The 72,089-nt window shown below is 44.1% G+C and overlaps 1 long non-coding RNA gene across 1 annotated transcript; it reads right to left on the bottom strand.

The window, feature by feature from the left end:
• Positions 1 to 43,500: 43,500 nt before the first annotated feature.
• Positions 43,501 to 66,367, bottom strand: LOC115084206. Its single transcript, XR_003854504.1, has 3 exons — positions 66,183 to 66,367; positions 64,025 to 64,260; positions 43,501 to 45,407 (listed from the first exon to the last, which is right to left on the bottom strand). It is a non-coding gene; the product is annotated as an uncharacterized LOC115084206 (long non-coding RNA).
• Positions 66,368 to 72,089: the final 5,722 nt, after the last annotated feature.

Below are 72,089 nucleotides of genomic sequence, written 5' to 3'. Positions count from 1 at the left end.
GAGACTGGCCACATCTCCCAATAGCACAAACCTCCCTTTGCAGGGGGGTCAAAATACTCCTGCAGTTAGATATAATTTAACAATACTCCATCCCAAAATGCAGCTAACTTAGGCCTGAATTTTCTAAGTTCACAGAACTTGGAAAATCCGGCGGTAACGGGGGGCAGGGGGTGAAGTGGGGGGCGGGCCTGCGAAAGCCGGCAGCGATCGCACCTCCGTGGTGCGATCACTGCCGGCTTTCGCAGCCAATAGCGCCACCGTGAAAGGTGGTGCTATTGGGTGCGATACTGGCGGCGATAAGGAGTCTTACCTTTTGCCGCCAGCGAAGTCGTTGCGGAGTCTGCCCCAAGGCTGCCCCGACTCCTCCCCTTCCGGTGCGGACTCCGCCCCGATTTAGATATTGCACGCGAAAAGTCCCTTTTCGCGTGCAATACCTTTGGAAAATGACCCCCTAGAGCAGGTTTGTAAACGATGCTTTAATGTACCTGTTTCAATTTGGCATTTGATACATGTCAGGGATGTCTCCAGTTTCATATGATAACACTTATCATCATCAATAAAAGTGTGGTGTAGCACTTTATATCGTAACTTCTTTCTTCAGTGCCACACTTCAATAAGCACAAAACGAATTCAAATGATGTGTTTGCAGCATTTTGTCACACCTGATGCCACTTTGAGATATAGTTCTTTTTAAGTGCCCTTACTTGAATTTCTCATAGGAATGAATCCTCTACTTTATAATTTTGTTCTGTGCATTTTAATATTGACAAATAGTGGTGTGCTTGTAGAAAGGTGAAGAAATGTGAGTTTGGCACTTGATAACACTGTTGAAGAACTGCAAACGGTAAGCAAGATGATGTACCCTTTTCACACAAATCCAAACTAGATTGTTTTCCTTGATCTTTCTAGTGATGAAAAACAGAACTGAATTCCACACTTGGGATACAATCCTTATTTCCCACCAAGACCCCAGACCCCCAGCTTTTCCGGAGCCATCGGCATGTGAGACAACATGCCTTGATTAGGGCATTCTTTTTAGCCAATTTTTGGAGATCTTTGTCTTTAACGTGCAACAAACAGAGGTGACCAGGGATTAATCATACTATCAATCATTCCATGTTCACAATAAACATATCTCTCTTTAAACCAATAACCGATAAAATGCATCTGAAAAGCTGCATTATAAAACATGAGGACTGGGAGATCTAAACATCCGTTTTCTTTACTACTTCTCAGTTTTTCATAACTGATCCTGGCGGTTTTGTTTTTTTGTTCCAAATAAAAGTAAGAAAGGAGGATTTGAGAGCCAGCAAATCTTTCCTAGTAAGCCAACAGGGCAGCACTTGCAACTTATACATTATTTTAGACATAATTACCATTTTCAGGAGGGCACGTCTTCCTACAAACGAAAGAGAGAGTGCTTGCCAGTGCTGCAGTTGAGCATTGATCGAGAATATAACATCTGAAATATTCAGGACATATAAATCAGCAAGGTCTCTGAGGATCCAAACTCCCAGATATTTCAATTTATTTTTCACCTAGGTAAATGGAAAAGATTCCTCCCAAGAAGATGCAGAAACAGGGTCTAATGCCAAAGCCTCAGATGTATCAACATTTATTTTTAGCCTCGCCACACAATGAAAATGTGAGAATAGCTGCACAATTTTGGAGATACTCTGTTTAGGATGATTTACAAACAGCAGAATCTCATCAGCGAACAGAGCAATTTTTAACAAATGGTCACCTACTAGAATGCCCTGAAAATCCTTCTCTTCTCTCAGTTTAATAGCTAGCAGTTCAATAGAAAAGAGAAACAACAGGGGTGACAGTGGGCAGCCCTGACTAACCCCACTTTTTATTTGGAATGGAGGCAAGATGGCTCCATTTATCAGTAGACGTGCATGCGGGTTTTTGTATAATATTTTTAGCCTGTGTAAGATATTACCATTAAAACCATATTTTGATAAGGGCCCCCCCCAAAAAAAAAATTTGTACCCCAGGGAGTCAAAAACCTTTACAGCATCTAAGCTGAGAGTCATTGCTACTAGTGTGTCATTTCTTTGACTTAATGTTGCTATCGTGTCTAACATTTTTTACCCCATGGCGTCGCTTTATAATACCTGTTTGATCGCCTTTGATCATGTGAGGCAGTCTACTGGCTAATATCGACACAAAGATTTTAATCCACATTGATTAGCAAAATAGGGTGATAGGATCCTACCTCAAGAGGGTCCTTTCCTTATTTGGATGACTACAATCTCCAACTGATTCATAACAGGGGGAATAGTTTCAGGATTCGGCAAATCATTATAAAATTTAGCTAAGGTGGGGAGCACATGAAATTTCAAGATCGTAAGAATTCTGAGCCCAGAATGGTGATAGCAGCCGTCTTTTCCAATTTAAGCTTTAATAAGACTCTGAAAATTTCTCCATCTCTGATTGGAATGTTTAGATGGTCTATTTGTTCCTGGGAAAGACTAGGCCAGAGGAAATTCATAAAAAATTTTGATTTTTTCTTCCTCTTCTATGTCTTTATGCCTATATAAATATTGATAGTATTTCATGAATCAGTTAGTGATCTCCTCCAGAGAGTGTTGATACCCTCCCCTACTATCTCTAATGTCTGTAATGTATAATCTAGGTCCCCTCAGCCGAATTAGATTTGTCATAAGCTTGCTGGGTTTATTTCAAAGCAGTAAATTTGATATTGAAAATACCTGTGAGATTTTGCAACTCTTTCAAACAGCAAGTGATTTAGGGTACTATGGATTTGATCCACATTGCTTTTATTTTGGTCTGACATATCTTCCTTGTGTTTAGCCTGCGCATCCTTTCACGCTGCTGTCAGCTTCAGAATATCCGCATTTCGGATTTTATAAATCCAAGCAGTATATGCTATGATATGTCCATGCACTACTGCTTTACCCACTTCTCATATTAAAGTTGCTAAAAAGGTCTGGAGTGTCATTTGTAGATATGTATGTACTCTACACATTTATCTTGCAAATAAACATGGAAGGACTCATCCTGGAATAACTCTGGATTCATCCTCCACATAAAGGGTAGAGCAGTGGGCTACGAACCAGGAGACCAGGGTTTGAGTCCCGCTGTGGCTCTGTGGTCTTAGGCAAGTCACTTTACAATCCATTGCCTTAGGTACAAACTTAAATTGTAAGCCTTCTGGGGATAGGGAAGTACCTGAATGTAATCCACTTTGAAGCACTGAAAAAAAAGGGCAAAAAGTAGAATATAAATCATTAATAAATAAAATGTTAATAATTTCCAAGTTCTGATTTAGAGAGAGACTCAAAGGCCTGATTGTTCCCATTGTGCCAAATCCGTAGTTTAGCAGGGTATTGAAGGACAAATCGTACCTGCATCGATGCTAATTGAGAACATAGCGAGCCAAATTCCTTCCTCTTAGTGGCTACACGTGCTGAAAAGTCTTGAAAAATTCTTACCGGCTGGCCTTGAAAGGATAGTGTTGAGGCTTTGTGCGATGCCTGCCAAAGTTACTGTCGGTCGGCATAATCCAGAATGCGAGCGATCACAATCCGAGCTCGTTGGTTAAGTAATGCTTGTACCTTGAGGCGGTGAGCACGCTCGATTTTGAGGGAGTCAAGCTGATTAGGAAGGCCCAGCGCTTCTGGTAACCATAACACAAGTTGGGCAGCTAAGTCAGCATCTGGGATGGACTCCGGTATACTGACGAAACATAAATTGTTGCGCCGAGATCTATTCTCCAGCTCGTCTATTTTATCTTCTTGTGATTAAACAAGTTGCTCCAATTTGTGTATCCGCTTGTCTGCAGACAGGGCCTCGTCTTCCATCGCTGAAACCCGGAGTTCGAGCGCATCGATGCGGAGGGGTAGTTCCGCAAATGCAGCCTTAATTTCTACAATCTGCTCAGAGATTTTAACCAATTTGGAGGATAGCGCCGCGGTCACCGTTGCTGTTAAAGCCGCAATCGCACCTTCGTCTGCGAAGGTTGTGGTCCCTTTATCTGTACTGGCCATCATTTTATCCTCACCGCCTTTCGTTTTGTCTTTGTCTTTCTTCTCCAGCTTAGCAGGCATCGTAGCAGGTGATTTGCTCATGTAACGATCGATGTTCATAAGCAGGTTGCAGGAAGGACTTAAGTACGTAGAAAAAAGAGAGTATATGCTCGTCTAAAGCACCGATATTGGAACGGACACCTGGAGCCAGGTAAGACATGTCTTCCCCAGATCACCACATCACATGATTCCCCAAGTTCTGATTTAAATGAGACAGGTGCATGATCTGAGATCAAGATGGTTCCAATTGATGACTCTAAAACCCTGGGGAGTAGCCTGTCTGAAATTAAGTAATAATCTAGCCTTGAATAAATTTGATGAGGATTGGAAAAAAGGTAAAGTCTTGTTCCCCAGGCTATAACCTTCACCAAATAATCTACCAATTCCAAATTTTTACACAGAAAGTTGATACCTTTACTCTCATCTCCCTTTTTCTGCTCTTTGGCAGATTTGTAGTCAACTACTATATTTAGATCACCTCCAACTACTAACATATATTTCAGAAAAAGCTAGCAGTTTGGTTACTATATCAGCAAAAAACCATAGGAATAAGTATTTGGAGCAGATAAATTGCAAACAGCTATCGTCTAATGATATAAAGTACCCAAAACAATAATATACCTGCCCTCATCATCCTTAAGATGGCACTCTATCTGAAAAGGTAGCTGTTTGTGCAGTAAAATTGGTACATACCTCTGTTAGCTTGAGAAGGAAGAATGAAAATCCTGACCAAGCCAGTCACATTTTAGTTTATCATGTTCTGTGTCAGTCAAATGCGTCTCCTGTAAGAACACTATCTGAGATTTTCACCTGTTGAACAAGTTTAGGAGTTTTTTCTGTTTGATCGGCGAATGGATCCCATCAGCATTCACTTTTGTCACCTTAACTTTCACCGTGTCTCTCTTGCTTCAATTAAAAAAAAACATTCATCAAGCTCTTTGGAGTATGACTTGAAATAGAATGAAACCTGGTGGCCTCCCAGCCTATTTCTCCAGCTATTGGCGCCATTTTGAATACTGGCAGCCAACAGCCGAGTGTAGGAGATCGCTCCAGGACCCCCACTGGGACTTTTGGCAAGTCTTGGGGGAGACTTGCCAAAAGTCCCTGGTGGTTCATGGGCACGAAATAGGCAGTGAAAAGGCTCCTTACATTTTCGCTGTCTGTGCCTTCTTCACAGGGTCGGCCCCAGTGACACCCCGACCCCTCCTCTTCTGGGGCCGACTCCGCCCCGTCGCCCCGATGACGCTAGTGCACATTTGCGCTAGCAGCGCAGGCTTGCACTGATAGTGCAAGCCTGCGCTAGCGTTAGAAAATGAGGCCCTTAGTTTTTGGGTACTTGCCAGGTTCTTATGGCCTGGATTGGCCACTGTTGGAAACAGGATGCTGGGCTTGATGGACCCTTGGTCTGACCCGGTATGGCATGTTCTTATGTTCTTCTTAAATAGTGCGATGATTAGAGGGCACTTCATGAAACTAACTAGTAGCAGATTTAAAATATATTTCCAAAAGTATTTTTTTCCGTAGATTCACAATTAAGCTGTAGAATTTGTTGCCGAGGATATGGCTAATGTTAATAGTGCAGCTGGATTTAAAAAAGATTTGGACATGTTTTTGGAGCGCAGGTTCATTAACAATTATTAGCCAGGCAAACATGGAGATCTCTACCTCTTATTTCTGGGAATGTACAACATGGATGGGATCTTCATATTCAGATCTGCCGGATACATCCAAGCCACGCAGTTTGGCCACTGTCAGAGATAGGAAACTGGGTTCAATGTACCTTTGGTCTGACCCAGCCTGGCACTTCTTCTGTTCTTCTGTTCTTCACTACTAATATCTTATAGTGGCAATGCCTGCCTAAGACATCACTGACTAAGGGCCTGATTCATGAAGGCTTTTCTCCCATTCTGTGTCTATGGGGAAAATGCTTAGTTCACAGGCCTCTAAATCTGTGTTCACATTACTTGAAATAGTATACAGACAAAAAAGATAAATTAAAATCCTAGTTAAGAAAAATTGTTAAAAATAGTGAAGTAGGGAGAGACATAGGGGCAATTGTATTTGCTGTTTAGAGAATATGATACCACATGTAGTGTAGTGTTAATGTCAGCTACTGCTAGAGCCTGGGTGGATTGATGGAAGCATAACCAGTTCAGTTTTTGTAGCAAAGAAATCAGCCTTTATCATGCCTTGTACCAAGACAGGATGGCTGCCCAACAGAGACTGCTACACTGAGATATGCTGTCTTCTATACTAGGCTACAATGAGCAGGCCATGATAACAGCAAACTGTCTCTCTGAACAAAACGCAGCCTCTGCCCCCAAACCGTACAGAGTTTGCACACGGAACCATGAGGAAACTTTTGCATCTGCGGAAAAATAATGGAACTGAGCAAAGAAGGAAACTTGGCAGGCAAGATGGGCAATTCTCCACATCTCACCATGCATGAACAAAGACACTGTAATTCTCAGCAAAAAAAAAAAAAAGTTGCTTAGCATGTCCATACTTGGTATTCTTGTTCAATGCAAGAAAACACTAAATGGTCAGCATCAGCCAGCCAAGCAATACAATAGGTCCATCAATTATTCACATATGGTGTTCCTGTTCAGTCTAAAAAAAATACTATAACTCACAGCATCGCGTGAGCAGCAGAAGGCAACAAAGAAGAACAAGAGAAACAGTTGACAATGATTGAGGATCCTGATCATCAAACCCCTGGCCAGAAAGAAAGAGAGATCAGCTGAATGGGTGAGAGATTTCCTTATTCTAAGGGTGTTTAGCTGGGCATAGTAAATATATTGTGGCAACACAGACTAAGCTGCAGTATCTAGTTATGACCACACATTTTATGAAAGGGCGTGTAGGGCAGCTGAACCATCGGGGTCACCTAATAAAGTGTAATTGCATCAAAGTCTGTCACCTATATTTCCACGCATGCTATCAGTAACAGTAGCAGCCTATGAAAATTTGCAGAAAGGTAACCTGCTCCTGATGCATCAAGACTATTCCCCTCTCCTCTGGACCTCCTGGGAAAGGATCTCTCCTGGGCTAGGAGCAACTCTTTACACTTTCACATTCCTCTGTTCCAAGAAAGAGGATCCCTCAGCTACCATATCTCTTCTGTGTCATACAGGAAGGGATCCTTGGGCAACTGCAATTCTGTCTCTTCCTGGTTTTGTGGGATGCTGACACTGGCTACTGAACATGGCAAGCTTTATGACAACTGCTGCAAAGACCTCTTTTATTATTTTATATTTTTAGGAAATGACACAGTTTTCTGGAAAACCATTATTTTGTAGGAAAACTATGGTGTTTACTCTATTTGAAGTCACTCAGACTATGTCTTTACATCAGAAAGTTCTTGAAGATCATATCAATAGGCAGAAGATATTTTTAAGGTTCTGAAGAAATAGCCTAGAACTCTTTCACCAAGCTGCATGCATCCATCCATCTGTCATTGCATTAAGAACTGAACACTATTGCTGCCTTCAATTTCTCCACTATACTGTCTCCATTGCTGACACCTCCATCTCCTCAACCATGTTGGGGTTGCTGCTGACCCCCTCTTCATTCTCACTCTAACTCATACTGATGTCACTTCTATCCCTTCCACCCCCCCTGCTCACACTGTCACCACAGACCTCTTATGCAACCCCTTCCTTCCACCCCACATCCCTCCTTCCTTCCAACCCAACCATCCTAGTGATGTTTCCAGTCCAACATCCCTGCTGATGCCTCCAAGTTCTGCAACCTTTCTCTTCAATTCACTATATGTTGCCCACCAGGCCACTCTTTCTCCCTTAACGTGTCTACGTCCATGCCTCATCCCTCCCTCTCTCGGCCCAGGATGGATTTGTGTTTCTGCTGCCCCTAGGCACTATTGTCTGCTGCTTCCCATCCCTATTGACCCCCGGGTCCCACCCCCACAGACTTCCAAATTCCTACTTCATGAACCCCCTGATTCCTGTGCTGCTCTTCCCTGCACTCCTCCAATTTGATTCCCACCCCACCCTGGTTCTGTGATCCTTTGCCTCCCGCTACCTTTGCAGAGCTCAAGGCTCCCATTCCACCTCCACTGGTATCAGAAAATGAGTGAGCACAGGGACTGATTCAGGCCAAGCCACGCACTCAGAGACCTCACCTAACAGTTTCTAAAAAGTGAGTAAACAATTGAGGCTTCTGTGCAGAAGGAGACATCTATCCAGGACCCCCCTTGGGTCCTCAATTGAGGCAGAGAGACTGGGAGCAAGGGAGTGAGGAGACTGGAGTCGATTTGAGGGGGTCCTTTATGAAGAACTGAGAAAATGTAAAAGAAATTGTGTGAAGGTAAAGGGCCCTGGGTGGTGGGAGTAACTTTTACAAATCTGATTAGAGGGAAGGTGAACTGGCGTTTCCCTAAGCCTTGGGGAGTACCCTTGCAGCCCCAGGAGTACTTGTGAGAGAGTTAGGACTTTGATTTATTGTGATGTGACCAAGACGGCATGTAATGTGGATGTAGAAATGGACTATGAATTAAACATGATGATTTGGCTGCTGTTACTTCTGTGTTTAAAAATACATTTTTATTTTATTTTTTAGCACAAATACTATATGGACAGTGGCTTTTATGGACTGTGTGTGGAAGTGGCTTTAGCCAATTTGGCCTTACAGGAAATCCTTTCCCCAGCCCACGCACCGTGAGAGACTGTTCCCCACCATGAGATAGCCAGTGAAATGCTACCCAGGTTTGAAAAGGTGGCCCCTGGGCACAAGGGTTATACTTCTTTGGTTCTGGGGCCACCTAATTGAAGGCTACAGCAAAGTCCCAGGGGCCACAGCTTCTCTCCTGGATATCTACTTATTCAAAACACATCAGACTTCAGCCCTGGGTGCTGCAGTTCACTGGCAGGGAGGAGGTGTACACCATCAGGGATCGACATTACAGTCACTCACTTTCACCATAATCACTGGTCAGCTTTTACCCACGATAGGTAAGTCCTCTTAATTAAATCAGCCCTAAACATGGCATGAAGTCAGCTGTGATGTTCAACTCATAATTTACTTAAGTTTGAAAAACAAAATCCACGCTAGTATGGAAAAAATCATAAATAGCATCAGGAAAAATCATAATCACGGAAGCTACACTTTCTTTAATCATGGTGCATGGTCTAATAGCACCTCCAACTTCCTCTAAACCAGTATTCTGGCAAAACCCCTCCTCAAGCAGGGTGGGAAAGCTTTATTTTAATTATAGCATGTGCTAGAAGGGATCAAAATCCTGAAATCCCTATCCAAAAGCCCTTTGTTCTCAAAACGTAATGACAAAACTCCTTCCACAATTTCTTCTGAAATAATATAGCAGTCACCACCCACTGTTTACTGGTCATGGGAAAGCAACCTCCAGTCCTTCCAACAAGGGGCAAAAACTGGCCTTCGTGTCAGGAACTGGTCAAAAGTGTAGAAAAAGCCCTCCAAGCTCTGAAAAAAAAAACTTTCAATACACTTCACGAGCACTTCACTGGTAGAGTAGAGACCCACCAAAAATCTCCCCTCTCTCTTCCCATCCTAAAAGAGATTCCTTACCCTCTAAGTCTTTTCAAGTTTGCCTTCTATCTAAATCTGAGCATGTTCACCCAATAATATAGAGGGAGCAAGACTCATCTCACAAGGGGGCATGGGCAAATCACTAGGGAGGGATAAAAAATAGAGATGTGCATTCGTTTTTGCCGAATTAGATAATTTCAACAAAATTGTCTAATTCGGCATGGGTCGGAGGACCTGAAAAACAATTGGTTTTTTTCTGAAATTTCGGAAAAAATCATTTTTCGAGTTAGTGCGCACTAACACTAAAATGTTAGCGCGCATTAATGGGAGTTAGCGCGCACTAACCCATAAAACAATGGTCTCCGGAAAAAAAAAAGCCTGAACCTCGGGAAAATTAAATTACCCGTGGCGGGCCGAAAACGAAGCACAACACGAAAATAAAAAACAATGCACATCTCTAATAAAAAAATGCAAAACCTGGTAATAGACAAAAACAGGAATACTATTTGTGGAAGTAGAAAAGCCCTGCTACATTATGTAGGGGTCAGGAATTTTGCTACCCTCCCTGCCATTCTGCCCCCAAATTGTACTGCCCTAGGCATAGGCCTAGTATGCCTATTGCGAAATCCAGGCCTGCCCTCAGTGTTACTTCTACCTCCTAACTCCACTCCACTGTGACTCCTCCATCTCCTAATTCTTGGTGACCCTTTCACCTCCTCATGCTATCTCTTCTTGTCTTATGATGCTTGCACGTCATTGCCCTTGACCTCCCACAACAATGGCACATCTACATCCTCACTCCACCCCCCTCACTAGTGATGCTTATCCACTTTCCTCGTCTTCCTAATGTGATGATACTTCTTCTCCTCTTGCCTCACTTATCCTTTCCCAGTATTGATATATGTTCTTTTCCTCCATAGTCATTTCTTCCTAGTGCTAAAAGACTTCCTTCTCCACTCTTTTGTTGCTGACACTCCTCTTCTTCATGGGAATGGAGTATTTTAGAATTCTGAAGGAGGAGGGCTGGAAATAGGCACACTTCTACCTTCAGAATCTTAAGATATTCAATATAGATGATAATTATTTTTACTATTTACTGTAATCTCAGAAACCATTAGATCAAAAGATTTTCTTAGTATAATAAGGCTAATGACATACTGTATCAAGAATCAAAAACAGAACTAGTGCCAAACTAGTTTACTTTAACACAAGGTAATAATTGGTTCTATTGTCAATGAGATGAATGCACACAGGGCTGATGATGCATAAGTCAAGCCTTAGAATCACAACTCTGGGATTTCTTAGATGCTAACAAGCAAGATAAAATGGATCCTGAGGTTTTAGCTATAAACTGCTACTCTCTGTTAGATTAAGGAGTGTTGTCATACTATGAAACTGTTTCTTGAGAAATGGGAAGGATGATTCTCATTACACAGCTTACAAGAACATGCTTCTGACCATCTGGGAAATATGGGTTAGACAAATTAAACCAGATGTCTGTAGACTTAATCAGAATAGAACTGCAAATTTATCAGAATTCAAGCTCCCTTGCATGGAATTACTTGCTTCATATTTCCCATTATTCTCCACGTACTCTGTGTCTTACAAGTTAAATAGCATCCAATGTGTGGCTTCTTTCTCAAAAGGCAGATTCACTAATTCCAGTTTGGCCCTTTTGAGGGCAATCTTAAGATGTCTGCATCATTACAAAGTACTGCATGCAATTTGCAGTTAAATTTCCAATGGAAACTATCCTTTGAGAATTGCCTAGTGTGCATGCAGACAGAGTGCCTTTGCCCTTTACACTTTTATTTGTGTAATGCCTCCTTGACCGCTTACCTCACAGGGCATTCCTGGGTCCGGGACCGAACTGGCGGGAGCCCTTCCATCGGTCCTCATCTTCTTGGTGCTTCGTGCTTCCACCTAGGGAAGAAGGTGTTACTGGGTGAGATTTCTCTCCCTTCACCCTAGGAAAACAAATGGGACTATGAACAAGACTGGCAGTATGTACAAATATGTACAGATTTATTAGACTATACAAGCATATACATTTCTACATGACTATCTACATTGGGGATGTGCATTCGTTTGCGACAAAATAGGAAATATTGTCTCTATGTCCTATTTCGTCATGTTTCGGGGGGGCAACGAAACAATAAGAAAACCCACAAAATTTCATGTGGTTTTCTTATCATTTTCGGGGGGGGGGGGGGGGAAGAAAGGGCACATTAAAAAAAAACCCCAACCCTTCAAATTTAATTAATTGCAACCCCCCACCCTCCCAAGACTTGCCCGACCACCCCCCCCCCAAGACTTACCGAAAGTCCCTGGTGGTCCAGTGGGGTCCTGGGAGTGATCTCCCCCTTTCAGGCCGTCGGCTGCCACTAATCAAAATGGCATCGATGGCCCTTTGCATTTACCATGTGACAGGGGCTATCGGAGCCATTGGTCGGCCCTTGTCACATGTAGGAGCAATGGATGGCCTGCGTCATTTTTTTAAGATGGTGCCGGTCATCCATTGTTCCTACCATGTGACAGAGACTGGCCAATGGCACCGATAGCCCCTGTCACACAGTAAAGGCAAAGGGCCATTGGTGCCATTTTGATTACTAGCAGCCTATGGCCCGAGAGGGGGAGATCGCTCCCAGGATCCCCGCTGGACCACCAGGGAATTTTGGCAAGTTTTGGGGGGGTTGCAATTAATTAAATTTGAAGGGTTGGGGTGGGATTGGGTTTTGTTTTGGTTTTTTTTACAACCCCCCATTGTAATAATTGAATTCAAAGTGTTTGGGTGGGTTTCAGGCTTCGGTTCGTGGGCATCTGAAATAAAATCGGCTCGAACTGCCGGAAAACGAAATTTCCTGCGGCAGGCCAATAACAAAGGCCAAATCAAAAGGTTCGGCCGAATCACATCTCTAATGTACATGGCTAATGGGATGTCAAACAGAACAATTATCTTCTCGTGGTTAATAGTCTCAGTCTACACAACTATGTACATTTCTACAAGGTAGCAAGAACATTTAGTATTTGGAAATTTGGGGTTCTGGCCTCAACAGTATACCACCAAATAGAATAGAAGGGACCTCTTGCATTCCCACTTACTCAAGTATTATTATTCTCTCTCCTTTATCCCGACTCACCCATGGGAAAAGATGCAACTGGGCTGGTGGAGTCCTCTATATCTAAACCATCTTCTTCCACTCTGCTGAAAGGTCCATTCCAATGCTGGGGTCCATGCCCCCCTGGGGGACCCAACTGCCTCCTGGTCTGCCACTGGGGTCTATGCCCTACTAGGGGACCTGACTACCTCCCAGACTGCTGCTGGGTCCATGCCCTCCTGGGTGACTGCACTCTGCCTCCCAGTCTGCCCCTGGGATCCACATCCTCCTGGGGACCCAGCTCTACCACTTGGACTTCCACTGGGGTCCATTTGCTTAAGGTGGACCACTCTACCTCTGGATCTGTTGCTGGGGTCTGTACCCTCCTGGGGGACCCAACTTCACCTCCCAGACTGCTGCTGGGGTTCCCTTGCTCAAGGTGAAAGAACATGTGTATGCTCCTCCATCCTTCCTAGCCATCCACTGTTGTCTGGGAACTTCATATCCACATGTCTGAATACCCTTGCTAGTCAGGGTGAAAATATGTTTGCTTTCTAGGACTGTTTTCCAGTACATTTCTCTCATAAATCCCTTCCCTAGTCATGGTTCTGTACTTTAGGAGTTTGAATCCTCTGATTTTTTAGTGATATTTCCTACAAAATTGCCATCAGAAGTCCAGGGGGCTATGGCATGCAAATCCCCTACCTGAATTTCTGCCTCACCTATTCAATAGTCATTTAAGTACCTTCACAGTAAGGTGTCTGAAGATATTTTCAATTTCCTGGGCTGGTGGCTCAAACTACATAGCTGCATTGTCTTCTCTTTTTTTTCTGCCTCAGTTCACCTAAATGGTAGCATGCTCAAACCTCTGTTTCTTGTGAGAGGGGTTTCATTTGTGTTAAGTGGGGGATGGGGTATAAATACATTTGTTCTTTTGAAGATGGCAACAACACATGCTGATTTACTGCCCCAACCTATATAAATCCAGGGGAATGCCCCTTTTTAGTATGGCTAAAATTGTGCATGTTGTTGAGTCCTGCAGACTATTTTTTAGCTGCTCAAAGAAGAACAATTTTCAGAGTTTACCTGGGTAAATCATTCCTTATCTTGGTAAGTGGCTTTGAAAATTGCCCGTTTTCATGCCTTCAGCTAGCACCTTCTGCTGGTGGAACCCCAGAGAAGCCTTTATTGACCTCTCCAATGGCAATCACTCACTATTGAGTTGATTTTCTGGGGATTTGGAGGCTTTTGTCAAACTTTGGAGGCTTTTGATTTTCTGGGCATTTGGAGGCTTTTGTCAAACTTTCATAAAAGGATATATATATATATATATATAATATTTGGGAATGTGAAAATGATTCTGCAAAACTCAAAATGAGATATTCAAGGCATGCAGAGGAACCACCATAGACATTGCATTACAACCTTCCACTTCACTCACAAATGAACCCATAAGACATTATTCACTCACATGATTGTGCCATTTTTTAAATTTTCTATTTATAGAAGTTTAAATTTACAAGCCAAAGAAAACACTCTTGGAATTAAAGTAAAAAACAGAAACATTAAATATCAAACAAAAAACTTCATGTAATATAACAAATGACCTTAGACCCCCAAATTGGGGGACTCTAAAGAGAACAATAATAATAAGGAGAATAAAACCAAGAATGTTATATTTCTCAGTTAGATATACAAAACAAAATCTTACCTAACAGCTGGTGGAAATTCTAGCTGAGTAAGGTTGGAAAACACATAATTGATGCTATTACACTTAACTTGACACTTTCAGGGAAATTGTGAGCAAAAGTAGTGCCCAATGCTAATACTTTTTGTCATAAATTAAGAAATATTAATCATCTATGTTGAGTGATTCTGCCAACATTAGGACAAAATGAAATTTTGGAACCTAAAAAAAGGCAAGACTTGGCACAAAAATACATCTTTATGGTCCAGTCCTTATCAGTTTCCAGATCAAAAACAACCAACAGGGTCTTTCATCAAATTGCATTAGAGAGTTATTGCAGGCATTAGGTCCCCAAATGCTCGCAATAACACCATAATGCCCACAATAAAAAAACACATCTTGTGATGCATATGCAAATTTTTTAAATTAAGTCAAAAGGAAGGAGTTTATGAAAATGATGGTTGTTTCACATTACATGTGAAGCATAACACACATTATAACTACACCTTTTTTCAAAGGTGCCCAAAACAGAATTTACAATATTTACCACAAATCCCGAGAGAGAGAGAGAGAGAGCACCTCTGGCGAAACACATATTAGCCAACTATTTATATCACTCGAGATGAGATTTAGGTGGTGGTCTAGGGTTTGGAGGGCAGTTTTTCATGCACAGTCAGAGGAATGAACAGCATAGGACACATTAGTGAAGATTTGATGTGATTTGGAGTGAGGAAAGGTACACAAAGATGAGATTTGTACAATGTATTCTCACCCTAGTTTGATAGCAGCTAGGTAGAGAGTGCATAAAACTAGGTTAAGTGTACAAATCTCATCTTTGTGTACCTTTCCTCACTCCAAATCACATCATATCTCAACTGATGTGTACTACGCTGTTTGTGCCTCTGACTTTGAATATAAAACTGCCCCCCCCCAAACCCCAAACCCCCACAAAAACCTCACCTTGAGTTATTAGTTGACCCTCCTACAGTAGTATAAATAGTTGACTTATATGAGAGCCATATAAAGAGTTTCTCTCTCTCTCTTTCTCACTCTCCCTCTCTCTCTATTTCTGCAGCCCAAATCATAGAAATGGCAATATCACAGGTGTGATAAACTTAATGCATGTTGCACTAAAATAGTATGTGTTGTGCTATCTCAAAAATTTCCCTACCACACTCCTTTTTTATCTCAGGCGCTATTCATGGAAATTTATAGCAAAATGATGAATCTAGGTTTAAGAGAGTTGCACATGTTTTAACTTTCAGCTGAGAATTTTATAGAAAGGCAGTTAAATCTATGCTATCCACTGTATTATCAGAAACATTGTTATTAAGTATTAGCTCCTTTATCTTTAATTTTATCTGAAATATAAAATACTCTAGAAATAGTTGAAAAAAGAATCAGCAGGCATTTTGAAAATATACAGCTACATTCTTTTTAATATTTCAAGAGGGGACAACAAATCTTCATTTGGAAAATTAAGGAATTTTAAATTAAATCTCCTTGAATGGTTATCCAAATTTTCAAATTGTTGACAAGATCAATTCTTGTCCCTAATCAGGGACACTTGACACTGATTGATCAGTTAGGAGCTTGAATTTCTCATCATGATTTTTACCTTTTTGTTCCTGAATGATAGCTTGATTTTGTTAATACTTAGATAATACAGAGTCAATCTTCCCTGAAAGTGAGTTCCTATTCCCATAATAGTGGACCACAATGAATTCATAGTGATTACGCGGGCTTCATAAGATTGAAATCCAAAGTCATGGTTATAGGTACAGTAGAAGAGGTAGAAATACTAACATGGCTGCCTGACCCAGTCTAACTAAACCCAAGGATCTTGCCACCAGTGGCAGTAGAGATAGAAACCTCTTTGTGTAAAAAACTCTCTCTCCCAACCTGGGATGATTCTTGATAACAGGAGGAGTCCTAGCATCTGGCCTGAAGGAGATAGAGTCCCCACTAGCAGCAGCATCAATTATGCCTAGCTGAGAATTCCCGGTTTGTTATGTATTCTTGGGAATAATAAATTTAGATATGGCCAGCTGAGATTCTGAGAGTGGAGTACTAGATCTGGGTGGGCAGGGCCCAATAGTTCTTTTCATATTCTTTCCCATAGGCAGCGAACAAGAAAATCAGACACAAAGAGAGGAGTGTATTCACTGTGGGAGGCTTCAAATCAAACACAAAACATTTTTTATAAAGGTCATGCCCCTTATGCATGTGGCATCAATGACATTATGTCGGCAGCTGTTCACCTTAGGCCCAGGTGTTTTATGGATAGTTCAGGCATGGCCCTCAGATATTACCAACAGTGGCTCTGGAGGAAAGGAAGGCCCCCAACAGGGACCGATAGACCAAAACTCCTATCGCATCTGTCCCCCCCCCCCCCCCTGTTTGTGCCATTTTTATTCAATTTCTTGAACCTAAAAATCTGAATAAATGCTCTTGTGCCCTGAACAAGAGTATCTCCAGAGGGTACCTTGCTCTAATTGCACAGGTCCCATTCTAGTCCACTGTCACAGTCAGCGGCTTGTAGGATTACCCTATGAGCCACCTCATTTACCCCCGACGCAGCACCAGATCCTCTGTGGCTGGGACGCCACCTCCTGTGACTGGGACCTCTTTACACGGCTTGTGCATCAACACTGTGGCTGGATGCCTCCGTCTTCAAACTCCTAACAGGAAGTTAGTGCGCACTAAGAGAAAATGATACAATTTGACACTTTTCAGGTCAGTTAAGGTCAGTTAGGAATGAATATGTGTTCCTATTGGCTGCCCTCTTATTTATTGATGTTACCAAGGTTCCCACTGAGGTGATGGTTTAATATATGGGGGATGGGAAATGGAAACGGTAGCTTGACAAAGGGAAGGGAAAGAGGGAGATGAAGGGCCAAGCAGTCCCACTCCCTAGTCTCTGAAGGACAGATCTCTTCAGAAAATCAGAGCTGCTGAATGCAGGGGCTGTCTCCCCCTTCACATCCCTCTTCCCCCCCCCCCCCTCCCATTCACTGTGCTCAAGTTTGCAGTTCCTGTGTTAAACTAAACTTCTTTTTTTTTCACTAGAGTAGAATAAAATAAAATGAAGTACTTTGTGTATTAAACTAAAGAAACTTTACATAACATGAAATTAAGTACTTCTCTATATTCTACTTTAGTGAAACAAAACATTTAATAAAGAAACTTGCAAACCGAGCTTCAAAACATTAACATACTATAAAAAAACTAAACAAAAAACTTTATTATTAATTTATTATATTTACAGTGGTTAAATTTAAAGAGCAAGCTGAGGCTAGACTGGCTACTGGCTAGTGGCTACTGCTGGCACTGTCACTGCTGCAGCCTGATGGTACTTTTTTTCTCTTTCTGGCTAGTGCGTGCTATATCTGGTAGCAAAATGGCCACGGGGGACAGCACCAAGCATGCGCGGCTTAGTGTGCACCTCTAGCTAACGAACATTTCCTCAAATGTTACTTTTAAACCATTAACGATTTTTTGATAGTGCGCACTAACTCAAGTTAGTGCGCACTATTCAGAAAAACTATTTTTTTGCAAAAAAATCATGCCAATCAGATTTTTTTCTCTCCCCAGCTGATCCAGATCGTTAAAATGATCGGGCACACTATTCACATCCCTAGTGCATATTGAAGGGGTTGCTGCTTCTTTAGTTCTAGTTCTAGTTTATTAGTTTTATATACTATTGCATCAGTAAAAACCTTCACAAGGTTTATAATAACATTAACATGAAAGCAGATAATACAAAAATTCATTAAAATACAAAATAATTATAAATAATAAATAATAAATAATTAGTATAAAAGTAAGCTCATAAAAATCATAAAAACTAACTGATACAAGATGTTATAAAATACATAAAGGAAAATAAAATAGAATCTAATATAGTGAGCAAGAAAAATATTAGTTGGTTGCATCTGCATACGCGCACTCAAAAAGCCATGTCTTGAGCTCTGCCTTAAATTTCTTACTGTCTGTTTGGAGTCTTATCTGAACTGGTAGTATGTTCCAGAGCTTCAGGCCAGTGATTGATATTGCTCTATCACAAACCTGACTGAGGAGAGCTGACTTTATTGACGGAATGTTTAGAAGCACCTTGTTTGCCAACCTGAGGTTTCTCTGTGGGGCATGTAAACGGATAGCTGTATTTAACCATTCAGTTTTTTCACCATAAATAGTATGATACATGCAGCTTTATATTGTATGTAGTATAAGATGGGTAACCAGTGGAGTTCAATCAAAACTGGTGTGATATGATCACATTTCTTTTTGTTTGTCAATACTCTGGCAGCAGCATTCTGTAATACCTGAAGCGGTCGTATTGTGAGGAGAGGGAGCCCTAGAAAAAGAGAGTTACAGTAATCAATATTTGAAAAAAATCAGAGTCTGGAGGACTGTCTTAAAATCATTTGTGTCTAGTAAAGGTTTCAGTCTTCATAACGTAAGCAATTTATAATAGCCATCTCTTAATGTGATGGTTAAATATTTTTTCAGGTTAAGTTCAGAGTCTAAAAGTATTCCCAGATCTTTTACGATCACGGTGGGCTGTATTTTAATATTATTCTCGAATAAAAGAGAGGGGATATCCTCGTCTCTACATTTTCTCTGTAGAAGCAGTATTTCTGTTTTATCCATATTCAACACAAGTTTCATATGTAAGAGAAGTTGCTTTATGAAGTTTAAATATACTATAATTATCTTAAAAGTTTTCTCAAGGGTGTCATTAATGGGAATGAGGAACTGTATGTTGTCAGCGTAAATATAAAAATTTAAGCCTAGTCCTGTGAGTAAATGACATATTGGCAATAAATATATGTTAAAAAGGGTGGCTGAGAGTGTGGACCCTTGTGGCCCTCCGGTATCTAGAGGAATTTCTTTTTTAGATCAAATTTTTAATTTTCACTTGGAATGAGCGTTTATTCAGGAAGGAATCAAACTAATTTAGGACTACATCTTTAATTCCTCTTTCCTTCAGGCGGTCGAGTAGTATCCTGTGGTCCATTGTATCAAATGCCGAGGATAAATCGAAAAATATTAAAAAATAGGGATGTGAATCGTTTCTTGATGATTTAAAATATCGTCCGATATTTTTTAAATCGTCAAAAATCATTAAAGAGTGCGATACAATAGAAATTTCCCCGATTTATCGTGAAAAATCGTTAATCGGGTTTGTGTCCACTAACGGGAGTTATTTGGGGGGAGGGCGGGAAAACCGGCACACCAAAACAACCCCTAAACCCACCCTGACCCTTTAAAACTAATCCCTTACCTTCCCCCACCCTCCCAACCCCCCCCCCCCCCCAAAACATTTTAAAATCACCTGGTGGTCCAGTGGAAGCCCTGGGACCGATCGCCCACTCTCAGGCCGTCGGCTGCCACTAATAAAAATGGCGCCGATGGCCCGATAAAAAAAAACCCACCCCGACCCTTTAAAACTGACCCTTTAGCCTCCCCCACCCTTCCAACCCCCCAAAAAAAGTTTTAAATTACCTGGTGGTCCAGTGGGGGCGCCGGGAGTGATCTCCCGCTCTCAGGCCGTCGGCTGCCACTAATAAAAATGGCGCCGATGGCCCTTTGCCCTTACCATGTGACAGGGAATCCATGCCATTGGCCGGCCCCTGTCACATAGTAGGAACACTGGATGGCCGGCGCCCCCACTGGACCACCAGGTAATTTTAAAACGTTTTGGGGGGGGGTCAGGAAGGTGGGAGAGGCTAAGGGGTCAGTTTTAAAGGGTTAGGGTGGATTTTTTGTTTATCGGATCGGGCGCAGCCGATAAACAAAAAACCAATCGTGCCGGACGATAAAAATTATAAGATTTGAATCGGAACCGGAACCAAACCGATTCCGGTTCTGATTCACATCTCTATTAAAAAGTAATTTTGCCCGGTATCATAACTCCTCTGTATTGTATCAGTCATTACAATTAATAAAGTTTCAGTGCTAAAATTTTTCCTGAAATCGAACTGGTTGGGAAAGAGGATATTATTTGATTCAAGAAAATGCGCAAGTTGTTTCTGTATAACTTTTCAATAAGTTTGGCAATAAACGATAAATTGGAGATTGGGCAATAATTACATAGTCGTGTAGCATCGAGATTGTTATTTTTAAGAATTGGCTTAATTATTGCATTTTTAAGTACCTCTGGGACTTTATCTTCTTTTAAAGAGAAATTAACAATTGCAGTAATAATAGGTGCAATTACATTTGCAATTGTCTTGAGAGTGGTTACTGGGACAGCATCAATAGGGTGGCTAGCTGGATTTAACTTTTTGATAAAGGATTCTATTTCTAAGACCAAAGTTGTATCAAAGGTGCTCCAATTTGTACCTTCTTTATGTTTCATTTTTATTTCTTGGCATGGGTTTGGTAAACTATTAACTGGTTTATTTTGTTTTTGAAATACAGTGCAATTTCATTGCATTGACTTTCTGATAACGAGTTATCGCTTTGAGATGAGAGCTTTGTTAAACTGGAGGTGATGCTTCATCCTATAATTAAGTAAATGGCTCAGTTTCTTCCCTTGGGTGATGACTGTCATGCAATAGTTACAACGCGCAAAGTGTGGGTCCTCCTTAATTTGAAACTGGCTTCAGATCACAGATTTCTTCCGTGATCCCTTGCCTATGTTTGCATCCTTCGGAGTGAATAATGCTGCTGGCAGTGAAGTGGTGGTGAAGACAGATGAAGCCTGAGGAACTGGGACAGAGGATTCACTCATCCTTTCTTCCTGCACTGACAGTGTGGCCTGCTCTCCCTCACCAACATCAGCTCCTGCGTCTCTCTCTTCTCTGTCAGTAAAGTGGAAGGTAGCACAGTACTGACTAAATCTCCTAATACTGAGTCTTTAGCTAATGCCTCTCTTATCTTTGCTTCAGAAAATCCTTTAAAGGGAGATTCTTCAAGCTCTGATTCAGAGGAAGAGGATGACAGATCTGCTTTTATGGCCTCTGCTGCACTAAGGGATTGCGCTGCTGGTGCTTTAGATTTCACCACTTGCACTTCTACTTCTAAAGACACTGGTGATTGTTCTCTGCGGCTGCTGCTAGTACCTTCCCTTTCCCTCTCCTCTGTCACAACAGGATCTGGCTGAAACACTGAAAGAACTGGCATATTCTCCCCAAATTTCCATATTTTGTGGCTTAACATGCCTGCCTCTCCTGCTGACATTTGGATCTGAAAATAAATCCCCTTCCAACAACTGCGGGCTTCCCACATCCTCTAAAACCATTGACTGACATGATGGGATTTTATCTGCTGCAGTGTTGGACAAAACATGTTTTAATATTTATTTCTTAAAATGAAGTGGTTATGTGTGTGACACACTGACACTAATGTGACTACAGTGTGTAACGTTGAACAACACACAGAGATAATAATCTACAGTAGAACCTTTTTTCTCTACTGACTAGTGCAAGACACACACACACACACACACACACACACACAGAAAAAACAAAGAATGGTATAATGCTCTAATATGTATGTAAGTAGTAGCAAGATAAATTTATCCATAAAGTGGCTAACTGTACCTGTGGTGGAAACTGGCATAGACTGTTCTGTCTGTGGATGCACTGACTCTTGAACATAGTACACACAGACCTAGACACAGAGAGTTAATACAGCATCTCTATTTTAAGTACTGTAGCATGGCTAGTAGTGCTAGTACTACACTGGTTCACACAGGAACATGTTTAACATTTTATAAATCACTGCAAACACAGCAACTGCTAGGCAGCAGCCTGTCTTCCCCAAAGGGAGAAGGAGATTAAATATTCTAATCTTCCTCTAGGTCAGTGGCAGAGACATTGAGATATTAAAAAATGTAAAAACCTGTGCAAATTAACACACGGGCCGATACAGTAAGGAGCGGTAGGAAGAGCTGCGTTAGTGCCGGGTGCACCCGTGTTTGCCGCACGCACAGTCCGGCTCACCTACCGCTCGATACTGTATTTAAATAGCTTGCAAATGCAAGCCGCGTCCAAGAAGCGTCCGTGAAGCGTTAGGCCCGCGCAACCCATTTTACTGTATAGGCCCTGTGAAAAGTTTTTGGGGGGTCGGGAGGGTGGGGGAAGCTAAGGGATTAGTTTCAAAGGGTCGGGGTGGGTTTAGGGATTATTTTTGTGTGCCATTTTTCCCACCCTCCCCCAAAACGATAAGAGAACCCCATGAACAATATTGTGGGGTTTTCCTATCGGTTTCGGGGAGCCCCCGATTTCTGATGATTTTGAAAATATCGTACGATATTTTTAATCATCCGAAATACGATTCACATCCCTAAAGGATAGTAATTGCTGCTCCTTACAGGTTACCCCAAGCCCAGGGCTGGCGGGACCATTAGGTGGACTAGGCAGCTGCCTAGGGTGCCGTAAGTGGGCAAGGTGCCGTAGCCTGACGTGAGGGTGGCATGTTTCAAATTGAACACAGATGGAGAGGCAGGCACTGGGATGAGATTGCGTATGTATGTGCAGGTCAGGTAGGCTGTGAGGGATGTCAGGCCAGGTTGTCCTGCTGTGATTACGTCACTGCCTAGGGCAGCTGGAAACCCTTCCACCAGTCCCGCTCAAGCCTTATATTAAGGGTAGTAATATTTACAATCAAAACTAAGAAATTACCAAGCCCATAACAAAATTACTATTAGTAACATTTGTATGGGGTGATCAACTTTCTTAATAATTTAAACAATGCTTCTTGAACATGCTTTGCTTTTGGAGTGGCCCTAGAAGCAGTCCTATGCTACATAATGTTTTTTTCCAACTGTCTGCATATCAGTACCCCAAACTGTAAACGTTAGGTCCCAGCATTGACTGTCATCTGTAAACATTTCTTCTGCCATCAAAGCGGAGAGTGATGTTGCAGTTGCATCAAAAGCTTCAAGGCTATTTGGGCTGCAAATGCAAAAGTGTCTCATAAATAATTGCTCTATGCCAGAAGCCAGCCATGAATTTGTGGCCTCAATTGTGCAGGCTGGTCACTCCGTCTCTATGCTGGTAGTAACTGCCGCCCCATGCAGGTTATCCCCAATCAGAAATGTTGCACATAAAATTATTTCAGCTATTTCCTTGCTCTAGCCTCTAGGGATCCACAGTGCTTATCCCATGCCCTTTTGAATTCCATTATCATTTTCAGCTTCATCACCTCTTCTGAGAGGGCATTCCATGTATCCACTATCCTCTCTGTGAAGAAATATTTTCTGATGTTGGTTTTCAGTCAACCTCCTTAGAGTTTCATATTGTGACCCCTAGTTCTACAGTTTTCTTTTCAATGGAAAATATTTGATGTCTGTGCATCATAGAAACTTTTCAAGTATCTGAAGGTCTGTATCATATCTCTCCTGCACCTTCTCTCCTCCAGGGTAAACATATTTATAGTAAGTCCTGCAGCTTCTCCTCATAGGTCTTCGAATACAACCCCAAATCATTTTGTTTGTCCTTCTCTGGACTGCCTCCATCTTGACTCTATCCTTTTGGAAATATGGTCTCTAGAACTGAACACAGTGCTCCAGATGAGGCCTCACCAAACACTTGTACGAGGGCATTATCACCTCTTTTTTCCTGCTGGTTATTCCTCTCTCTATGTGGTCCAGCATCTCTCTGGCTTTAGCCACTGCCTTGTTACATTGTTTTGATACCTTCAGATTTCCAGACTCTATCACACCAAGGTCCCTTTCACAGTCCATACACATATGTATTTCACCCCCTATCGCATAAGGTTCAGTTGGATTACTGCACCCCAAATACATGACTCTGCATTCATGGCATTGAAACCCAGCTGCCATACCTTCAACATGCTTCAAGCTTTCTTAAATCACTTTTCATTCTCACTTCTCCCACAGGCATGTCCACTCTGTTGCAGATCCTTGTATCATCCACAAAAACACATTTTTCTTTCTAACCCCTCACAAAAGGAGACTTGGGAAAGCCAGTGCTTATCCCTGGGAGTTAGCTACAAGAAACACATTAACTATTTAGGATTTTCCTGGTACTTGTAACCCAGATTGGCCACTGTCAAAGACAGAATGCTGGGGCTCAATGGATCTTGGGCTGACCCAGCATGGCACTTCATATATTCTTAAGATGATAATAGTGATGTAACTATTCCCCTGTGAACCTGAGATAAACTGGACACAATGGGGAAAAGGCCCTACCATCTTTCTCAACAATGCTATCCCTCTCATAATGGGTAATCTCATCCTGTCAGAGCATCTTCCACAGCTAGAGAGCAGAGGCTAGGACATATAAAGAAAAGGAATGTGTTCCCTTGTAGGTAAGAGGATGGAATCTGACTCAAGAACCAGACACTGAAATAAATACAATGCAATTTTATTTCAATCTGCCAAATGGTGGATTAACAGAGAGAAGAGAGAAAATGAAACAAATAATAGCTAAATGATTTTTGTTCTTACTTGGTGTCACTTATCAACAATGCCATTAATATTATTTTACCTTTTTCTTTTCTTTTTACAGGTATCAAATTCCAATTCTACCCTTAATAGCAGATAAGCAATCAACTTTCAAAACACTTTAATCCCCAGATATATGTACTTTTTTAATATTTAAAACTGTTTATTATATGAAGCAACCATACATATCATACACATGAACGGTGAGCAACAATTCTTATGCACAACAAGCAGCTTACATATGTATTGACCTTCTCCCTTCAATCTTCCAGGAACCTCAGAATAAGGTGCACAGTATCAGATAAGTATCACACACAAAACTGTTTCAAAATTTGGCAGAATTTACTGTTCATAAGTTCTGATTCTTTTCCTTAAACGTGTCTTTTCTTGATATTTTTCAGATAAATTAACACAGGATTCTCCTCATAGAGCTCTAGATTTGAGTTTTATTAGTTGAGTATTCAAATGTGTAATGTGAGGGGTTCCTGATCTTGGTCGCAGATACTACAACTCCGGAGGCGTCCTTGATGGCAGCCCACAAGGAGTGGATGGACTGGATGCCGGAGATACAAATTACACTCAGCCCTGGAGCTCTGCTTACCCCTCCTTTCTCCTCGGTACCGCTAAATTTGGATTTTTCCTCACTGCCATGTGGACCATTGGGTCCTAGAATGGTGGCTTCAGAAGAAACTTCTCCCATCGGGATAGCGACCGTGTCAGTGTCTGCTCCTGTTTCTGACTTTGAGGCCTCGGCGTCTTTGAAGAGTTCTACACCAGGCGCCGATGTGACAATCCCTTCTTCGATGAGGGTTTTAACTTTATCGGGGAAAGTGGAGATTCTGGGGAGTCAAAGTTTGGACAGGAAGACTGAGGTATGAAATTCAATATATTACGTCCAGCCCTCCCAAAACCTTCAGTAATCACTATGGCCTCTCTTTGGTCAGCTTTAATGGTATTAGAGAGATCCATTTCTTCTTTAGTGGATGTAGCTTCAGCATTCGCTGGAAGATTTCAAGCTTTAGAATTGGAAACAGCTTCCCACACATAGAAAATTTCTGAATTACAACTCAAAGTTTCCTCCTTGCAGCAAACTCAAGATCAGTTCGTCAAGTCTGATTTTTCACATTTACGAAAATTAGAGAATATTGAAAATTCTATTCATTACTTAAATTTACGTGTTTTAAATTTTCCTCAGTCTAATCTAATTTCTCCAATAGAGATGATCAATAAATACATCACAGAGGTATTAGAAATTCCTCAAGAAATTATGCCTACCTTTGCTAAGGTTTATATGACGAAATCTTTCAAATCAGATACGACGGAACAAGTTTTGGAACCAGAGCCGGACTTGACTCAGCTTTTGGAAACTTCTACAGATATTATGATAAATAGATGTGGGACTCTTTTTTATCATGTGTTTTTTCTCAGGACACAGATTTGATATGGAGATCTTTCTTTCGCCATAGGCAATCCTTATTTCTTGAATATACTGTTTGGATTTTTCCTGATATTACTCGTTCCATGCAGGAACGTAGGAAAACATTTCTTCAAATGCGTCCTGAGGTTTTGGCTATGGGTGCTAAGTTTAATCTTTGTCAATGTATTATAATTTATCAAAGTGTCAAACGTGTATTTTGATCCAGCACATTTGCGTTTATATTTGGATGCTCGTCCCACGGTTGACACTGTCTAATTGTATAACTTCAATTAGCGGCATTAGCATGTAAATGGTAAAATGACTGCCTCTCAATTTCATTAATGTTTTTTTTTCTACTTAAAAGAAACCGCTCTTATATTTCTGTATCTTGGAACCTCCAAATTTTTCTTTAATATTACAAGTGAGATATATTATATTGCTGGAATATGAAGAATATGATTGATCAGATACACAATATTAGGAAGGAAAAATACCCAGACGCCTCTGCTGTACTGTGGCCTGTCAGAGGTGAATGAACTCTGAGTGCCTTTCTGAGCATGACTTGCAGAATGTCCCTGAGGTAGACCTACTGGCACCAACATATTCAATGGCAACATTTACTTCATAATACAATGAAGCTGGGTTCGCATGAAACCAGGATGTAAGCTTTTGTCTTACAAATGTATATCTCAACGGACAGAAACCAGGTGAAAAGAAGATCCTTTGAGGTTACAGTTTTAATTAAATCCTGGTGCCAACAAACGGAATTCAGGCCTATCTCCTATTTAAGCCACAGACTTGCTATCTGTTTACACAACAAAGAAGAACAACAGGATACCAGGAGGAACACAGTGCATCAAAGCCATGTTGATAAAGGAACTTTTATGGTGGAAGGGTGGTTTCAGGGAAGACAAGTAAAGAATATGATTTTTACAAATGAATGAAGGGTGTCCTCACAAGCATTTCCTATACATGATAGATTGTCATGACAACAGCATAATGTATCTTTGGGCATTCTGGAAACTTCGGTAGTGCTGTATTTTGATTATATAAGTCAGGGCATGTCATATATTCATTGAGATGCTAGTTATTACAGATAGAGGGCATATAGCATCTCCCAGGAACACTTGTCTTTGACTCTTCTTTAAAAAGCCAAATAAACTAAATTTTAAACCTCTTGCTGAGTCGAAGTGTTCTTGTTGCCCTGGCCCTGAGTACAGAAATTATAAACAAATAAGATTATTTCCTAAAGAAAATTTTGCATGTTAAATTCCTTTTTGTATGTTTCTATAAGCTGAAATGCTTGTTAATATGTTTGTGAAAATGCAACAAACAAAAACAAAAAAACCCAAATGTGTAATGTAATGTAATGTGTTGATTTGTGAGCGATTTTCCAGGTATCTTGCAGGTGGAGGTAGTCCTCTCAGATGCATTGGACCAGTCGTGGCTGGGCTGGGCTGCACCCTCATGGTAGTCGTTTTACGGCCTCTTGACTCTCATGACTAGAGAACATTGGTGTGACCTGTCTCCCTGTTCTCAAACAAAATCAATAAAAGAAATCTGTTTATTCTCTCGCATCCAGGGGTGGTTCTATAATGAGGCAAGATGAGGTGGCCATCTCAGGCGGCAAAATTGTGGAGCAGAAAAAGTGTACCCCACATGCTCCTAGATCGGTTGCCTCACCATTTAATATGCCAGAAGCAGAGCCCCACACCGCAAGTAGATGATGTGCCTGTGGGGTTCCCACCCTCTGTGGACTAGAAGAGGAGCCTCGTGGTGCGCACAGAGATGATGCACCTGTGGGGCTGAAGAGGACCAGCAGCCACCAGGGGAGCCCAAGCTGCTGGCGACAAAGATGAGAGAAAGACTCTGTGGCCACTGGCAGAGCCCAACCTGCTGGCAGTGAAGAAGAGGGAAAGACCTGTGGGCCGCCAGTAGAACCCAACCCACCCGCAGCCAAGATGAGAGAAAGGCCCTGTGGGCCACTGGCAGAACTCAACCCACCAGCGGCGAAAACAAGAGAAGCACAGTGGCAGCCAGCAACAGGACAAAATGAGAGGCCTGTAATGCCTGCTAAGCTTATCCTGCCCACCACAGCCAAAAAAGAAAGGGAGCGGGAGCACTGTGAGTGAAGTGGAGAGAGAGTGTGTATGTATGAAAGAAAATATGTGCATGTGTAGGTAAAAGAGTATGTACTGTATATGTATGGCAGAGCATATGTTGTGTGTGTGTGTGTGTATATATGTATATGTAAGAGCATGTGTGAAAGCTTCTGTGCATGTGTGAAGGCTTCTGTGTATGTGTGAGTGCATCTGTGTGTATTTGAAAGAGCATTATGAGCATGTGTATGTGACAGATTCTGTGTGTGTGTGTGTGAGTGTGAGCATCTGTGTGCATGAGAGAGAGAATAAATGTGTGTGTGTGTGTGTGTGTGTGTGTGTGTGTGAATGAGGAGATAGTTCCCCCTCCCTACAGCCTGCACTATACAGCAATCTCAGGCTACCTGGAAATCAAAAGTTCCCAGGTATGGAAAGCGGAGATTGTTTTTATCTTTATTAGTTTTAATTATTGGGTGTTATTTGATATTTCTGCTATATTGAAATATTTTATTGATATTTCAAAAATTTTGTAGAATTTTTATATGAAGTTTTAATTATTGGCTGTTATTCTATTCATTGGCTGTTTTGAACAATGTATTATTTTTAGTATGTTTTACTATTATAAATGATGCTTTATATTTCTTGATTTTATTGTTTTGAGGAATAATATTTCCATTTTTCCATTGTTGCACTTTATACAGTCTGGCTTGTTGCAGTTTCCAGTTCAGTTTTTGTCTACATGTTTCTGTTTTAACTTTATGGTCTCTTTATTTTTTATTTGGTAAGGGTCTGAATTTGTTCTGCACGTGTGACTGAGGTGAACTATTCTGCTAGTTTGTAGTTTTTGTAGGGATCTATAGCACAGGGGTTCTCGACCCAGTCCTCAGGACACTCCTAGCTAGTTAGTTTTCCAGAATATCTACAAGGAATATTTGCATGTATTGGAGGCAGTGCACGCAAATCTATTTCATGCATATTTATTGTAGATATCTTAAAAACCTGACTGACTTGGTTTGTCCTGAGGACTAGGTTGAAGACCCCTGCTATAGCAGGCTGGCTTGTTCTGTTTTCCTAATAGGAAGTGTATTGGTATTTAGGGCCTGGTGTAATATTTACAGTGTTGCCTTTTTCATAGTTAGGGTTTTTTACTGTTTTAGTATGGGAGTTTATGATATCATAATTGTAATTAAGTTTATTCTGGGTCTTCTGTGAGCAAAGCCCACACTCAACATGCATTACAATAGGCTTAATACTATATGCATTCCAAATTAGATTTTTTAATTTTTTTTCAGGGTTGTGATATTTTGTGATATTTTTACCTCAGAAGACTATACGTTCAATGTCCTTTTTCAAATAAAATTGGTTATTATAAATGCAGAATTTTTAATTGTGTGTGGTGAGGGCAGGGGACGCAGGCACAAGCCTTTAAAGTTCACTTAGGGGGCCTAATTTCCTTACTCTCTCCGGCACGGTGCATGTCGCACACAGACCCCCATAATTCCCATCTTCCAGTTTTCTGGCAGAAAATGTGGGGGGAGGTCTTAGAGGACCTGGGTGTGTGGCAGGGTTACCAGCTTCCTAGAAACATTATCACTGCCACTCTTCTGGGAACTCTGACCCTTGCTTCCCCCCTTCCATAGCATTTGAAATCACCAAAAGGGCCAGACTACAGAGAGACACCACCCCCCCCCCTTGCCCCTCTTGATGATTTGACCTGTGCCATACCGTTCTGTGCTTTAGGTGTGGGGAGGGAGGCTATCTCATCCCTTGCCTCAAGCAACAGATTGCCTTGAGCTGTCCCTGTTTGCATCCATCTTCCAAACTTCAGAGAAAGAGTATGACCTCAATGTGGACCAGATACCTTCATGGAAACTGAATTCTAGCTAAGAAAAGGAAAATAATGGAGGGGGTCCATTTTGAGCTGCTATGCAGCTTAGCTAATTAACCAGATAAACATATCTGGCTAAATAGCAGGGCATATTCAGCGGTGCAGTTGCTCACTGAATATACCCAGCTATCTCCGGGTAACGTTAGCTTTACTATAGCTTTATGGCTCAACCAGAGTTAGCTGCATAGGTTCAGTGGCTAACTCCAAATATCAGCTAACTCTGCTTTGCCCTGAAATGCTCCCACCCACCTCTGGTACGCCTCCGACTTATGTGGCTGAATTCTATTTAAAATTTAGCCACATACAGCGATGAGTATCGCCAGGTAGGCATTTAGTCAGATAACTTTTCCATTATCCATCTAAATGGCTTTTGAATATCATCCTCAAAGTGTTTTTCCTATTTCTATTTTGAATGTTCCCAGTGAAAGTAGATTATCCTCCGAGGTACACTTTCCTGTATTCAGTTTAACATTCTCTCTCGCTCTCTCTCTCTTTCTCTGTCCTTGTGCAAAATGTAGAAATGTTTTTTTGACACCTTTAACTCTATTTTACAGCAATACTTTCTTGCAGCTGGCTTCAGAGCAACAAGTTCCTCTCTCAGACTCTCTCTCACATAAGGCAGTATAATCTCTGTTCAAATTCAAGGTCCAGTGCTCACAGAACAATACCTTTTTATCCACTCAAGACTGCACAAACTTCCTCACACTTCTGCTTACAGTTAAAGAATGCAGCATAAATACAGTTTTGCTGTGATTTCCATCACACACAGAGAACTCAATTTTACTGCCTTAAGAAATAACAAGACAAATTCTAAACAGTTAAGGAATTATACTCAACTCTTTCTGTAAGGGAATCTGAAAAGCAGTTTTCTCTCTAAAATTTCCTCCTATTTCTTTTCTGAGATACAGACACAGATCAAATAAATAAAGCTAATTTTCCTTTCTTCAATTTGCACACGAAAAGTACTCACAAGATGCATCTTAAATATCTCCTCAGCAGCAGCCTTAATATAGATGTTGCATCCCAAAAGGTGGCTTTCTTTCTGTCTCTCTCAATAAGAAACCACAACACACCTACCCAATAATAATATCACATGGAAAAGTGGGGAGGGTGTATATTTATTTATTTACGGATTTTTTATATACCGGGGCACGTAAGTAACATCACCTCGGTTTACATTCAAACATTAATTCAGCATAGCGCTTTACAATATAACATAATAACTGAAAGAATACAAAACCATGTATAACTTTGTATTAAGAGAATAAATATTAATATATGAGTGTCTGTGGAAATAAACTAGAAAGAATAGAATAGGACTCAGTTCATTAATAGTAGGCTTTTTTGAATAACCAGGTTTTTAGGTTTTGTTTAAATTTTTTGTGGCAAAGTTCCTGGCGTAATTCAGATGGCATGGTGTTCCATATTGTGGATCCAGCAATGATGAATGAACGTTCTTTCGTAGTAGAAAGATTGGTCAGATTAGGCGCGGGGATCTTCAGTTTAGCTAAATGCTGGAATCTGGTTGGGCGGATTGATGTTTTGAATTGTAGGTGATCAGTGAACCAGTGCATATCTCTGTTGTGAATGGCTTTATGTATAAGTGTCATGGATTTATATATTATCCTGGAAGCCACGGGTAGCCAGTGCAATGACTGAAGTGCTCGTGGCGGCTTGTGTCGGTGATGATGCGGGCAGCTGCATTTATATTTATATTTATTTATATTAAATAAATAAATAAATAAATAAATAAATAAATACATTTATATTTATTAAATTTAAATATATTAAATTTATATTAAATATATTTATTTATATTAAATAAATATATTTATATTTATTTATATCTTAGTATTTCTGTCTTTCTCTCTCTCTCTGGTACATTATGCATGCAATCACGCCAACAGCAAATGGCTATAGTGCACAAATTATAATGACATACCAATTAATTTCTCCCCAAACCGCCAGTATGTGTTTGTGGAGATGCTATCCTTCCCTGCTTCTGGGCTTTTTTTACGTGCTTTTTTCTCTGCTGGCTGTATGCTTCCTTGTTTACATTTCTTTCCTGCAGCAACATGGGAGTGGGGGGGGGGGGGTGTAATGTAGCCCCAGGCTACATTAGGCACCAACACTATGGCACTTGCCTACTTACTTTTTGATTCTTTGATAAATCCCAGCTCTAACATTTCTAAAACCATTTTATCCACTTCTTTCTTCTTAACCTCCAGAAGCCTATAAGGTGTTTGTTTGACAATCTTACCAGGCTTTGTGACACTGGAGTATACCTGGATACACTGGCATAGGGGAGAACATATTGCCAGTACATCTGAATACTGCTTCCATTTGTTCCTTCTGTCTTTGAGATACAGTGGACCCTCGAGTTACAACTGGCTTGACATAAGAACAACTTGGGTTACAACCAAAATTTTAGTTTTGAGTTATAACCAAAGTCTTGAGTTACACCCTGAATGCTGGCCAAAGCCATGTGTATCCGCTTGTGTGTGCTGTTGCTTCTAATTGGGCGTTTTTTCCTGTCAATCACGTTTTTTTGGGCTTGGTGGGTGGGACTTCTGCTCTGCTGTTGCAGTGATGGGCTGCTGCTGCTGCTGATGAGGCCTGTCCATCTCAGGCACACCCAGAGCTGCAAATGTTCACAGGAGCACATAGGCAGACCCGGCACGACATTGCATCACTGCTGGCCAAGGAAGCTTCTGTGCAGCAGCAGAAAGGGAGTGATACCTTGCTGGCTACAGCAAGGTATCAGGAGGGGAAGAATGAGTATGCTAGGAGGGGGAAATGTTTGGGGGCCAGAGATGTGCTCTGAGGGGGTGGGGAGGGGGGAAACCTCCCCCTCTTCCCTTCCTGCAAGCCAAAGATGTCAACTTGAAAGGTGAGTACAGTATGAAATTGTTGTTTCTTGTAGGCTAGGCACATTTTATAACTTTTTGGTGAGTACATTATGAAAATTATAGGTGTTTCTGGTAATTGCGCACATTATACAACCATTCTTTATTATGAAAATGTTCGGTAAGGGGTGCTTTGGGAGGTTCGGAACGCATTATGGGTATTTCCATTATTTCTTATGGAAAAAATAGTCTTGACTTACAACCAACTTGAGCTACAACCAGCCCTCTGGAACTAATTGAGTTTGTAAGTCAAGGGTCCACTGTATGGGGTAGATTTTCAAAAAGCGCGCCTTAGCGTATTTTTATTGGCGCATCAGGCGCAAACAAAAGTACGCTGGATTTTAGTAGATACGCGCGTAGCCGCGCGTATCTACTAAAATCCGTATCTACTAAAATATCTGACGATTTTTTTAAATCATCAAAAAATGATTCACATCCCTACCCGATACTACCATCCGGTTTAGGTACTAGTACAATGGGAAAGGACCAATCGCTATTGGATTCCTCTATGACCCCAAGTCGAAGCATTTCTTTCACCTCAGCTTCTAAAACCTGCCTCCTGGCTTCGGGAATCTGGTAGGGCCGTTGTTTAATTATTACTCCTGGGTTTGTAATAATTTCATGACACGCTAAGTGAGTTTTCCCAGGCATAGTCGAGAAGACATCTTTATTCCAAGTCACCAGTATATCTAGGTCCACTTTCTGCTTTGTGGAGAGTTGGTCCTCATATGGGATCATCTGGGGCCCGGAAGTATGTGAAACGTCTGGACCAAAGTCTTCTTCTTGGACCAGACTGCAAGTTGGAGCAACCCATTTTTTAAATAGATTCACGTGGAAGATCTGAGCCTTCTTCCGTTTGTCGGGTTGGGCCACTTTATAATCCACCGGGCCCATCTTCTCCAGTACCTCATATGGACCTTGCCAACGGGACAGCAATTTACTTTCTGAAGTCGGTAGTAACACTAGTACTCGGTCTCCTGGCTGGAAGACCCGAGGAACAGCGGACTGGTTGTATTTCTGGGCTTGGGTAGCCTGGGCCTTTTCCAGGCATAATCGGGCAGCCTCCCCTGCCCTCTATAGTCGGTCCTGCATCTGGATCACATAGTTGGCCAAATTCCGTCCAGAGTTGGAGTCTTCCTCTCAGGATCTCATACTACATCCAGGATTCCCCATGGTCTTCTTCCATACAATAATTCGAATGGGGCAAACCCGGTCGAACTTTCAGGGACTTCTCGAATGGCAAACAAAATATATGGCAAGAGTAAGTCCCAATTCTTGCCATTTTCTGCAATGAACTTCCTCAATATCTGCTTGAGAGTTTTGTTAAAACTCTCCACGAGCCCATCAGTTTGTGGATGGTAAACTGATGTCCGCAGGGTTTTTACCTGAAATTATGTGCAAACTTGCTTCATCACTTTAGAGACAAACGGGGTCCCTTGGTCAGTTAATATCTCTTTGGGTAACCCCACCCGGGAAATCACCTCCACCAAGGCCGTGGCTATTGTTTGTCTTCATATCTCGTAGGGGAATAGTTTCTGGATACCTGGTTGCATAGTCGAGAATGACCACGATATATTTGTTTCCACGGCTAGACCTCTCTAAGGGGCCTACCAAGTCCATAGCGACCTCTCAAAAGGTGTCTCTATAATTAGCATGGGCACTAGGGGAGCTATGTGTGTTGCCGGTCTGGTCAGCTGACAGGTAGGGCAGGACTGACAGTAGTCCTGAATGTGTCGATACAAGCCAGGCCAATAGAACTGGGATAAAATCTTTTCTCGTGTTTTCTCTTCCCCCAGGTGGTCCCCCAAAAGATGACTATGGGTGAGCTACAACACTTGCTGATGATACTGCTGGGGAACCAAAAGCTGCTCAACCATTTCACGCTCCAGATTCCCCTTTGTTACTCTGTATACTAGATTTTTCTTGAGTACAAAAAAGGGAGGACTGGCTTTTGACCCTCCACCCCAGAGACTAATTCCCCATCTATCATCTGTATATTCTCCTGGGCCCCTTTTAGTGTCCCATCTTCTTGTTGGGCCCCCCCTAAAATTCCCAGGGTTTCCCTCGCCTATCCAATCTGAGGGAACCTCTATGGGTTGGGGCGCCCCCTCTAACTCCACGACTGCCTCTAAACCTTGGGAATAATTATGCTTTTCTATTCTACATTGTCTACGAGGCTTGGGTGTCTTAGGATTATTAATATACAAGTCCATGTCTTCTAACGGAAAGACCTCCGGAAATGAGGTCTCTTCCTCGCTGAAGTCATCTGGGCTCCTCATGAGCCGGGCCCAAAGAGTTCCAAAGTCTGGATAATCTCATCCCAGAATCACCGGATATGGTATCCAGGGGAGCACTCCCACTTCTACTGTAGCTTGTCCCACTGGAGTCTTCAACAGGACCTGACTGGTCGGGTATTGTCTCTGGTCTCCATGTATGCAAGCGAGGGTCACTGTCTATTCATAATTAATCTGTGTTCTTTTGACCAGTTCCCTCCGAATGAGAGTTTTTGCACTTCCTGAGTCTACTAAGGCTTGGGTCGGGTCACCATCTAGCTCCACTGGAACCATGAAGGTTGAAAACCCCGAGCGGAGAATGTCCACAAACGAGCAAGAGTGAGGGGCCACCAAATTGACGTCCATCCATCCATTCTCCACTTGATAGCAGTCCCGAGCAAAGTGCCCCCTCTCTCCACAGTTGAAGCAGGTCCCTTTGGGCATCACTGCTTCTGGATGTTTACTCCTTCCATCCTCAGGCCCTTCTAATGCGTTATTGGGGTCTTGTGAGGTAGGGAGACTCTCCACTTCTCAGCTGATATAGCGGCTTAGGGTTCTGCCCCTCGATTCTCTCCTTCCTTTCTCCAAGCCCTTTACTCGGGAATTCTTCTCTGCTGGAGTAGGCCCACGGCCTGTGTCTGCAGCATCCAAATAACGTTCTACTATTGAAACCACATCCTTCAGGGTCACCGCTGTCTGTCTCCATATCCATTCACGCAATCAGGAGGGGAGAACATCCACAAACTGTTCTGCCATGACAGCCTCTGCAACTTCCACTCCTCTTTTATTATCGGGTTCTAGCCACCGCCAGCACCGGTCCTTTAAATTCTGAGTCAGAACCCGGGGTCTCTCTCCTGGTGTAAAGGTTAAGCCCCGGAAACTTTTCCAATAAGACTCTTTAGACAGTCCCAATCTATCAAGTTTGACAGCCTTGACCTCCTGATAGTCTTGGGCTTGCTGGTTGTTAAGGGCCCGGTATGTGGCCTGGGCCTCACCGGTTAAATGCGGGGCCACTCTCATGGCCCACTGGGACCTAGGCCAGGCCGTGGACTCCTCTACCCTCTCAAAGGTAACCAGGAATGCTTCTGGGTCATCTTGGGGCCCCATCTTTGTCAGCTGGATTTCCAGTGTTGGTGGGGGTGGACTCTCTTCCATTCCGGTGTACCCCAGCAGTCCCTGGCACTGGTGTCCTTCATAGTAACTGGCTGTTAAGCTGTGCTTGGGCTTCCAGGTCTTGCTGCAATTGTTGCAGTAGCTGTTGGTGCTGCGCATACTGGTCTGAGCGGCTGCCCGGAGCTGTTGCTGTCCCTCCACCAGGGCTTGCAGTAACTATTCCATTTCCCTGGGAGGTTCCTGCCAAGGCTATTCTGAGCTCCTGCTCCTTCAAGTCTGGAAACCTTTCCCCTTCTTTCAGGAAAATAACCAAATAAAAGAAAAGCCTGCTTCTCCAGCTCTGACTCACTTCTTCTGTTCCCTCCCTCCGGCAGAGCTTCTCTCCTAGCCGGTACCAATAAACAACAACAACAAAAAAATCCTGTGTGGCTGCCATTGCAGCCAGGCCCCCCCCAAATTTTTTTTTTCTCTAGTGCAGACACTTAGAACAGGTAATCCCGCTTCTGGCACAATATGTGATGCCCTTGGAGTGGTCTATGGCTGGGGTAGACTGCAGAACAGACCAGGCTGGAGAATGTTCTGCTTTTCATCAGTTTATTTTCAAAAGTACATAACAAATGAGGAGCAAAATGGCTGCTTACCTCAGCAGACTGACAAGCAACGAAAATGTCCAGAACAAACACAGCATTGGATTACAGCTTCCTTCTTCTCCCTGGGGCCTGTCTAACTCTCTCAGGGCCTCACCTTTGTATCCCTTACCTCAGGGAAACTCCCCCCCCCCCCCCCCGAGGATCCCTTTCCTGTCTGTCTTAAGGTGGGCCGGATAGCTGGAGCCGGTCTGTTAAGGCAGTCTGAGGCTTTCTATCATATACTCTATCACACATACCTCTAGACCAATGTGCCACCAGGTGTTTCTTCCTGTCTTTGTTGTAAAGATCCTGATATGATCTTTTTGACCAGGTATCATCTTAGGGATTTTGTTTTCCAGAAATGATAACCTCCCCTACTAGCAAGTGGGAAGACCTAGGAAGTCTTAGGTGGTTTGATTATCTATTAGAAGGACTAAGGATCGAGTTGAAGTTATATTTTGAAAAAGGAAAAATCTACAAAAAATAGCTAAATTTTTGAAAAAAAAGAGGTGTCCTTGGGTTATTTTCAAGTTCAAATGATTCAAGTTTAACTTTTCTTTTTCAGGTTGGATCTCCATTCATCAGATTTCTCCTTGTAATTAACTTCAGCTTTTCAGTAATTTTTAAAGTGAAGATCTTGGTGTTGGGTCCTTGATTTAGGTGATGTGTGATAACTTTCTTGCTTCCTCAAGTTATGGGGGAAGTGAGTGATAAAGGAGAAGAAGGAAGGGTCGTCCTCTTTTACAAGAGGCTCTGGAGTCATGGATGAGAGTGAGAGATGCTATCCAAATGTTTCTTGGGGAGGAGTTTTGATATTTTGAACTTTTGTTTTAGCTGTACTGTTTGACATCAGGACATATAGGTACAGACTGACTGGGCCCTGAACAGGTTTACAGATATTAAAGTGCCTGTCTGGGAATGCCCCTCCTTTTACATCTGCATATCCACAGAGTCTTGGATACTTTTATCAGACCACATTTGTCTATGATTATTAGACTTGATAATTCACTTATGCGAAGAAATATCTAAGTGATTTACAACTTAAAACATATATAATATCATAATAAAAAAAAAAATAATAATTATATATATATATATATATATATATATATATATATATATATATATATATATATATATAAATACACACACAGCCCACATAATTCAAAAACAATAAAATAAAACATAAACAGATAAAACCCATCAAAGGTCCCCATAGTGGGAGTAGTTCAGGGGTTTGAGGTGGACTGCCACCTGTTCATATTTGACATTCAGTTAATGGCAATTGTACACAGTAATTATAGACCTTATAAAGCAAATCTCTCTCTCTCTGTGTTTACAAGAGGCAGCAAATTGATTAGATCTGTTTAAATTGAAGCTCTATCCAGCCAATATTGATGTTCTGTGGGTGATTAGGCAAAAAAGGAGCTAGAGGCTTTTCCTACTGCTTCAAGTTTTTGTTTGTTTTTTTTTAAATCCAAGAAAGTAATCTGCAGCATGGGCATGCACCTAGAGCCACAGCTGTCAATGATGTTATCATGTTATTAAGAGTGCATTCCTCTCTGAGATACATTCCACAGGTATGGCCATTCTTGGACAAGAAAGATTTGTTGCCTGGTTCACACATTAGTGCTGGAAAGGATTGATTATTATAATGCTCGCCATCAGGGCCTCCCTGCTGTGAAACTAAAGCAGCTGCAATTGTGACAGAATACAATGGCACATCTTATAGACGGAAAGAGGAGCTGTGATTATACATTATCCCCATCCTTTGTTAACTGCACTCACTCCCCGTAGAATGGAGAATTCAATTTAAAGTCCTTGCACTAGTTTTTAAGTGCCTTCATCGGGGTAAGCTGCTATACTTGTCAGAGCTACTCTCCCCACTATGAACTGTAAAGATTGTTGAGATCTTCCCAGTGGGCCTTATTATTTGTGAGTGCATTCCTGGGCTATAAAATTGACTTGCACCCAAAATGAAGCTTTTTCTTCGGTTCCCCTGGAGGCCCTGCTGCAGTTAAATTACCTGACATTTGATGAAAAAGAAAAGGCATGGCTATTCAATCAAGTGAAGGAGGATATCTTCTGACTTGAATGAAGCGAGAAGGAGCTTTGAATGAGTTTGGGGTTATGATTTGGAGCAATACTGCCTCTTTTCAATATTAGATGAGAAGATGCAGTGTTCCTAAAGAGTGCACCATCTGTAGTTTATTTACTTCTCATGTGGGCTGTTTGGTCTGATTACTGGGGTGGGAAGGGAAGGGAAAGGAGAGACACTGGTAGTTGGGGGCTTTTATTGTATGATCTGAGGCTATGAGGGAGGGCTGGGGATTGGGGTTTATTCCTTTAGTTATATTGAGAGAGTATAATTTTGTTTGCTCTTTAGAGGGTGTTAATTATTATGATTTTACTGTAACCTGTTTGGGCTTTATGATGTGAAACAAATAATCAAATGTAAATTATAAATAAATAATGATTCCAACTAGGGATGTGAATCGTTTTTGAACGATTAAAATTATCGTCAGATAATTTTAAAATCGTCCAAAATTGTTAGAGTGCACGATACAATACAAATGCCCCCGATTTATCGTCAGGGGCATTTGTATTGTATCGTTAAATAGGGCGGGAAAACCGGCACACCAAAAAAACCCTAAAACCCACCCCAAACCTTTAAAACAAATCCCCCACCCTCCCAAACCCCCCCCCAAAATGTTTTAAATTACCTGGGGTCCAGTGGGGGGGTCCCGACGCGATCTCCAGCTCGCTGGCCACGGCTGCGTTGAGAAATGGCGCTGGTGGCCCTTTGCCCTTATCATGTGACAGGGCAAAGGTAGCGCCGGCGCCATTTTGGTTCCTGGCTCCCGACGTCACGCGTGCAGGAGATCGCCCCCGGACCCCCGCTGGACCTCCAGGGACTTTTGGCCAGCTTGGGGGGGTCTCCTGACCCCCACAAGACTTGCCAAAAGTCCAGCGGGGGTCCGCTAGACTTTTGGCAAGTGAAGCGCTACCTTTGCCCTCACTATGTCATACGGGTCGCCCGTATGACATAGTGAGGGCAAAGGTAGCTCCGGCGCCATTTTGAAGATTGGCAATACGGCCCGTGTGCAGGAGGTCGCTCCCGGACCCCCGCTGGACTTTTGGCAAGTCTTGTGGGGGTCAGGAGACCCCCCCAAGCTGGCCAAAAGTCCCTGGGGGTCCAGCAGGGGTCCGGGGGCGATCTCCTGCACGCGTGACGTCGGGAGCCAGGAACCAAAATGGCGCCGGCGCTACCTTTGCCCTGTCACATGATAAGGGCAAAGGGCCACCGGCGCCATTTCTCAACGCAGCCGTGGCCAGAGAGCTGGAGATCGCGTCGGGACCCCCCCCACTGGGGGGTTCGGGAGGGTGGGGGTTTGTTTTAAAGGTTCGGGGTGGGTTTTAGGGTTTTTTTGATGTGCCGGTTTTCCCGCCCTCCCCCGATTTACGATTTTTAACGATTTTTAACAAAAAAAAAACACGACGATCAGATTTCCCTCCCCCCCCAGCCAAAATCGATCGTTAAGACGATCGACCACACGATTCACACCCCTAATTCCAACCCCTAGAGAACATCACTCCCACTCCTGTCAACCTGCCGATCTCGGCGATAAAGCCCCCCACTTCACTGTACCATGCTGGTACTTAACTTGACAGAGTGGTTTCCTCCCCCCCCCCCCCCTACTGTTTTTGTAACTTGCTCAGCATTTTGGGATAGTGCGAGTAATAAATTGTTTTACATGAATGAATATCTCAAAGCAAAACTACTGTGTTAGTCTCCAGACCACTCCTGATGGCAAAACTCAGGAACCTCTACTTCAGCTGGGAAAGTTCTTTTCCTTCTGTTCCCCTGGGCCAGGATCCTATCTTTTTCCCAGTCCAGAGAACTTCCCTCGGTTTCTCTCCTGACTGGGGCTCATTCCACGATTGCAGTGGACAGTTGGACACTGGCAGGGGTGCGTGGTACATGAACCAAACCATTATCCCTGATCTCGGGATTGCAGTGCTAGGATCCCCGTGTACCTCGCCTTCCACTATTAGTCCTGGTTTGGGTGTGGTTCATTCCTGAGCTTGGGTGGGGGGGAAGGCACGTTGGGTGCAATTTTCTGGGACCCACAAAACATTTTCGCATGAAAGACTGTCCCCCCAAATAAAGTCTCTTCTGCAGATTAAACATATTCAATGGTAACAATTTGCTCTTCAGTGCATTTATAAGGTAAAGAGTCTGTGTACTCCATTTACTCAACCCATACTTAGGGACCTTTTTACTAAAGATGGCCCCTTACTAGGGGTGTGCATTCGGATTGACCGCATTAGTAAAACGCAACTCATATTTTTTTTTTACTTAAAAAATTGATTCGACATAAACGATCGGATTTCCCACATATCGAACATAGATATGTTCGATATGTGGGAAATCGCGATTGTTGAGCCAAAATAAAAATATAAACCCCCTCACCCTCCTTAATCCCCCCCCCCCCCGACTTACCACAACTCCCTGGTGATGGAGCGAGGAGTGAGGACGCCATTTCTGCAATCCTTGGCGAGAAGCATGTGACGTCGGCGGCACGTCGAGTGACGCCGGCGTCACGTGATTCCCGGCTCGTTCGCGCCGGACGGCTCGTTCGGCCCAAAAAGAACTTTTGGCCAGCTTGGGGGGTCTGACCCGTCCGGCGAGCCGTCCGGCGCGAACGAGCCGGGAATCACGTGACGCCGCGTCACTCGACGTGCCGCCGACGTCACATGCTTCTCGCCAAGGATTGCAGAAATGACGTCCTCACTCCTCGCTCGATCACCAGGGAGTTGTGGTAAGTCTGGGGGGGGGATTAAGGAGGGTGAGGGGGTTTAATTTTTTTTTTTGCACATATGTACATATACCCAACTCATTGGATTTTTTTTATGTCCATATTGGCCGCAAGTGGGACCCCCTTTCGGACATAAAAAATATGAACATAAAATTTTGCTCTGCACATCCCTAGGTCGTGGGGGGAATGTCCCAAACCACTTTTTCACACTGTCTGGATCAGATCATCACAGCAGTCTCTGATCGCCTTAATCGCTACATAGCATTTCCTCGGGACAGGCAGGACTTAAAGAGATGCTTTTAAGCCTTTGCAAACTTTCCCAATATTCTGAGAGCTATCAACTGCGCTCACGTGGCCATCATTCCACCCCATGACAGGGTGGAGATGTACCGCTACAGAAAGCTCTTCCACTCCATCAACGTGAGAGTGTTCTGTGACGCTCAAATGTGCATCCTCGATGTAGTGGCCAGGTACCCAGGAGCCCCGCACGATTCCTTTATACTTAGGCAATCAGGCCTGTGTGAAAATTTTGAGGACGGCCTGTACGGTGATAGTTGACTCGTAGGTAAGAGAGAGATGCTTCTTTCTATATTCCATCTCTGGCAATGTGTTTGTGACAAACGGCACAGAAATGGGGGGGGGGGGGGGGGGGGGGGAAGCACCACTGCCATGATAAGTGGTTTGTACAGTTACGTCTGCAGCCCATTGTCCCAGGGCCTGTGGCTTTTTCGCCTCATTTTGTAGACACCTGCAAATTCTGTGATGGCAAACAATTCACCGGACCTAAATCTTGGGGTGTAAGCAGACACTATATACTTTCAATGTGTTCATTGTCAAAATGGCCCTGTTCCTATCCTCCCATTGGGAGATATTTAAATCTTACTGGTTAATGACAAGCTTGAAGTGTCCACACTGCTGGCACTGCACGATCATGTGTGGCCGGTTAGTGAAGCATCATCCAGATTGTTACCCACAGTTTGTCTTGAGCCTCACACCTCAACCAGAAGCAGTGTCCTGTGCATGTTGGTGGTATGGCGTACTCTCTGTGTCAGTGCTCACAAATGGGTTTCTATGGCAGACATATTGCAGAGCCGGCAAGAACATTTGCAATCATACCATGAGGTAACTTTTTTGCAGCTAACATAGGTGTGGCAGCTCTTAAGTATTGCTTCAAGGTTGGCAGCCTGCTACACACCAATAGCCTTAGCTTGGTTGTGAGGGCCTGGCATGCATTTGTTGCAATACTCAGAAGTGATTTAGTATTCCTGAACAACAGCTACTTTTTCCTACTGCTGTCCTGCACTTATACAGGCCCACAACAATGTGATATGCACTTAGACGTGGCCAATTGGCCTTTAAGGCTCAGGGAAAGGTACAGGCTACTTTATACAGTCTTATGGCCTAGGTCATATGGTCTTGCCTGCTAGATATTTGCCAAGTTGGAACCTGCAAGAGCATTCTAGCATGCAAGGACATGTGGAAGGCACACCTTTTTTCTAGTAAACCATTAATACAAAAACCACACAATGAAAGGAGTGGTCGCTGTTTTTTTCAAACCAGTGACCACTTTATTAGCGAAGACATGTAGTGCACTGTTTAAAATAAAGTCAATGTCTTAGGTAATCACAATCTGTAGGGACAAGATAGTAAATAGCACAAACCATTGTAAATTTAATGAACAGCACATTCTGTGAAATCTTGTACATACATTGTTTGAAATGGGATCATTACATATACAGGTTTAGCATCTTATCCTTTTGGTACAATCATGATTATAACTAAGAACACAGAAAGTGGAAGTGGCATCCCAAGAGTTACAGTACAGCTCGAATGTTATAGGTAAAAGCAATACTAAAACATGCTGTTAACCTGAAGGCTCAGACAGTCCATGTTGAAAGAGTGTACTCAAGGGGATAGCCTAAGGGCCAAGGCAGCAGAGTTCAGCATGTAGGCAGCAGGACCAGGACTGGAGAACATAGCATGGAGGTAGCAGGACCAGGTGAAGACACAGAAGCATGGAGGCAGGAGCCCCAGGAGAAGACCCAGCAGCATGGAGGCAGCAGCAGCAGCAGGACTGGAGAGTGCAGCATGGAGGCAACAGCAGCAGTAGTAGTTGAGATGAGACACCAGCAACATGGAGGCAGCAGCAGCAGGACTGGAGAGTGCAGCATGGAGGCAACAGCAGCAGTAGTTGAGATGATACACCAGCAACATGGAGGCAGCAGCAGCAGGAGCTACAATGAGATGAGACACCAGCATCCAGAGCAGGAAGTGAGACATGATGAGAAGAGGCAGCAGCTGGACTTTGACTGGAGGGGTCTTTAAGAAGGATGGAAAATGGGCAGATTCTGGAGAGCTTTACAGTTAGGCTGCTGGACCATAATGGTTTAAAGTAAACCATCCCTTCTGTGTGCTGGCACAACTCTGTAGTGAGGACGGGCCCAGCAGATTTCTTCCATCTAGACTGCACTGCAACTCTGTACTAAGGATGGGCCCAGCAGACATCTTCCATTTAGATGGCACAGCAACTCTGTACTGAGGATAGGCCCAGCAGACTTCTTCCATCTAGATGGCACAGCAACTATGTACAAAGACCTGGCCAGGCTTGTCCTACAAGACTTGTTCTTTGGCCTTAGAGGCCAGGTGTTGCAAGTGTTCATGGCCCCTTGCCATGTTGTGGCTTGCCACTTGGGGGAGGCATGGAGTTTGGGGGCTTACCCCTCTGGTATCTGTCAGCACATGGATTGTTGCAGGGTATGGAGTCTGTTGATGCTGAGGAAGACCCTGATGGCTGCTCAGGCATTCTTTGCAGTATCTGGGTGAGAACTTTTGTCATGCTGTTCATTGCAGCAACAAGCATTGTGACATTTTGGGTGTTGGCAATGGTTTGATCGCGGAGGATCTGGTTCTGCCTGTTTACAACTCTCCTGAGGTGCAGTATTTCTGCCCATATGTGCCTCAGGTGTACCCCATGCCTCCTATCAAGCTGATCCAGCTGCTCATGTTTGGACTCGTCTGTTGGTAGCAGGGATGTTGGGGCTGGTGGGGGCCCTGGTGCTGGGCCTGGTGCCGGTAATGGAATTTGGGCCTCCAAATCTGTTGTCACCAGGCTTGAAGGCTCTCTTGCCGAGGGCATGGTATTTTGGGCTGGTGCTGTAGTGTGCTGGCTCAAGGTTGTGCAGATTGTAGAGGCTCCCAATGAAGGCTCTGTTCCTCCATTAAACCAGAGAGGGTGAGGGACACATTGAGTGGGTTTGTTGAACCCAGGGGTTGCAGCATTGCCAGTGGCTCCTGAGTCAGTGGCTGCTGCTCCTCCTCCGCCTCCTTCTCGCTCACCTGGGTCTATGCATCCATGAGGTAGAACCTGAGGAAAGCTGGTGGTACGCTGTTGGTTTCTGGGGCTTCCCGACTGGACGCTAGGAATTCCTGGCAGGTCCCTGGCCCTTCCTGGCTAGGACTTGCAGCTTCATGGGTGAGAACTGTGGAAACAAAACAGTTTAGGGAGGAGGAATAGCCTAGTGGTTAGAGCAGTGGGCTATGAACTAGGAGACCAGTGTTCAAGTCCTACTGTTGCACCTTGTGACCTTGGGCAAGTCACTTTATCCTCCATTGTCTCAGGTACAAAAACTTAGATTGTAAGCCCCCTGGGGATAGGGAAATACCTACAGTAGCTGCATGTAAACTGATGTGATATGTCAGTATATATAAAAAAATTAAATTAATTTAAAATTAAGACATAAGTACCAATGACAGTTAGTATCCTTTTTACATTTGGATTCAGAGGTGCACTTTGCTTCTTTGCATTGTGAACATCTAATGCCAAATGATATGTACACCCGTTGCTGCCTTCCTATTTACAGGTGAGGTGAACTTACCGGCTGCGGCTTGCATGATATCCAGCCGCTCATCCATGCTCTCAAAGACATCCTGTCCTAGCATTTCCACGAGGTGCTCCTCCATGATGGTGAGGACAATGGGACAAGATGTCCTCCTCCGGTCCACCTTTGATATTTTTTTCTCACCACCACCTTAGCTTTTAGCTGCGCCTTGATGTCCTGATACCTGTGCACACCTGCTCCCCACTTCTTTGGACTCCGCTTCAGGTGCTGATGTCCTGGGCTATGTTGCACCATATCTGGCCTTTGATTGCCTTAGAGGTCTTGGTCATCCAGTTGCCGAAGAGCATGGAATATTGATGCAGGACCCCTGCAATGACCATGTTGTTCTCCTATGCTAAACTTGATAGCCCTGAGATGAGGGCGTGGTGCTGCCTGGCTAACATCTGCTTCTGGATAGGTGTCCTCCCTTTCCTCACTCTCCCTCCCACTCCCCTCTCCCATCTCTTCCTCACCCCTCTTGCCCCTGCCCTGCCAACTCCCTTCCTCTCTACCCTCTCTCTCTCTCTATCCCTGGCCTCTCTCTCTATCCCTGGCCTGCCATCCTCATCCCTCTGTCCTTGCCTGCCTATCCCCTTCCCCCTCCTGCTTTTTCCTATCCCTTTTCTTCTCCTCTTTCTGCTCCTGTCCCTGTCTTTACACCTACTCCTCCTTCCCCTAGCACTCATGCCCTTGTCCTCCCATCTCCTCTCCTCCCTCCTCCTCCTCCACTCCTCATGCCTCTCCTCTCACTCTGTTAAGACTGTCTCCACTCCGCCCTCCTTACCTTTCTGGCGACTCCTCCTGCGGTTGACAGATGTTTGGCTACCGCGGCATCTGCCTGCCGTCCTCTCCGGCAGGACCGGTTTGGGTGCTGCCTCCCGCCATGCTGTTCATCTGCCTTAGGGCGCGCATGCCGTGCAGCCCTGCTTCAAGTACCTTCAGTGGCGCAAACCTCAAGGGTGTCCCCTTGTGATGCATCCAGGATACATAAGGCCTACGCGATTGCTAGCTAATAGGGATGTGAATCGTGTCCTCGATCGTCTTAACGATCGATTTCGGCTGGGAGGGGGAGGGAATCGTATTGTTGCCGTTTGGGGGGGTAAAATATCGTGAAAAATCGTGAAAAATCGTGAAAAATCTAAAAATCGCAAAATCGCAAAACCTGCACATTAAAACCCCCTAAAACCCACCCCCGACCCTTTAAATTAAATCCCCCACCCTCCCGAACCCCCCCCAAATGACTTAAATAACCTGCGGGTCCAGCAGCGGTCCGGAACGGCAGCGGTCCGGAACGGGCTCCTGCTCCTGAATCTTGTTGTCTTCAGCCGGCGCCATTTTCCAAAATGGCGCCGAAAAATGGCGGCGGCCATAGACGAACACGATTGGACGGCAGGAGGTCCTTCTGGACCCCCGCTGGACTTTTGGCAAGTCTCGTGGGGGTCAGGAGGCCCCCCACAAGCTCCGCGCGTATCTACTAAAATCCAGCTTACTTTTGCTTGCGCCTGATGCGCCAGCAAAAGTAGGCCAATTCGCGCTATTTGAAAATCTACCCCTAAGTCTATTCCATGTTACCGTTGCTAGTAATAGCAGTGGCTATATTCTAAATCAACTTAATTAATAGCAGGTAATGGACTTCTCTTCCAAGAACTTATCCAATCCTCCCAAGAACTTATCCAATCCTTTTTTAAACACAGCTATACTACTGCTCTAACCACATCCTCTGGCAACAAATTCCAGAGTTTAATTGTGCGTTGAGAGAAAAAGAACTTTCTCCGATTAGTTTTAAATGTGCCACATGCTAACTTCATGGAGTGCCCCCTAGTCTTTCTATTATCTGCCTGTGTAAATGACAGATTAAAAATATTGATAATTTATGTATTTTCTTCGATCTAGATCAACTTGCTACTTTTCTAAAAGGTAAAAGTTAAGATCTTAGAAGTGAACTCCCTAACTAGGACTCCTAGCTCCCTTAGCCTTTTAAAGAAGCTTAATTAGTGAAGAACTGCTATATTCGGTTTGGGGTTGCATTTTTTTTATTTTGTCAGATTATTTTTTGTTTATTTCTGCTTTTTTGTTTATGCTTTGGTATAAATTTAATTTATGATTCCTCTTTTATGCAGCCTTAGACATACAAATTTGAAAATTATTATTAGGGTTAATTTTTGTCTTGTGACCCACATGACCTTTCTCCAGCTTTTATGGGCTTAACTTCAGGCTGGAATATGATTATTTTGCTGAATTATAGGTTTCTATTATATTATGTACTATTTTAGGCTTGTGCTACATCTAGAAGGCAATTTTCAAAGCAGCTTCTTGTGTCCGTGGGCAAGTCAATTTACGCTCCGTTGCCTCAAGTACAAACTTAAAAATTAATTTTAAAAGCCCAGCGCACACATTAATTAAGGGATGCACAAATCTGTCAGTTTGGTGCACGCCAAGTGGATTTTAGAAGTCACCCAGATGGGCCTATATCTTCCACTGCGCACACAAATAAAAAGTTTTGAAAAAGGGGCAGGACGTGGGCATTTCCGGGTGTGGCCAAGAGGTGAGCGAATAAATGCTTACATGCTATGGATGACGTGTAATAAAACAAAAAAAAATCTAGGCACTGGAGTTTTAAGAGTAGGGGCTAAGGAAGGGGGGAGGGGAAGGAAGGCTATTAAACTAGGGGGGTTTGGAAATCCTATCCCTTAACTGGGCAAACTGGGAATGAACTGGTAAAACAGGCAAAAGTGTTGGCATGCGTGCCTTTTAAAATACCCCATTTATGCGGTAGAAACGGCATTTGCGTACAGGTGCATGCCCACTTAATATTGAGTGAACATGTGCGCATGGCCAGGCTGTTTTATAATGTGCGCGAATATACTTGTGTCTGTTTTAAAATAGCCATGTCCCTGGGCATGGTGAGCCGGTTTGAAAGACATATCTATGACTGTAAGCCCTCGGGGGATAGGGAAAAAAACTACAGGACCTGAATGTAATCTGCTTTGAAGTGCCAAATAGTAGAATATAAAAATCAGATAAATACTGTAAATAAATAAAAATAAAGAAATCGAGATGCACTAAAATGGATTCATGTGCCTAGCTTACCCAATCTAGTAATCACACTCCTCAGTCTGGTGAAATGAATGAGCAGGCTTTCAGCCAGCTTGTGAGAAGGCATCACCGGTGGCATGTTTAGATTGTAGGAGGAAATTAGCACGCATACATGACATTTGCAAAAGTATGCACACTATTTTACCCTCCTATCTGCCTGTATAAAATAGCAGGGGCAAAGCACATGGGCACATTTAATGTGCACACTTTGTATTCATTTTCAAAGAGAAACAACTTGAGTACTTTCTCTGAAAATTAGTGTGAATAACATATTGTTATGCTCAGGCTTGTGAACCCTTGGATCGATGGGAGGATGGTACACCTTAGGAGGTGGATCCATAGGTTCTCCCGTCGGGTGGCGAGGCAGAAACGAAGATGCGACCAGCTGACCCTCGGCACTGGAGACTGAGGTGGCTGTGGAGGCAGATGAGGAGTCATGATGTTGAGGAGACAACTGAGTCTTCGCTACTGGAAGCCCACAGTCCCCCCGGGAGGAGCCCGTAGGGACCCGGGCCGCTGGGACTTAGATGGACCTTTGAGAGGTCAAGTAGTCATGAGGTCGGTGCAAGGGCTAACTGGAGCTTCACCCCTGGAAGCCCGTGGTCCCCCCGGGAGGAGCATGTAGAGACCCGGACCGCTGGGACTTAGGTGGGCCCTTGGAGACGATGGTCCAGAGAAAGTCCGAGGTCAAGTGCCAGAGGGTCGTCGCTTACCAGGCCGAGGTCACACACCAAGGGATCGCCGCTTGCCAGTCCGAAGTCACACACCAGGAATCACCACTTGCCAATCCAAAGTCAGGAACCAGGAATCACTAAGACTAGACAGGAACCAAGAAGCAAGGATCCAAAGCACAAGAAGACTCACCGAAGCAAGCAGACCTGACTAACGTAGGACGTTGCCAAGTCAAGGAATGAGCAGAGGAAGTCTCCTTATATACTTCCTCTGCTCCCTTGATATACTTCCTCTGCTCCCTTGATATACTTCCTCTGCTTCCCTTGATATTGCCGCGGCGGGTCGCTGCTGCAGGTGAGGTAGGGTCAATGGCCGTCCATGGCCGTGGAACACAACAGTACCCCCCTCTTTAGCGCGCCTCCCCGGAGGCCTGGGCTTAGACGGATGGTCTCTATGGAATTGATCAAGCAAGCCCCGGTCGAGGATGTTGGCCAATGGCTCCCAGGTGTTTTCTTTGGGGCCGAACCCCTCCAAAGCTAGCAGGTACTCCCACTTCTTTCGATGTTTTCGCACGTCCAACACCTCTCGGACCTGATAGGTGAGGTCGTCTTCAGAGGCGATGGGTTGGGGAGTCGGAGGCGTACTGGAAGGCCACGATAGTACCAAAGGCTTCAAAAGGGAGGTATGGAAGTGATGTGTATCTTGAGTGAAGGCAGTAGCCGAAGCTGATATGATACTGCACCAATCCGTCGAAGGATGGGAAATGGCCCAATAAACCAAGGGGCCAGTCGCGCTGATGGCAGCTTCAGGCGAATAAACTGGGTGCTCAGCCAGACCTTTTGACCAGGACTCAGAGGCGGGAATGGCCTCTGTCGCTGATCGGCATACCTTTTTGCCACCTGACTTGCTTTAATCAGTGCGCACCGTGTGGAGACCCACAGGCAGTGCAGTTCCTCAGCTGACAGCTGGGCTACCGGGGACGTGACTGAAATGGGAACCGGCAGTGGCGGGCGTGGCTGCTTCCCATAGACTATCTGGAATGGCGAGGATCCAGTGGCCGTAGAAAGGTGAGAATTGAGTGCAAATTCTGCCCATGGCAGCAGACATGCCCAGTCGTCCTGTTTCTCATTTATGTAGATGCGGAGGAACTGCTTTAGAGTTTGATTCGTTCTCTCCACTAGACCGTTGGTCTGAGGGTGGTAAGCCGAAGTATAGTCCAGAGTGACGTCGAACTTCTGGCAGAGGGCCCTCCAGAATCTGGCAGTGAATTGAGGGCCTCGTTCCGAGAGAATACTCCTTGGAAGACCATGTAGTCTAAAAATGTGTTGGACGAACAGCTGGGCCAACCGTGGTGCGGACGGCAACCCTGGGAGGGGCACGAAGTGTGCCACTTTACTAAATCGATCGATGACCACCCATATGACAGTGTTTCCACTGGATGGAGGCAGATCGACCACGAAGTCTGTTGCAAGATGGGTCCAGGGTTCCGAGGGAGCTGGTAAAGGCTGAAGCAAGCCTGGGGTCGACCCCGGAATCCTTTTATAATGGGCACATGACTGACATTACTCTATATAGGACTAGACATCCTTGTTGACCTTAGGCCACCAATAGTATCGGCGGAGGGTCTGTAAGGTCCGAGATTGTTCCGGATGACCGGAGCAATGGGAGTCTTGAGCCCACGCCAGGACTTGTTTCCGCAAGTGAGGCGAAACCAGAGTTTTCCCGGGATGGATGGTCATGGTGGCGGACAGTAGGAAACATGATAGCTTGATAATGAACTGAGGGTCATCAGAAGTCTCTGTAGCCTCGAAGACACATGACAAGGCGTCAGCCTTGAGATTCTTCCCGGCAGGTCTATAGCGTAGGATAAAGTTAAATTGGGTGAAGAATAACGCCCAAAGCGCCTGTCGAGGGTTGAGTCGTTGTGCCCGATGCAGGTACTCAAGGTTTTTATGGTCCATGTAGACCATAAACTGGTGTTGTGCCCCCTCTAGCCAAGGGCACCATTCTTCTAGGGCCACTTTAATGGCTAAGAGCTCCTTGTCGCCAATGGCATAGTTCCACTCTGCTGGAGAGAACTGACAAGAGAGGAAGGCACATGGGCGTAACTTGTGATTTTTTGAAGTCTGGCTCAGAACGGCCCCTATGCCTTCTGAGAACGCGTCCACTTTGATGACGAACGGCCGTTGCGGATCCAGATGGCATAGGCACAGCTGTTGCAGGAACGCCTCTTTGAGGTGATGGAAGGTGGCCTCCGCTCCCGGAGGCCAGTTCTTACGATCCGCACCTTTCCTGGTGAAAGCTGTCATCGGGGCAATGATGGACGTATAATGCGGAATAGAGGATCGGTAATAGTTGGCGAAACCCAAAAACCGTTGGAGTGCCTTCAGTCCAGACGGTTGTGGCCATTCCCAATTGGCTTTTAGCTTCTGGGGGTCCATACGGAACCCCTAACTGGAGACAATATACCCCAGGAAGGGAAGGAACTCCCACTCAAAAAGGCACTTTTCAAGTTTCACATACAATCTATTTTCTCTTAGACGTTGCAATACTTGGACGAAGTGCTGGCGGTGAGTGATCAGAGAATCCGAGAATATCAAAATGTCATCCAGGTACACAACCACACACCGATACAGGAGATCGCGGAGTATCTCATTCATAGTGTTCTGAAACACCACTGGAGCATTACAGAGCCCGAACAGCATCACTAAATACTCATAGTGGCCATCTCGGGTGTTGAAGGCCGTTTTCCATTCGTCACCCTCCTTGATGCGAATCAGGTTATAGGCCCCTCGGAGATCCAGCTTGGTGAAGACCCTCGCAACTTGCAGATGATCAAAGAGCTCGGAGATGAGGGGCAAGGGGTACCGGTCCTTGACCGTTATAGCATTCAGGCCCCGGTAGTCGATGCAAGGGCGAAGGGTTCCGTCCTTCTTCCCAATGAAGAAGAACCCAGCCCCCACTGGGGACGTTAACTTTCGAATGAAGCCACTTTCCAGATTCTCTTGGATATACTGAGTCACGGCTTGCTTCTCCGCAGGTGAAAGGGCATAGGTGCGCCCCCGAGGAGGATCTGTGCCAGGGAGGAGGTTGATGGCGCAGTCGAATGGCCAATGAGGTGGAAGTATCTCGTCCTTTTGCTTTGAGAAGAAATCCACGTATGAGGCATAGGGGGCCGGCAGGCCTTGAAGACTGGTGAGGGCGGTGGAGCAGGAGATTGGAATCACTGATTGGAGGCAATTGTCATGCCAATTCGGCCCCCAGTGGGATAGTTGCAAGTTTTTCCAGTCGAACTGGGGACCATGTTCCTGGAGCCAGGGGAGGCCCAAGACGAAAGGATGTATAGAATGCTCCAAGACATGGAAGGCCATCTGCTCACGATGAAGGAGTCCAACCCTCAACTGGACGGGTTCCGTGATGTGTGTCACACGTCCTGGGAGGGATTTACCTTGGATCAATGAGATGACCAATGGAGCTGGAACATGGACCTGTGGAATCTTCAAGTGCTCCACCAGGCTCTTCATAATGAAATTGCCGCCGGCGCCAGAGTCTACCAGAGCTAACATGTGGAATTCACCGGCCGCAGATGTTAGCTCCACTGGTAGGGTAAGTGGAGGTGCAGGTGAGGTTAGGCCCAGGAAGAGACCCCCTTCAGGTCCTAGGCCCGGCAGTTTCCCGGTCGCACCGGGCATGCGGCTATTTGATGGCCCGCCGCACCGCAATAAAAACAGAATCCTTCCTTCATTCGCCGCCGGCGCTCTTGTGTGGAAATTCTCCCACGGACCAATTCCATGGGCTCTTCGGCCAGTGTTCAAGGGGCTCCCGCTTCACCCTTGGGAGAAATCGAGGGCCTCCTTCCTGCCTTCCCTTCCAGAAGACGAAACCGCATGTGACGATCCATGCGATTGGCTAAGTCTATCAGGCCATTGATATCGTCCGGGAGTTCCCTCGCTGCTAGTCCATCCTGAAGGTGCAGGGCTAGCCCCTCCAGGAAGATTCCGTGGAGGCAATCCTCCCTCCAGTTTAGCTCTGCGGCCAAGGTACGGAATTCTGTCGCGTACTCGGCCACTGAGTACCTTGTCGCAACTGGAGTAGTTCCGAAACAGCAGTGGATTTGCGGACAGGCTCATCAAAAATCTGTCGAAAGGCGGACAGAAACTGGTCCAGACTTCCAAACACCGGGTCTCTTCTCTCCCATAGGTGAGAGGCCCAGATCAAGGGCTTCCCATCGAGCAGGGTCATAATATAAGTACTCTTGACCAAGTCATTAGGGAATTGCACGGGCAACAAGGAAAACAGGCCTGGCACTGGCTAAGGAATCCCCGACACAATTTCGCGTCTCCGGTGTATCAAGAGGGCGCCGAGAGTTGCGTGGGGATTACCTGCCCAAGATCGCCCACGGTGACCTGCACGGCGCCCTGATGAATAGAGAGGCCCCCTGGAGCCACGGGCAGGGACGGCAGAGCGGGGTTCATGGGCCCTAATACCTCAAAGCGTTGGTTCAGGCCCTCCACTGCAGAGACAAGGGCATCCAGGATCTTTTGCTGGTCCTTCAGATGCTGGGCCATTCCAGGAATGGCCTGGCGGGCAGATGCCTCCGCCGGGTCCATGGACTTGGCAATCTGTTATGCTCAGGCTTGTGAACCCTTGGATGAATGGGAGGATGGTATACCTTAGGAGGTGAATCCGTAGGTTCTCCCGTCGGGTGGCGAGGCAGAACCAAAGATGCGACCAGCTGTGACCCTTGGCACTGGAGACTGAGGTGGCTGTGGAAGCAGACGAGGAGTCATGACATCGAGGAGACAACTGAGTCTTCGCCACTGGAAGCCCGTGGTCCCCCCGGGAGGAGCCCGTAGGGACCCGGGCCGCTGGGACTTAGGTGGACATTTGAGAGGTCAAGTAGTCGTGAGGTCGGGGCAAGGGCTAACTGGAGCTTCACCTCTGGAAGCCCACAATCCTCCCGGGAGGAGCCTGTAGGGACCCGGACTGCTGGGACTTAGGTGGGCCCTTGGAAACGATGGTCCAGAGGAAGTCCGAGATCAAGTGCCAGAGGGTTGTCGCTTACCAGGCCAAGGTCACACACCAAGGGATTGCCGCTTGCCAGTCCGAAGTCACACACTAGGAATCACCACTTGCCAGTCCAAAGTCACACACCAGGAATCACCGCTTGCCAGTCCGAAGTCACACACCAGGAATCACCAGTTGCCAATCCGAAGTCAGGAGCCAGGAATCACTAAGACGAGACAGGAACCAAGAAGCAAGGATCCAAAGCACAAGAAGACTCACCAAAGCAAGCAGACCTGACCAACGTAGGACATTGCCAAGTCAAGGAATGAGCAGAGGAAGTCTCCTTATATACGGTACTTCCTCTGCTCTGGCTCCTTGAGAACAGCTGTGAGTAGTTAAAGGGTCGAGGTCCCTTTAAACCTAGCAAGGAGGTGCGGCCTCGCGCATAAGATGGTGGCGGCCATATTGGATTTCGGCCACGGAGGAAAGGCTGTCTGACACCGTGCGGGAGGGGCAGGAATGGCTCCCATCCCGGCTGCTGTCCTGGAGGCCTGCGCCGGTGCGACGGGCACGGACTCAACAACTTCCCTTGATACTGCCGCGGCGGGTCACCTCCGCAGGTGAGGTAGGGGGCCATGGCCGTATCCGTCCATGGCCGCGGAATACAACACATACGCTAAAAGCACCTGCCTGCTTTAGAACTACATGAGTTATTTGAAAATGTCTCCCTTTATGTATTGTTTCTTTTCCTGAGAATGTTTTTGCCAAAAAATAAAAAAAGGCAATGTGTACCAAGATCAGTGCCTGATGGATCCATGACCTTCAGCTCATGCACTGTAATATTTGCTCAGTTTCTTAATAGAAAGTTTGACCATTCAGATGGCAGTCTTCAGTCATTTGTCAGGATAAACTGGCTGTGTGAAAATTACCCTCACTGGCTGCCTGAAGCTATCTGCAGGGTTTCCTTGCATACCTATTTTTAGCCAACTTAAGAGGACGTGCTCCTGGGGGACATATTTTGAGCAGAATGAGAAAATAACACATGTACATCACATTTTCAGATCTATGTACCATATTTTCCAAAAAAGCTTTACTCACAAAAAAAATATGCAGGGGGAAAATTCTGTGAATGCTTTGTATCCTTGCCAATTTTTGGAGGGAAAGTATTTAGTAGTAGCATATGCTTCCCCTCAGAAAATTAGGTCCAAGGTCTGTGGGTATAATGTATCCATGAGTTTTGTACCTATGTGGACAGTTTGAAAATTGCCCCCTTGTCGATTACACTCTAAAACAAAAATGAGAGGAAAGATAGCAGTGAGGATATGAAGAGCATGTGCTTCATTGCCCCATCACCGCTTCTCCTTTTCCTCTATGATGCTTTTGATCAGAATGGAAGTGTGCCTGTAAGCAAGTTTAGGGGTGCAGGGACCTAAATCAGGAAAAGATAACAGGTATTCTCCTCAGAAACAGACTTTTATTTATCAGATTTTGCAGGGTTTAGCATTTAGAAAATAACACCAATTCCTGTCTCTAACATCCTGGCCACTAAGCATCAGTTTTCCTAAAGAAACGTCTGTATCATGGGTGGTTTCACATATGCCGTAAACCTTAGCCTGCTTGATATATTAATACTTATGGCTAATTTACTTGCCCCTGGCCCCAGCTTCAGGCAATATCTCTCTGCTCACCTCTGAAGCAGACACTGGCTGGAGGTCTGGAGGATGTGGACAGGGGGGAAGCCTGCTTCCTGGGCTTGGAACTGGCAGAGCACGCAGGCAGTCCCGGAGGGAGTCTTGCTTCTGGCTCTGATACTTGCCGGGCTGTCTGGGCTTGCTCTTGCCCCTCACTGTCTGAGACCCTGTGTCACTCTCTGCACCTGAGCAGGCATCTTCTCTCTCTCCAGTCTCCTAGCCACACCTAGTCTTCTCCCTTCTCAATAGCAGGGAGTGCTGGGCTGTTTCTGGCCCCACTTTTGGTTTCAGGGATGTTTCACTATCAGGGCCTTGCTCCTTTCTGCAAGGGTCTCAGGATTTGCCCTTTGGCTTTGCTCCCTGGTTTCGCCTCCCTCCTTCTCCTTTGCCCCCCTGTCTTATACTTTCCATCTGATAAATATACATAAGCTCATGCAAAATCACATGGTGGGTGGAGGGTCTTTGCCACATTGCAGGTCTTTTTCCCCCTCCACATTTCTTCAGGGAAGAACTGCCACGTCTGTATGTCAAGCTGTCTGCCAGAGTGTTTTTCTCCATCTCTGACTGCCCCCCGCTTCCTTCCAAAGGTGGGAGGTGCCTTTCTGCCCTGTGGACTTGCCTTGGCTGATCCATGACCCCTGCTTGTGGGTTTAAGTTGTTGCATTGCCTCTGCACAGGAACTGATAAACAGGCAGATCTGATAAGATATCCTTCAGTTCTGTTCTAAAGTTCATCTGTTTTAATCACAGTAAGGTTTCTTCTTTCCCCACTGAGCTGTGGCAGTGCTTTTGGGGCCTGTCAGAAAATTACATGGACCGGTTGTAGCATTAATGAGTTGGGGGGGGGGAGGGAAAGGGGGTCCCCCAGAAAGTTAACGAGGCGGGGAGGATATAATCCCTTCCTCACTGAATCTTTCATTTCATGGGTCAGCCCTGTAGCTGGTCTGTCATTTTAAGAAGGTAACTAGCCAGCTTAAGAAATCCTTTTTTATAACTAAAAAAAATTAGATCTTAAAAAAAACGCCGCTTCTCTCTCTTACCTCCTTCCCTCTCTCAGTCAGCCAACAGTATTGTTCACTAAAAGAAAAAAATACCTTCCAGCCATCCATAGAAAAGGATAAGAAATCCCTCTCTCTTTCTCCCTACCATCTGCCAACCAGCAACACTATTACAATTAATACATTCACCAGCAGATTTTTGTTTTTTCAGTTGGAGCTGGTCCTTAGATTCGATCTGTGGGACAGGAGAAACCGCAACTGAATGTCAACAAGCCGGCATGAGACGGATTCATTGTTTGCTCCACTTTCAGGCCCTGCGGTGATCTCCATCCTCTCCCGGCCTCTGGATAGGAGGCGGGACCTGAGAGCAGAGCAGAGGCTGCATCTGCGCCCCTCCCAGATGGCACCTCAGGACCAGCCCAAATGGGAAAACAAATAGCTCATAGGGTAGGGCCGGGCAGGAGGGAGGGATAGGAAGAGCCTCCTTTGGCTGTGGTGCAAGGTGCAGGGTGCAGTGTGGTGTGTGCTTCCTCCTTATCCTCTTCCAGTTGCCATCACTCCGTGGGCTGGCAGAAATGCTTCCAGGGATCAGAGCCGGTCCACGGACCAGTGGTTGAGAAACACGCCTCTGCTGCATTAACTCATCTGCATCGGTACTCCAGTAAAGGATTTATTTTTTAAACAACACCAGACTGTGTGAAAGAGTGTTATTTTTACTGAAAGGTGTCAGAAGACTTCCCAAAAACCTAAGATGGTAACTTTCAAGCCGGTGCATTTCTCGGCTTGTGCCCAGGGACACGGCTATTTTATAACTTGTGTGTGTCTTTGCGCGCTTATTATAAAATAGCCTGGCTGCACGCATACGTGCACCAAATTTTAAAAGGGGTGTATACTGTCGTCATTTCAATTTTACCAGTTCGTCCACAGTTCGCCTAATTAAGGCCTGGATTCATCATTCTATCGCAGAATGGTGAATCCAGCGAAAAAGGGGGGCGGGGGGCGAAGGGGGGGGCGGACCTGCGAAAGGCGGCAGCCTTCGCACCACCGCTGTGTTTTCGCTGCCGGCTTTCGCACCCAATAGTGCCACCCCAACTCCGCCCCGACTCCACCCCCGCATGCTATCGCACACGAAAAGGGACTTTTCGCGTGCGAAAGCGGCTTATCGCACGCGATAAGTGTTAGAAAATGACCCCTAAGAGAGAGGTTTTCCAAACTACCTGGTTTAATAGATTTCACTCCCCCCAGTTACTCCCAAACCTTAAAACTCCAGTGATCTGCCTATTTATCTTTATTTAATAACTTATCTGGCATCCATAGCAGAAGTAAAGTTATATGGCAGGGGGCGCGTGCCTCACCCCTTTCTGAAAACTTCAACGATGTGTGTGCTGCAGCAATTATGTCCATATCAGGGCAGGTTTTAAAATCCGCTCAGCCCGTGCGAGCCCGACTTAATCATGCATCCCCTAATTAATGCAAGCATTGGGCTTTTAAAATTCGCCTTTAAGATTCTTGAAAGACTATTACTTCCTTCCATAAGAAAAGAACCCAAGGGAGCATGGCTTACAGATTGGCACCAGCACTCTTACAGAAATCCCTGCACCTGAGGAGAGGATGAGGCAAAGGTTACACACAGCAACCTGATGCTTCCTTCTTTCCTGAGTAGCAGGAGAAATTCAAATCATGGGCTGCACTATACTCACCATTATAACCGTATAGCAGTAGGTATCCTTTCCCTTATTGCAGTTACCCTCCTGTGGATACAGTTGCAGGTTCCTCAATAAAACACAAACTTATCCTAAGTCACAGGACAGGTGAACTATTGCCCCGTTCTCCAATTTGGAGTGGGAAGTCAATCTCCCTTTCTTCTACTCTCCGTAGGGAGTCGACACAGCAATACACTGCTTCTCCCATGCAAATCCTTCAACTCCCTTTCTCCACCTCCTTCTAGTGACGCTGCATGAACCCTTATAGTAAATAGATTTTATTTATTTATAACTTTTCTATACCTATGAGAAAGATCCCCCCCAAGTAAAGATGGATCAAGAAAATGAGCTCTGAACTCCAATAAAGCATTTCAAGATCATACCTGATAGACCTTTTAGTGAAATGTGTAGATCCTGTGTTTGACTCCTCCTCTTGGCCCTTCTGACTTGCTCAGAAAATTTGATGTCAATAGCACACCAAATGGGAAAGTTACTAATGGGATACATACACATCCAGGGTGATTGCATAGGCCTCCCTACCTTTGGAAAGTATGCTAAAAGGGATGATGGTAAAAGAAAAATGAATGGAAAATAAAAAAAGAATAAAATTGGGATTTGAAATGGGAAGAAGCAATGAAAACAAAATAATTGATCCAGGCACACACAATAAAATTTGGAAAATAAATGGATTTTTTTCTATAGTAAAATGTTTAATTATTGAAAGATTTTCACTAAACATGATTCTGTGGCCTATGTGTAAGTCTCAAAATTTCTGCCACCAGACTTTCAGATATTAGCCACAGGACACCCAGGACCTTTAATTCAAAGCTATTTTCTGCTTTAGTTGACTTCCTTGCATCTTCAAGATTTGATTAACTCCTCTCGGTAAATTGCAATAGAATTTGATTTCCTCTTTATGACATAATCAACATCTGGATCCTAAGAGGAGGTATGCAGCGATTAAACCAATAAAAGTTTCACTTTTTTTCATTTCCACATCATTCCTGTTCAAGAACTGATTACTTTTTAGTTTCTAAAGTATTAATGCTTTTTGTATATGATGGAAAGATCCATATCATTTTATTATTTGATCATGCTGCATATTATGGTCAGGTATGAATTGCAGAAGCTCTAGGAGGACATTAAATTCTATGAGAACATTAAATTCTATAACAAATTCATAACCTCTGAAAAATTATCTATTATGACTATTACTAGATTTAATGCCATCAGAAACTAAATTTTCAAATTATAAGCACTTAGTTTATGCCACCTCCCCTGCCTGGACATATAACAGGGGCAACTTACATGGGTACTTTTGTAGCCACATAACTTTAGGCAGTTTTTAAAGAGAAATTTGAGAGGCAGCAGGAGAACTATGCTTTCAGGTGAGGAAGCAGACATGGGCGCTGGTATTAGTAGTGGGAGGGTGAGATTGGTATAACCAGCAGTAATAACAGGATGGTCTCAGGAGTTAATAGTAGGGTATCGGGTAGTGTTTTGCAGCAGTGGCAGGAGAGCTGGAGCTAGCAGTAGTGGTGAACAAACCTCAGGAGTTGACAGCAGTGAAAGATAGATATGCAAGTATTTGGGCTTAACACTAGACCCACTGAAATTGTACCCTAGAATAACCAGTGTGCATGTTTTCATGCACCTATGTTTTAGGCTCTACAGTTGAAAGAAAAAACATAATATTAATAGAAATAATTGATGCTCTGTAATAAGTACAGACAAAAATTAACCATTTTGTCAAATTATTTCTAAGTTTTGATGATACAGTCTGTGAAAATAGTGGATTTTTACTGTTAGTATCATACGATTTTCAATAATAAAATGCATTGTAGTATTTTGGCTTGTTCATAGTAAATATGAACATAAATTGAACATAAAACATAAAACTAGATGCAAAAACCAACCAAATCCTTAAAAACAGAACTAAAAAAATTGACTATGTGTACAGTAAAATCTAAAAATGTATTGGGTATGGCAATACCCTAGAACCACCGTGCGTACATTTTCATGCACTTATGGTTTAGGATCTATAATTGAAAGAAAAACAAATATTTGTGTTAAAACTGATGCTTTATAAATAGTACAGACAAAAATTAAGTATTTCATCAAATTATTTCAAAGTTTTGACAGTACAGTCTGTGATAACAGTGGTTTCTTTACTTTTATTACCATATGATTTCAATGAAAACTTATTGTAGGGTTTTGGTTTGCTGATAGTAAATGTTTTTCAAGTGATCATACAACTAGATGCAATAACCAACAAAATCATTAAAAACAAAAGTCAAAACATGGATTGTGTGTATATAGTAAAATCTAAAAATGCACTTCAAACCTATGAGTATGGCAAACATCTACAACCATCATGTGCATGAAAATATGCAACTATATGTTTTAGGCTCTATAATTGAAAGAAAACTTAAGATTTACTTACAATACAAATTAAAATATATTTCTTTCACATTTTGTCGGCTATTTTTACAAGTATTTGATGACATTTTTCACATCAAAGTTCAATTTCACTAGAACTGCTGCAAGCGAATTGTTGTAAAATTGAGAAATGTGAAGGCTCACACAATTCATGTACCTGATTGCAGCAGGTTGCAGTTCCATCATTTATGACCCAATATTGTGCATATCTACAATGTAATTCAAGATGGGCCTACATGTATTTCTATTTTTGGCTGTACTTAACCTGGCAAATATATTATTGCTATATCTGCCTTTGTGCCCTCTACTGTACACACTCCCCTGGAAAAGTGAACTCAGGCCTTTGCATGTCATCACTAATAATAATATTATGAATTTCTGTGTGTGAAAATTTTATACCCCACCCACCCTATTCAGATTTGCTATACATATGGTCACACTCTAAAACAGCTGGTGGCACATGTGCCTAGTAAATGTTTCCCTCTTTCCGCACATACTGATTCATCTTTTGAGGCACTTTGACTTCTATCTGACTCTTTCTATTTCTGGCTGTACTTACCTACATGTATTGTACATCATTGCCTATCATTGTATATCATTACCTATCATTATGCTTTGTACCTGGCTGTACTTACCTACATGTTTTACAGTTCCAAAATACTGAGTCATAAATGATGGAACTGCAACCTGCTGTGATCAGGTACACCGATTTTGTGAGCCTTCAAACTTCTCAATTGTATAACAATATGCCTGCAGCAGTTCTAGTGAAACTGCACTTTCATGTGAAAAATGTCATAAAATACCTGTAAAAATAGCTGATATAATGTGAAAAAAATATATTTTAATTTGTATTGTAAGTAAATCGTAAGTTTTCTTTCAATTATAGAGCCTAAAACATAGTTATATGTTTTCATGCACATGATGGTTCTAGATATTTGCTATACTGTAAAGGTTTGTGTCTTTGTGGACGCTTGGCCCAAGGTGTGAGTTGTTACTACCTGTGAGGAGGAGCCCCACAGGTCCACACCATCGGGAGGTGAGGTCAGGCACAGTGGGGAGCTCTGGGTAAAAGGGTGGTGAGGTCCCAAGGAGCAGAGTAAGAGACACAGTAGGAGGGACCCTCACAGCCAGTAGATAGGTTGAAGGTCAGTACCTGGGCAGAGACCCCAGAAGTGGATGGCACTAGGCAGGCCCGTGGAGCGGGAAGCGCGAGACAGGCCATGCAGGAGGTGTCCCGGAGAGGCAACCCCGAGGGACGGAGCTGCTCAGTGAAGGAGGTACTGATGCGATGACGTAGGCCCACCTGCGGAGCGGGAAAGCCCAAGTCAGGTCTCCAGGAGATTATGTAGTCCAGCCCGAGGAGTGGGAGGTGCCGGCAGTGACTGGTGGTAGAATTAAGGTACTGCCCCGAGGAGTGGGAAGCACCGACAGTTCCAAGAGCAGAACATAGGCACTATCCCGAGGAGCGGCGAAGCACAGACAGTCTTGGTATAGAACGTAGACTTTGCCCCGAGTAGTGGGGGAAGCACTGAGTCTCAGAATAGAATGTAGGCACTGCCCCGAGGAGCAGGGAAGTATGAAGTCAGAACTCCCAAGTGGTGCAAGCATTCCCAGAGGTGGTCCCAAGGAGTGGGGAGCCAGCAGATAGGACTTCTAGGAAGGCATAGGGCCAGCCCAAGGAGCAGGGGAGGCCAGGAGACAAGGTCCCCGTAAAGCTTGCACACTTGCCTCCGAGGAGCAGGTACCAGGCAGATTCTAGGGTCCTAGGAAGTCCAGTAGCAAAGACACAGGAACATAGCAAAGTAATGGAACTCTTTGCCAAGTCAGCTAGCTGAGGGCGAAGGTGGAGCTTAAGTATCCTGATCCAATGACATCATCAATCAGGGACACCCCTGAAGTTCCTACCGAAGGGACTTTAAAAGAGGGCCCGGTGGTGAGTATGTGCGCCTAGGAAGGCCCGGAGTTGGCGTAGGTGGTGGCAGCATCTCAACTGCCATGAGGAGCCATGGGATACATGGTGACAGAGACTGGCCCATGTCGCGAGCAAGCCTGGAGAGGGGAGCAGGATGGTGCAGGTCATGAGTAGACGTGGTCGCAGCCATCTGCGACTGATGGTCATAACACATACTCAACGATTTGAAGTATATTTTTAGATTTTACTGAATGATATACAGTACACATATCTAATTTGAAGTAATCAGGCCTGTAATATAACTACATCATTCTCTTTATAATATAATTTTGTGTGAAATGCTTGCACTTCTTTGTTTATTATTTCTGCTTGCAGTTACATACACACAAGCCATTGTGCTCATTTCTTTGTACCTGAGGCAATGGAGGGTAAACAGACTTACCTAAGGTCAGAAGGAGGACTGCCCTAACTTAAAGTAGTCAGCTGCTGTAATTATCTCACAAAGACACATAAAGACCTAATTACAGTGTTTGCCAAACAAACACTAAAACCAGCAAGAGCAATTACATAGATAAAGCAGATAGAGAGAGAAGAGAAGGGGGAAGCTGTGCTGAGTCACATATCAGTTTTGAAAACATCCTGGCACATTTCAAATACAATATAACTATAACTCTACTGTACACATTTCTGGCTATACTTACTTGGCATAGGAGCCTTAAACTTCAAAATTTGGCACCTGGATTTCATCAGGAACAGCTGTCCATCTACTGTACCATAAATGAATAGATAAATAATAAAAGTAAAAAGAATTGTGGGCCAGCTTTGTAGCACATTTGTATGTTGCTAATAAATCTTTCCAAATCTCTGAAAACAGAGCAAACTTATCAACTCTCAGTCTCTTGGCAGAAAGTTAGGCACACCCAGAAATTCCTCTGTGCTAGGGAACAAAGAGAAGAGATAAAAGAAAAAGATAAGTGGCTCTAAGCCAGAATGACAGTCATAAAAATATAATCTGTAACTGACAGAGAATCTAAGACATGAGATACCACAGGCTGACACTGGATGGCAGGATAATTCAGTAAATAGTACAATACAAGCTCTTGAGCATGAAACCTGCATGCGGTACTTGATAAGTGGCTCAAAGTGGCTCAAAAACACGATGACAATAAAAAAGTGATCTATATAGGTAGCAGCGATTCTAAGCCATGCAATACCACAGGCTGACACTGGCTGTCAGTATAATATAGTAAATAGTACAGTATATGTATGAAAATGGGCAAAAAAACATGAATTCAATGGTTGATAAAGTGGCTCAAAGTAGCTCAAAAACAAAATGACAATTAAAAAAAAGTGATCTGTAGATGTAGCAGAGATTCTAAGCCATGAGATACTACAGGCTGACATTAGCTGTCAGCATAATAATAAATAGTACAGTACCAGCTCAGCCCAAATGCATGAAAATGGGCAAAAAAAATGTGAATTTGGTGGTTGATTAAGTGGCTCAAAGTAGCACAAAACAAAATGACAATCAAAAAAATGGAGCTGTAGCAGAGGTTCTAAGCCATGAGATACCACAGGCTGACCCTAGCTGTCGGAATAATAATAACTAGTACAATACAAGCCCAGAGGCATAAAATCATGTATGCAGTACTTGATAAGTAGCTCAAAGTGGCTCAAAAAACAACAGATCTGTATATGTAGCAGAGATTCTAAGCCATGACATACCACAGGCTGACACAGGTTGTCAGCCTAAAACAGTAAATATTACAGTACAAGCTAATATATAAAACCCTACAAATAAATAAATAAATAAATAAATAAGTGGCTCAAAATGACTCAAAAACACAACAATCAAAAAAGTGATCTGCATATGTAGCAGAGGCTCTAAGCCATGAGATTTCCCAAGCAGACACTGAAAGTCAGCATAATACAGGAAATACATACAGTACAAGTACACGTGCACGAAAATGTGCATTTGGTAGTTCTGGGTGTTTCAATTTTTTTTAGGAAAACAGACAAGGCAAGGTGGTGTCAAATTATCAGAAATTGAAGGTCAGCAGAAATGATTAAAAGTCAGGAAGTTTAAACTTACTGTGATAATTTTACCAATTGTGCAAGCATTTATAGTTTACAAATGCATGAAAACATGCACTCGGTGGTTCTAGGTTAAGTATATACTATAAATCAGACTTGAATTTTAATAGGATGTCAAATGCAGTCAAACTGAGATCATAAATGGTAATTTGTAACTAGCAAATTAATGTTTTGTTATCTTGAAGATGTCACATTAGATGATGTTATGTAACAATTCTTTTAATCTAGCTCAGTCTTTCTTCCCCTGTTCAAAAGCTGCTCTTTTTGCTTCTTACAGTTGAATAATTGATGGACCTATATTCATGGTAAAAATAGGAAAATGTAAATAAATGTCTCAAATGGAATTTGGGATTTTCAAAACTATCTCCAGATTTCTTGGTTTTCAGCATCACCACAGTGGGAGCAGCTGTGTGTCATTATAGCCACACCAGCTGTGTGTCAATATAGCCACACCTATGGCTGTGGCTATATTGGCCTATGGCCTATGGCCTATGGCCAATATAGCCACAGCCATAGGTGCCACTACCATAAGGTGCCTTGGAGAGTAGTGCAATTGGCGGGTCTTCAGAGAAAGAAAAAATAGCGTGACGCCATCAAAATTAACATTGTGGTCAGTGTGGCCTTAGTAAGTGGAAAAGTAGTGCAGCCCAGTTGCTCTGCTGATTCTGGTGGGCCGCGCTGCTTTTTCACTTAGTAAGGTAGCATTTACCACGCTGTCGATTTTGGAGGGGCCATGCTGCTTTTTCACTTAGTAAGGCCACTTACCACATCATCGATTTCAGTGGAGCCGCACTGCTTCAGAGGAGGAGGTGCATGCCCTGCCAGAAGTAGTCCAATACTCCATGGCTGGAAGTCATTCTCTTGGCCACGGGGGCTGAAGAAGGAGACTGCTGCTGCCTGCTAAGACAAGGAGAAAGTGAGTGAGAGAGAGTACGTGTACTTGTGTGTCAGAAAAGTGAGAGAGAGCATGTGTGCATGAGAGTGAGAGCATGTATGTGGGAGAGTGAGAGAGCATATATGTGGGATAGTGAGAGAGCATGTAGGCTTGTGTGTGGGAGAGTGAAAGAGAGCATGTGTGCTTGTGTGTGAGACAGTGAGAGAGAGCATGTGGGTATGTACGTGGGAGAGTGAGAAAAAGCATGCATGTGTATGAGACAGAGCATGTGTGTGCACAACTACCCCAGTTACTCTCTGCCTGCTAATCCATGACAATTTCAGGGCTTCTGGAAATCAAAAGTTCCAAGGTATGGATAATGGGGAATTTTTTTTAATCCTTATTTTAATTATTGGGTGTTATTTGATAAGTCTGTTTTGAAATATTTTATTGATGTTTGAAAGATTTTTATATGAGTTTTTAATTATTGAATGTTATTCTATTCATATAGGGGTAGATTTTAAAACATGCGCTCGCACACATGGACACGCGGTTTTATATCATACGCACGCAGGAGCACGCATGTTATGAAACTGGGGGTTGGCACGCGAAAGGGGGTGCACAATTCTGCACCTTGCGTGCACTGAGCCGCGCTGCCTTCCCCCATTCCATTCCCCCTAGCCTGCCCTTCCCACCCCTTCCCCTAACCTTTCCCCCCCCCTGACTTTTATCTTACCTTTTGCGCCTGCCTCTGGGCAGGCACAAGTTGTGCGCATCGGCAGCCTGCCATGCAATCCTCCAACACAGAGGTAATGGCTGCTGTGTCGGAGGCCTCTGGCCCCGCCAACACCCCGTCCCAGACCACCCCTTTAGTAAAGCCCCGGGACTTACACGCGACCCGGGGCTTTACGCGCGTCGCTGGACCTTTTTAAAATAGGCCCGGCACGCGTAACCCCCCCCCCCCCCCCCCCCCACGTACGCAAATCCACTGGATTTACGCGTGTAGGGCTTTTAAAATGCACCCCTAATTGTTTTTAATTATTCTTTTTATTGGTATGGTTTTACTAATTTTGTTTTATGAGGAATGGCAATATTTCTCTTTTTACCATTGTTGCAGTGCATACAGAATTTTGTCTGTACATTTCTATTTATACTGTATGGTCTCTTTATTCTGTATTTGAGGGTCTATCTGTGTTTTGCATGTGTGACTGAAGTGAGTTATTCTGTTAATGTGTAATTTCTAATTAGGGATCTATATCAGCTTGGATTGTTCTGTTTTCCTAATTGGGGGTTTATTACTATTTTAGGCCTGGTGTAATATTTATATATTAACTTTCATAGGTAGGGTTGTTGCTGTTTGAATGGCTCTCTGAGGGTCATGCCCATGCCCAAGATGCATTACAGTAGGCCTAATACCATATATCAGGGCTTCCCAAACCTGTCCTGGGGACTTCACAGCCAGTTGGGTTTTCCGGATATCCAGAATGAATATGCATGAGATACATTTGCATATCATGGAACTTCAGTATATGCAAATTTATCTCATGCATATTCATTGTGGATATCATGAAAACCCAACTGCCTGCCGGGTCCCCAGGACAGGTTTGGGAAGCCCTGCCATATAGGTTTGAAGTATTTCTTGTTTTTTTGCAGGGTTTTCTGGTTGACACCTCAGCAGTGCATGTAAATATTATATACATATTGTAAGTTATATTTTTACTTCAGAAGACTGTGCTTTGAATGTTCTTTTTCATGTAAAATCTGTTATTATAAATGCATAATTTTTAATTGTGTGTGTGGAGGGTGTGATGGGGTGGGGGGGTGCAAGGCTGTAAAAGTTTTCCTAGGGCACCTAATACTCTTGCACTGGCCATGGGCATTGCTGTACAAACCTTGGACAGAGTCTCCCAGCTCGTGGTGTCATGTGTTGTATAATGGGGGAAGGCCCAGTTTTTTACTTGGCCAGAGGCGCCAAATTGCTTGGCTACAGCTCTGTAACCTTAATTCTCCTATTTTTATTAACATTGAATTAACTGTTCGCTTAGGGTCCTATACACGAAGGGCCCGATATTCAGCTATATCCGGCTAAATTACAAGGGATATTCAGAGGCATGACTATGCCGCTGAATATCCGCACACAAATCTCTACTTAATCAGATAAGTTATATCCAGGGCCGGCGGAAGCACTAGGCGAACTAGGCGATCGCCTAGGGCGCTGAGCATTAGGGGGCGCCGAGCCGCTGACGGCCAATGGCCGCCGGTGGACGTCATCCCAATGGCAGATACACACAGCAAGAAGATCGCAGGGCCGTGGTACAGTCGCGTCTAAACATGCTGGTGCTCCTCCTCCTTCCTGCCCGCGCGGCCCCGGAAGAAAAATGTTGCCGGAGCCGCGCGGGCAGGAAGGAGGAGAAGCAAGGAGGAGGAGCATCAGCCAATGCAGGAACTTCTCCTCCTTCCTGCCCGCGCGGCCCCGGAAGAAAAATGTTGCCGGAGCCGCGCGGGCAGGAAAGAGGAGGAGGAGCATCAGCCAATGCAGGAACTTCTCCTCCTTCCTGCCCGCGCGGCCCCGGAAGAAAAATGTTGCCGGAGCCGCGCGGGCAGGAAAGAGGAGGAGCATCAGCCGCGTGCCGGAAGGAGGAGGAGCATCTGCCTCGTTCAGAAGAGGATCAGCGCGGCTTGAGAAGACCGGGGCCGCTGCAGAGCCCATCCTGCAGTGGCCCGTGAAGAGGAGGCCCAGAGGTGAGAGAGAGAGAGACTGAGGGTTTGTACAGTGTGTATGTGTGCGTGTATGAGATGAGTTGAGAGACTGTGTGTGTGTGTGGGAGTGAAGACCTGAATGTTTGCAGAGACAGCATGGGAGAGCCTTTGTGTGTGTGAGAGACAGCATGTGGTAGTGAGAGCCTGTGCTTGAGCAAGACAGCATGTGGGAGTGAGAGAGAGCCTGTGTGTGTGAGTCAGCATGTGACAGTGAGAGCCCGTGTGTAGGAATGATTGTATGAGATAGAGCATGTGACAGTGAGAACCTGTGCTTGAGCAAGACAGCATGTGGGAGTGAGAGTTAGACAGCATGTGCAAGAGAGAGACTGTGTATAAATGATTGTATGAGGGACAGCATGTGAGAATGAGTGCCTGTGTATGTGAGAGAGAGAAAGCATGTGAGAATGAGAACCTGACTGTGTTTGAGGGAAGCAGACAGATGGAGAGAAAATAAATATGTTATAAAAGGAATTGGCAAAAAAATAAGAAAGGGAAGGTGGAAAAAAAAAAGCCTGTGACCAACCGATTAGAAAACTAAGATCAGACAGCAAATGTAAAAAGAAATAAATTACTTTTTACTGATTGGAACATGTAATCTTTGGGAATGTGCAAGAGTAGCACTTTCTCTATGCGGATCTCACAATGTACGAGATCAGCATAGAGGAACTGGAAGCCCATGGGGCCTGCACAGAGGAGGCAGCAGAATGGGCTTCAGTGCCAATAGCAGCAATCAGCACCTCCGCAATAGCCATACAGCGGCAGTGACAGTGGCAGCAGAAGAATGAGAGAGGCTCTGAGGTTGCTGGCAAAAGAAAGAGAGGGGGTCTCTGCCTTTAGTGTGTGCATGTGTATGAATGGGAGTCTGCCAGGGGGTGTGTGTGTGTGAATGCATGGGTGTCTGCCTGAGGGTGTGTCTGTGAATGAGAATGTATGGGTGTCTTCCTGGGGTTTGTATGTGTGAGAATAGGTGCCTGCCTGTTTGTGGTGTATGGGTGTATGTGAGAATAAATTGGTGCCTGCCTGGGGGTCTGTGTGTGTGAGAATGAATGTGTGCATGCCTGGGGGATGGGGAGGGAGTGGTGTGAAAATGAATGGGAGCCTGCCTGGGGTTCAGTGTGAGAATGACTAGGAGCTTGCCTGTGTGTGTGTGTTTGTGTGTATGTGAGGGAGCCAGTGAGAGTGAGAGCATGAGTGTGTATGAGAAAATCCAGGGGAGTAAGAGTTTGTGTGGGGGTGTGTGTGGAGGGGGAGAGAGTGCCTTAGAGCCTGAGTGTGTCAGTGTCTGTGAGAGCGAGAGGTTATGGTTGGGTATAAGAGCATGAATGTGTATGTATGTGACAGTGTATGTGTGAGAGAGAATGGACATGTGAGTATGTGTGAGAGAGAGAGGATAACCTCCTAATCCTCGACAATATCAGGGTGACTGGAAATCAAGAGCTCCCATGTATGGACAGCAGGGGCTTTTTAAAATCCTTATTAATTTTAATTATTGTGTGTTATTTGATATATGTACTGTTTTGAAATATTTTATTGGTGTTTGGGAAATTGTAAAAAATGTATATGATTTTAATTAATAGAAATTCTATTTATCAGTAGTTTTAAAATATTTTATTAGTATGGTTTTACTATTATAACTGATGCTTTGTTTCTTGATTTTATTTGTTTTATGAGGAATGGTGGTTCTGTTTTTCCATTATTAATACACAGAGTCTGGCTTCTTGGGGTTTCCATTCCAGTTTTTGTCTAATTTGTGCTCCTTTATTTTGTATTCTGTATTTGGTGAGGGTCTGTCTCTGCTCTGTGTGTGTGACCACGATGAGAGATTCTGCTAGCATGTAGTGTCTGTATAGGGATCTATAGCAATCGGGTTTGTTTTGTTTCCTCAGTAGGTGGTGTATTGTTATCCCAGGACCCAGTGTAATATTTACCCTTGCTTTTTCACAGGTAGGGTTATTATTGTTTGAATCCTTGGTGTTATTACTGTTATGTTATGATGGGATTGCAGTATAGATTTTGGGTGTCTCTTTTGCGGTGCTTTATGTTAGTTCACAATGTGTCTGGCAGTGGAAGGTGTTTGTGCTGCTGTTACTGTGAGGTGACACCAGAATTTGAAAATATCTTTTAGTATGATGAGCTGTAAGGGAAACATCCAAGCTCCATTGTTTGGGGGAATTTCAGTGGATGCACAGAGATACAGAACTGGAGGTGCAGGATTTATATTGACATTCTGTCCCTTCCTATATATTCCAGACTTCACTCTCATAGCCATATAGAATTAGTTGAATGAGGCTATCAAATAATTTTATAGTAGTTTTACTAGAAGTGTGAAACTGGCCAGCTTTTTAAAATAATGCAGAGGACCCTTTGGACTTTTTTTAACACTTTTTTTTATAACCAATTTTAAAGCAGGATCCATGCTATAGAGGTGGGTGTGATGAAGAAATGTCATTTTGGCTCCCCCCCCACCCAAAACAAATTCTTCTGTCTAGAGATGCCACTGATTTTCTGTGGCACACAAATGCATTGGCCCCTGGGCGCTGGAGACCCTTGGTGCGCCACTGGGTGCGAGCCATATGGGGCCGCAAGTGGTGGCAAAGAGAAGTGGAGATTTGGTGGGCCGCAAGCAGTGCCCAATCTGCTCGCGACCCAGAAAACCCCAGTCAGCGGGCGTGATTGAGAATGAGGTAGGAGTCGGGGCCGAGACCGGGGGGGGGGGGGGGGGGGGCGCAAGGAAGAAGGCTCGCCTAGGGCGCCAAATCCCCTTGCACCGGCCCTGGTTATATCCAGCCTTCGAGAGCTGAACATGCTTTGAATATGCTGCCCTAAGTGTTTTTTCCATAGACACAAAAGGCCTGATAAATACACTAAGGCTTTTCTCCCAATCTTTGTCAATGGGAAAAGACCTTTATAGCCTGGCATGGACTGAACTACAGCAAGGAAATAGTATAATCCTCCACATCTTCTGGGTGTGCAGTAAACGGGATCTCTCAGTATGGGCCAGAGCTTCCCAAACCCTCTCCTTGGGACCCCACAGCCAG

This window comes from Rhinatrema bivittatum, chromosome 2 (assembly GCF_901001135.1).
Source record: "Rhinatrema bivittatum chromosome 2, aRhiBiv1.1, whole genome shotgun sequence".
NCBI lineage: Eukaryota > Metazoa > Chordata > Amphibia > Gymnophiona > Rhinatrematidae > Rhinatrema > Rhinatrema bivittatum.
This window is presented reverse-complemented; position numbering and strand designations above follow the sequence as displayed.